Here is a 72,089-nt window from a genome sequence, read left to right on the forward strand (position 1 = left end):
GGAGTGGGGGAATCTTTATGAAATGTGTTGTTTTTCTTTCTTCTGTTTTTTGTCCAAATAAAAATTTCAGAGCTAATATATATTTTTTAATATAGAGCTCATTATTTCTTTAAATAGCAATTTTTATGTTAGTTTGAATTGCTTTTTTTTTGCTTTTTTAAAAGTAACCCATCAATTCCCCATGCCTAACAATTTTGTTGTTTCCAGGGGTGCAGAAAGTACTCGCCCGCTCGCCAAATGCGAGTAAAAATTCTGACAGACGAGTTAAAAAATGTAACAACCAGTCCGACAGGTGATCTGGGGTTTTCTGACTGACTGTAATTTTCCATTGAATCCACGACAGAGCATCAGCCATGCCAGAATTTAAAACCATTCAAATAAACTGTTCAGAAAGATGACGAAATACGTAATACATGTACAGCATTGACAATAGAGGACTTCGAAGTTCTAAATAATCAACTGCGTCAGCACAACAGTCAGGAAACAGGTTATGGAAATGGATTCTTTATATTCAAATTATGTTGCTACTTATGAATAGATTGGTCTGTTAAATACTTGTGGGATGTCACTTGAATTTTGTAAATCTATATGAATGAAATGATTTGTCAATCAAGTTCTGGCAGGTTAGTACAAATTCTGACGGACTTGTAAATTTTAGTTCGTACTAGTCTGGCTGGCTAGTGAAATATTTTCCATTTCTGCACCCCTGGTTGCTGTTGATTTTAGCATCCTGTTAAATGCTTGTTGTTGATTTCTGCTTGTAAAATACTGACTTAACATTATTACAACTATTCCATTTATATGTAAAAAAAAAACCTTTAATAAAATTTAAATTTACAGTCTTTTTAAAATCCAGTTAACTTAATTAGATGTCACCTCACAGTCTTACAAATTTATATCTAACATTATCTAACAAATACAATGATTATTGTAAACTAATTTTATTCAGTGTAGGCTACTTTTAACAGCAATTTGTATAAATACTGCATGTTCATTTCCCGTGATCGTGATCTGCATGTGTGCTCTTGACCATGGGTGCGAAATTAATAAATACAAAGGAAATAAATGAAACTGCAGTTAAATATTCATTGATGCGAACAACTATTGTTTTTTACAAGTTTACATCGAGATTTACTTGTGTGTAATTGTATTGTTTAATGTTCGCAACGATGTCTTGACACATATTCACACTGAGAGCAGCCCTAAGTTCAGCCAAAGAACATTCTTTTTAACGTTTGCGAACTATTTGATTGGTTACCAATGTGTCCATTTGGTTTAACGTCAAGCGCTAAAACCAGTCTAGCGGACGTGTTGTTTTCGCTCAGTATGGCTGAACTCGGCTCTTGGGATTGCCTACATGTCTTTCGGCCCTAAACTAGCATGTTTATTCAAATCATTGGTCTGTTTTTATTACTTCAGGGCTCACGCGACCGGGCAATGTGAGCCCTAACTTCACTCTGACCAGCTTGACTTTGCCGTGTCAGTCACTATACGGTGAAATCTGTGTTGCCTTTTTAAAAAATAGTCATCACTTGCAATGTATACATCACGGATGAATGGTGAAGAACTTGAAGAACACCTATTCATAGATAATAATTAAGTGTGAAGTGTCTGAGAGTTTGCAGAGAGACTGGCGCCACAAAACCATGCGACAGGCTCACAGATAGACGGTCTAGCTGAGACAACACCTGTGTCTGGCACTAATAGTTGGCCTAAACGTGCTACTGACTGTTGAAGCATATTGTCAGGCGAATATGCTGGAAATTGTACAAGGGTGAGGATCTAGACTATGGCGAGACAATTTTCTTTTAGGGAGTTTGGGTCATACTCCACCGGAAAATACATTGGAAAAAATAAATTGTTTGGAGCAGCAGACCTCGACGTGAAAAAAATGCGGGGAGTAATTAACTAGTTTTACATAGACTTTGTCATAATGAATAAATTTAACATACAAACAGGTGTCGAAATTATAAAGTAATACAGGCAAACCTGTTGTAGCGGATCGTGATCTGTCCTACACATGCAGAGGCTACTTAAACTGGATCCCAAGTTGTAGAGTGCCCATGTTAAACGGCCACTGTAAATTCTACAAATTTTTATTTTTTATTTTAAACAACAGTGACAAGGTGCAGCATATAATCAATTTTCAACCTTCACATATACTAGCTAGTACCCATTCAGTCTGACAACTCCACAGTGTATCAGTTAAAAAACTGTGACTGCGGAACGCATTTAAATTGCCTCTGGGTAATCGAAGCTTGACCGTGGTATATTAATCTACTAGGACAACAGAGGCGGATCTGGGAGGGGGGCTGTGTCAAGATAACTTCTTTTTGCGTATTTTATTTTTTGGATTAAAAATTCAAGTCTCCCTGCTGTTAAAAATTTTGCCATCTCTAAAGTTTGAGAGAGAATTGACTTTGCTCTATGATTTCGACCTTGCATGAGGCCTGTTATTTTGGTTCAAAGACTTTACGTTAAAATAACAGGCTACAGATCTTTCAGACTTTGCTTTCATACATGTTGAACACATGCTGTTAAAAGTAATAACCGTGATTATTAAAATAAGCAAATTCAATGATCGTTACGCTGTATTTTGGATGACACTGTTTCTCATTACCAGTCGCGAGATCGCTATAACGCTAATTGAATATTTGGTATTATTATTATATTTCAGGTGTCGGATAGATTATGTAACCGTTTGTTTACATCAGAAGATAGAAAATGGCTTAGCCAAAATTTTAGCCACTTGCAAATTTTATTAGCCATTTTTTTGTAAAAATTAGCCAATGGCTAATTTGACTACTGACAATGCGAGCACTGACTAGTTTATTTTTTATTTGATTTCCATTCAATTTGAATATCTAGTAATGGCGGACTGGAATTAAAATTTGCGTGTACAGTTTACAAAAACACGTATTAAGCTTGAGATTTTATGATAAAGAGATTATTACCCTCGTGTATTTTGGTATCATCAGTATCATATATTAGGAATAAAAATAATGTATTATGGTCACCAGAGGCTCGCATAATACAATTTTTATTCCAAATATATGATATTGACAATACCAAGAAACACTCTGGTAATAACCCCCTCCCCCTCCCCTCTGTCTCTCTGTCTCTCTGTCTCTCTCTCTCCATTTGGATTCATTTTATAAATATTTCATTATTTTTAAACTTTTGTTTTCCACTTCAGTTATTCTTGTGTCATGTCAAAGAAAAATCACATTACCCCGTACTTAAAAATTAACATTTATTTAATAAATTAGTCCCCTACTGATCCAATTGGAGGATGCTATAGGTTTCATCTCCGTCCTTCTGTCTTCAAATTTACTGGACAATTGTCAAATATATTCAAGGCCAAGGCTTAATAATAAATAATTAGTTGTCGTTTTTCCTTCTAGGCCCTTCTTGATTTTTAATCATCTTCTCTAGTTTTAATCATCTTCTCTAGTTTCAAGAAATGTCGTATCATAACCAAAGAGTCTTCATATATGTAAAGGTCATTAGATGGTTTATCAAAGTTGTCAGGTTTGTTAAATGTTGGGGTGGTATGTAGCCCAGTGGTAAAAGCACTTGCTTGATGCACAGTCAGTCTAGGATCGATCCCTTTCGGTGGGCCCAGTGCACCATCACTGGTATATCAAAGGCTGTGGTATGTGTTATCCTGTCTGTGGGATGGTGCATATAAAAGAAAATGTATCGGGTTTCCTCTCTAAGACTAGACATCAAAATTACCAAATGTTTGACATTCAATAGCTGATTATTAATAAATCAATGTGTTCTAGTGGTGTTGTTAAACAAAACAAACTTTAACATGTGCCTGAGGAGAGGTGAAGTTTACTGTATATGTAATTTCTTCACAATTACTAGACAATGTACAACTTAATATGGTTGGAAGCTTCCTTGACCCATGGAGAAACAAAATTATGAATATGGTCATTCTAACACCCAAGGAAAATTGGTGTCATAGTGGTAAGTGGGACCAACAGTTATTTATTTATTTATTTTTCAGTTTCAGAAAGCCCTGATCGAAGGCAAGCTGCAATGACACATTACTTTAAAGACTGTGTATTTGGGAAGATTGTAAATATTAATGTCAACAACCCAGTCTTTGATCAAGCTGGTAGATATCTTTCTCAGTCAGAAGGTAAATATATGAACAATAATATATAAGCGTATTAAAACAGTATCTAATCGGGAGTTTCGTTTTTATTTCAGGCTGGGATTGCTTTTTGAGCCACTAAGTTAAAAGGACATTCCTGAGTTTGCTGCATTTTAAGATGTTTCTAACTAATAAAATATTTTTACGATTAAACTTTCATATTAAATATATGTTCTTGTTTAGAATATCAGTGTCTGTATATTCAATGTGTTTCTGGTCGTCTTAATATTTGTAAGAAACCCAAACTGGATTTTGTCTTAAATAATTTCGTACGTACGAAAGAACAATATTTTAGGAAATAAAATGAAATTTAACCTACATGTAGTTACAAATATTAGAACGATCAGAAACACATTTAATATACAGCCGCTAATATTTTATGCAGAAAAATATATGTAATATGTAATTACAATTGTTAAAAAGTCTGTTAGTCGATAACATCTTAAAAATTGCAGCAAACTCAGGAATGTCCCTTTAAGGTCAGTTATTCTTAAAAAACAAATTAAAGGTGGTGCATTAGGTTGAAGTAAAATCAGACAGCTTTCAAGAGTTTGGGGTGTGATATCTTAATAATTATATGAAATACAACAATGAATACTGTTCATAAGCTATAATTAGCTTACCCCTCATATTATTTAACTAAAGTGATGCATCATGAAGATCACTTGTTTTGTAGCCATTATAGTGATGTTCCAATAATTAATTATAATTTTAAAAATTGATCGTGTGGATAGTACTGATGTGATGATTGATTATAAAAATCCATAACTGATTGCCACTGAAAACCTGTAATGGTTCCTTCAGTTTAAATGGTGGAATTGATGTAAATATGTTGGGGTTGGAGTTCGGTTACAGGTATACTTAAAATAATATATATATATATAAAGATGAAATTAGCGATTTGTAGGATTTATCCTGGTGAACATGACAATAGATCCTTACAATTCAAATTCTGTTTATGTTCATATGACATTATTCATACATTCATTAGGACATTATTAAGTTGTTCATCTTTAGTGAAGCTCTACATTTGTTTTTCAGACTACAGTAAAAATGACATGTGTGTGGCACTAGTTACCAGTATTCTGAATCCAACAAGTTCAAAAAAGGCCAAAGAAATGAAACAGCTTAAACTGGAAAACAAACTAATGGACTTGTTTTCAGATATGTATAAAAAGAAAACATCATTTGGGGATGTTTATGGTGAAACTCTTTCATTTTTTATTAAAAAAAACAATAAAACATTTAGCTTAATAAAAAAGAAAGGTGCTTTCATTGTTAAATTAAAGCAGATTAAAAAACTATCCAGTGGGGAATCTACGAAGATGGTTGCCGATGAACCAGATGAAAGTTGTGGTGGAGATGGCCAAATTTCCTTAACAGAGAAAACTGGTGCAGATACGTTAGAGGCATCAATTCACCCTGAAGTTCCTGATGACACTGATAAAAGTCATGGTGATGATGAAGAATGGAGTGCAGTAAAAGGAAGAAGCAAAGGAAAAAAGAAAATGATTACAAGAAAACAAAAAGACAGTGACCCTACTTCATGCTTTAGTAGTTATTGTTTACAAACACCTGATATACAATCTGCTATAGATACAGCATTCATAGAAGACCTACTGACACAAGAGGAAAGTAATCATTTGATATTTTACCCTGATGATAAAGTATATAAAGGTAATCCTCGTCAGTTTATGCAGGATGTAGTTAGCTTGTGGAACACTCCTTCTAGACACAATAGTTGTATTGTCCTTGGGGTAGAATGTTGTACATGTACACCACACAGGGTGATAGGTCTTGAGATTTCAAATGGTGATGATTTTTATCAAACTCATTTCAAGTCGGAATGTTTTAGAATGAGACCTGAGTTCAAGTATACAGAATATATATATGATGATAAAATAGTAGGGGTTATCCATGTACCGAGTAGTCATGGGAAAGGTTATCCTGCAGTTGTTGAAAGCAACTGTTGTGAACCTCATTTTATTAAAGGACAGTTGTGGGCTCGATTTAACACAGAAAACAAAGTAATACCTGCAGAGGATCTGTTTACAGGACAAATATTCTTCTGGTTCTTTTCAGTTGATATGTCAACTTCAAATACTGAATCTCCTTGTACTCCACTGTCCATGGCCAAAGAATCACAAACATCAGAGAGTGATGTCACAACCACTTCAGTTGAAACAGCAGAGCTTCCAGAATCTTTTGAATATACAGGGGAAAACAAAACAGAGTTTGCATCAGCTGTAGATAATTTCAAAAAAGGTCATTTTGTTTTGGTATCTGGCGAATCGCCCAATATATCAGAGCATTTAGAAAATCTTGCTCTTGTCCCTTGGATATCAGTGTGTGACTTTGACAAGTACAGTAGAGACAGAGGCTTGTTGTCGTGTCTTGAGGATGTCATTAGGAAGAGACGGTATTTGAATGTTTGCACATGGAAGGATCCTCCAACCAACCTGACTGAGAGTGGAACACATTGGTGCTGTTTGAGGGGTCTGAGAGGAATTCCTGATAGTGATACACCAGATAATCCAGTACAGTGGTTTAAGCAAACAAAATCAGAATTGGATTTAGTATGCATTAGTTTGGCAAAATTTGCTGAGTATTATACAGTTCTTAAAATCATTATTCTTTGGCCTGATGATGATGTAAAGGCACAGTGTGTTTACAGGTTTATGTCTCAACTTGATGGATATTTGGGTCCTTCAAAGTTAATCATTGTCTGTTTTAAAGATGTAAAACTAGAAGTATCCAAGTCTTTACTGACAATGCTGGTCAATGAGCATAAACAAAATACAGTTCAGCTTACAATGCATCAGGATGAATTATGCTGTAAAGTGAAAGACATGTTAGCTAGTACCCAAAATGGTGCACAAATCAAATACACATTGCCAACAGAGGAAGGACATACCAATCACTACATTGATGACGCTGATGCTGCCTGGTTGCGTGAAGACATGGATGTTCTTTATGAATCAAATCCATACACCCAGACTGCATCAGATGTAGAAGTTCTAGACAAGGAGGCAGAAAATTTCTTTCATGGTGGCACAATTCACTGGTTTGTTTGGTATGAACTGGGATCTGGCCATTTAGAGGTAGAACGAGATATTATGAACAGCATTGTGGATCACATAAAGCAGAAGTGTAAGAACGAGTACAGAAGTTCGATTGTTACTCTCTTCCATGCTCCTGGTGGTGGTGGAACCACAATGGGTCAGCGGATTTTGTGGGAATTTAGGCGTCTTATTCCTTGCGCCGAAATTAAGAAAAGAGCCACTATTGAAGGTTTAACAGATAAAATAAAATTCCTTCATGAAAAATCCAATCTCCCTGTGCTTCTGCTTGTGGATGGTGGTGAAGAATTAGGGGTTAAACAGATGGTGAAAAGTCTGAATTCCATCTTTGCCATATTCCTTTATGTGAAAAGATATCCTTATAAAATCCCAGCACAATTATGTCGCCAAAATGAAAATAAATTTTGGCTGGATGGAAAAGTATCAGGTACAGAAGCCAACAAACTTGCATTGAAGTTTGGAAGCAGATGTCAGGAAACATCTAAAAAACAGAAGCTCAACAAAATGAGCAGAGAAGTGGGTGAGGGCAAGTCTCATTATGTTTTTGAATTTGGAATGACTGTATATTTTGCAGAATTCAAAGGCATAGCATCTTTTGTCAGAGGATATTTGGACCTTGAAAATAATCCCCAAAACAAACTGTCACCATTGCTGAGAATTCTCGTCTACTTGTCCCTGGTGTACTACTATGGTCAGTCATCCATGCCATGTCAATTTTTTGCACCTTTGATGAACAAGCCATCAAACTTTGATGTTGACATAGACGATTTTCATCATCCAGTTAGTGCCTTTATTGTCCAAGATTCAAACAACGGCAGAAGCAATGATATCAGAATTTGTCATTACCTTGTTGCTAAGGAGATACTTGAGCACATACTTAATCAGTCTCGGAGGCATCATTATGGAGAAGGTCTAAGCAGATTTGCTAAAATGGGATTAAAAGACTGGTGCCTTGAGTTCATAGCCTATGCCAGCCACAAGAAACTGAAGTCCTCTTTAACAGCTTGGACTATCATTCGTATTCTGACTCAGACATTTATCTTCAGAGATAACAAGGATGTGGGGGAGAATGAAACACAGATGAGGAAGCCTTTGTTTTCACCAGTCATGAATGACATCGACTCTGATCCACCTTTTACCGGCAGGTTGGAGATATTGGAAAAAATGACTAGTTCATTTCCGGAAGACCCAAATTTTCAAGCACATCTTGGTCGGTTTTATGCCCATTGCAGACCAGATGAAGATGGTAAGGCTGAAGCATGTTTTGAGCGTGCTCTGCAACTTTGTCAGCGGCAAAATCAAGGGAAAAAAATGGATGACAGCATGAGGTCTACTCTCATGCATATTTACCACATGTATGGTTCAATATATAAAAAAAAGGTATCCAGATATACTGGACGAAATCCAGGGGATAAGCCAGATATAAAAACGACTGAAGAAGAATTCATGGAAAGAGCTGAAAACATTACATCTGATGCTGAAACGGCTTGTCTTTACTTTGCTCAAAGTAGAGAACATAAACCAAAAGGAAATGATGAAATATATAATTACGCATTTTCCAGTGAAGTTATGGTTCGTCTTCATGTCTGTGACTTCGTTGAAAGAAACTATAAGAATGGTGGAATTTCAGATTTCCTTTCCAGAGAGGCTAATCATCCAACGGCCAGGTTTATTAAAGAGACAGTTTGTGCTGTTGAAGATTTGATAGTAGAGTGCTACAGTGTTGACACTGAAAACATTGATACTGAATTTGGTAAGGCTCTCTTCTGGTATCATGCTCTTTTTAAGAGCCATTCAACTCGACTTGAAGAAATGTTTGATGATGATGATGATGATGAAGTTTCATCTAGAAGACTAAAAATTGCTGCTATGAAGTTAAAATATTTAACGAATAATAATGGAACTAGCAGTGTGCTTGAAGGAAATGATATTTCAGAGGATGACCTAGAAAAACTGGTTCAGTGGTATGAAGGAAACTTTAAAGATGCAAAAAAATTTGGAGAGGTGAACAAAAGGCAGCTTGATGGAGACTACAGGGAATGGCTGTTTGCCATTCGAAACCCAAAGTTTGCCCATTGTTACTCAGTGGAGAAGGTGCTTCAACATGTACATGATTGGTATGAAATAGTGCCAGGCCCAAACTCTATGTTTTACCTGTTCATTTGCAAAAGTTTTGTCGGCTTTGGAACAAAATCTCAAAAAGGAATCAGTGAAACATTGGTGGAAGCTCAGATGTTAAAAGAACAGTTGCCACAGCTAAGCAAATCGGTTCTACGACCACGCTTTCCTCGTGAATGGCTTGGAAAGGATGATGACAATGGAATAAAATGTTTGATTTCAAACAGAAATGTTGGTCACTGTGATGGTGGATATCCCAAAGCTGGTTCACCATTGTTAGCTGTATGTAGGGGAACAGTATGCCACCCAAACAAGAACCCACTGAGCGGGTACATTGACCTGGATCTCGGAGACAATTCTGTACCAGTGAAGACATTTTTTATCCCTGTTAGAGCTGAGCTTCATGGTAGTAGATATGCAGGTGAAAGAGTGCAGTTCCAACTTGCATTTTCCCATGTTCATGGCTACGAAGCATTTGGAGTAAAACTTCTGAAAAAATATTCATGCTTAGTATGTACACAAAAGACTGAGATAACAAAGGAGGAAGACTCCATTCAATGCCGTTGTGGGAACCTTGTAAAGCGGACTGAGTCACCAGCTGATGAGGATGTCACTACAGAAGTGTTAAGTATAATGAGCAATAATGGAACAAACAAAGAAGACGGAACACAATCCTCTGTCTCATAAATATACCAGGGGAACCACCTCTGTGCTTTTAATTGAAAAGAAATGGTGAGCCCACCATTGTCCATCTTTTCAGAAAAATACTAAGGTTCATTTTTAACCATCAATATTGTTGTGACAAAACTGTGAAAAATGGACAAGTGTTCTATGGCCAGATTGAAGTACTTGTTGTACATATGCGATGATTTATTTTCCTTTAGAAAGGTACCCATTAGTTTATGAATTTAATTACTGAATGTTTAAATGTTAGTTAACATTGATTTATAAACAAATTTTAAACTATTGAGTCTTGGATACATATTGGATGTTCATGATCATATTCATCAAAATATTGGTATTTGTTAATAATTAGGCACAGAACAGTACAGAAGCTGTACTATTAACTACAGTATGTACATGCCATATATATATTTATCATATAAAATCTTATGTTTTCAGTTCAATCAAAGTATGTGATATTTTTCAGATCACATACTTTAAGAATTTGATAACTTTGCAAATTCATAGTCATCAAATAAAAACATTTCAATAGCAATTTTACACTGAAAGCTGTCCCATGTTCAGAAAACAAAAAATGTTATGTAAGGACATCCAAAATGATGCCATTCAAGTTTGACGTCATTTCCATTAAAAAAAAAAGACACCGCGCAACATATGCTTACGTCATTTGAATATCTAGTAATAGCGGACTGGAATTAAAGTTTTGTGTACAGTTTATCATATATTAGGAATTAAAATAATGTATTATGCTCACCAGAGGCTCATATAATACAATTTTTGTTCCTAATATATGATATTGACGATACCGAAAAACACTCTGGTAATAACCTCTATATATAAACACACGCACACATATATCTTCTTTGTATATATTATTGTTTAACAATTTAACTACATGTTTTACTTTATCAACAATATTTATAAAACATGTACAATCATGTCTTTCTAAACAGACTGTGCATATAAGTTGCCCAATGAACTGGTCAACATAAAATATTACCAGACCTCGGAGAATGTGTGTGTTATGCAATAATGGTAAAACGATTCAATATGAATATATCAGTTTGTATTGTTGTACAGCATTTAGTGATATAAGGGAAATATAATTAATGAGTGCGCTTTGCCAATTTTGTCATGAACTTCACATTAATTGAAATACTGTTTGATTAGTTATACTGTATTATGACACTTTACTCATTTTTTTTATATTTATACTGTATAGATTACTGTAAATGTTCTTTATATGTATATTGTTGTATAGATTACTGTAAATGTTCTTTATGTTTATACTGTTGTATAGATTACTGTAAATGTTCTTTATGTTTATACTGTTGTATAGATTACTGTAAATGTTCTTTATATGTATACTCTTGTATAGATTACTGTAAATGTTCTTTATATTTATACCATTGTATAGATTACTGTAAATGTTCTTTATATGTATACCGTTTTATAGATTACTGTAAATGTTCACAATGTACAAGGCCACATACACTAACTTTGACCAACTTCAAAAGTGTGATTAGGGATATACCTCCTAAGTACATGTATATATGACCCCAAATAGCAGCAAGCATGTGCGGCACAGCCATGTCAAGTAGTTCGGTACCAAAAGACAAATATTGCAGTTTCACCATTCAACTTGCTATCATACACACATATTTGTTATTTCCAACATGAAACCCACAAAATGTAATATCTTGTCTCTGTGTTACATATTTGTGCTTTTTAGTAATTGATCAGTTGATAAAAATTCGATATTAATTTTTGTCCTATTTTGCGACAAGTCATATGCAATTTAAAAAAAATAAAACAACTTTTTTTGTTTATTTCAATTCATGTTTTCCAACAAAATAAGGTGAATAAAAATTGTCATTCCCATCCCTTGGATCTGCAGCTGTAATGTCATTGGAATTTTTCCCACATTATGAACAAGTTTATTATTGTTGTAGGCATAATAATGCATGATGATGTCAGTTAAATAGAGACATCATTCGAATTAAAAACAGTTCTGTGAGCTATGGAAAGCATTTTTCTAGACAACTTTTACCTCTGCCAAAATAACTGTCAGTTGAACAGGCAGTCATTTATAAATCAGTATTTTTATTAATTTTTTTCATAAATGTAGAGAAAATATTACGTTACAATCATTACAGTTATTTTATATGATGCCAAAACATTTGCAGAACACTACCATGTCATAAACCTTACTATCACTGACAGAAACCAGTGATAAGATATTTAATAGTTTTACATTCTAAGTCCTGTATTTTAGCACATGGATCTGTGAGTGGCAAGGTGAAGTGAGGCAACAACATTAAATGGCTCAGTATTAAAAGAATGGCACTTTCAGCCAAAATATTTTACAGTAACATCCTTTAAAAGACTGCACCCTTTTCAACATTCCTTCATTTATCTTAGCACAGGCAAATTAATTTTACTTTTTAATATCATTGCTCTTCAAGACTTATATAATGATGATTTTTCTTTCTATAAAGGTCTCAAATAACAACTAATACATAGCATGAAATACCAAGTCGACAACATAATGGGGATAACGTATTAAACAGCATTTTCATCAACATTGTAATTTGACCAAATTTGTTTTATCTGACTATAGAATATATAGTAAAATCTCATGGCATGCCGACTTCTTTCTTATAAAGAAATAGAGTGATTGTAACAAAACTATATATTTAATATATATATATATATTGAGCTGTATTAAATTGTTACTATGTGCTGTATGTATGTCCATGTTCGGTGTGGAAAACTATTTAACATTGTGTAAAATGTCATGTAACGGATGAAACCCACATAAAGAATATTTCAGTAAGAAATATGAATATTCATATTATGTCTCAAAATAAGGTAGAATATAGCCTATAAATGTGTATTTTATGTGTGCACATATGAGTGTATAGATGCATGCATGCTTTTATGTTTGTATTTTACAATATTATAACTTGGAGCAGCAAAATCATATTCATGTATAATTTTATTTGTCAGAAGTAACATGAATCGCTGTGGTTTGTTTAAAAGTGTCAGTATACAATTTGGGGTTGTGATGTACATATATATGTATATGTTTTATTTTAAGTAACAAATTGTTCATTATTAGACCATTTATATATATTGTTTGCATGAGTAATTTAATATTCATAGTTTGTATATTTTATATTTTTTTATTCTTAAAACTACAATATCATCAATCCATTTTATTTATCACAACATGATTTGTTGGGGATATTATATTGTTATTAAAGGGGCACCATCCATCTAACACTGTTTCTTGAGCAACATTCGAAAACCATTTCATATAATTACACTAAACGTTACACATATATTAATTGAGTGGTCTGATAGTGCCTTCTGCTGATAGAGTTTTTATTTTCATTATTTTATGTTACCATGGAAACAAATAGCTAGAATGACCAAATTCACCATTTCCGGACACAATTCATGATAACTTCAGGAAACATTGTGCACATTAGTGGTCTAGTAGTGCCTTTTTGCCATTAGGGAGTTTTCATTTCCATTTTGTTTTCTGTTACCATGGAAACAAGTAGCCAGAATGAATAAATTCACTGAGTCAATCACATATTTTGGATCAGAACTTTAAAACCATTCAAGACAACTTCCCAAAGCCTTGTACCCACATCTTATATCTTCTCTGTGAGTGAGTTTTAATTTTTAACAAGTAACCAAATTCACTGTTGTATCTAGAGCACAACTCTAAAACTGTTAAAAATACTATAACTTCACAAAAATGTTTACACATACTAATCTAGTATACTTTTGCAAATAGGGAGTTTTCATTTGTTTCTGTTACCATGGAAACAAAATAGCTAGAATGACCAAATTAACTGTTTCAGGAGCACAATTACTCCAAAACCATTCACTAACATAGAACAGGGTATATTGTTCTTTATACTACTGTGTTCAGCATTTATTTCTGCACATGATATGGTGGTTTGGGGCACTTATTGGTATAAACGGTATTATTTTGCAGGTGGGTTTTTTTTTAATTAACTGGTAAGAAATAGTGTCCACTAAGTTACTGACAACAGTAATAATAATCACTACACCAAACATACATAATGGATATTTTAATCACTGCATCACTATTTAGGCAAAAGGTCACTTTCCATGAACTAGTGCCTCTATATTTTAGGTAATTGTCTAAATGTTTACTCTGAACATATACTTTTCTCCAAAACCAACAGTTATAATTCAGACATTGTTTCCTACATAATGTAGAAATAGTTTTGCATTTTGTCAGCAAACACAGCATTTCACTGTCCTTCAAAATATATGCTTCTCCATTAACAAAAAATATTTTTATTTAAAATAATAAACTTGTTTATGAGTAACTTAGTAGATTATGATAAAATTTCACCAAGTTACTTACAATAAGAAGAGTGCATAAGAGTAAATGAGTACATACAGGCAAATAAAGTTCTTCTAATATAATGTATGAGTAATTTAAAATCCTAACAACTGCTAAACATTTCACCAAAATGAATATATGCATGATTAAAATATCAATAATGAATTGGCTACAAACAAAGCCATGTGAAAAATAAAAATACAAAACTAAACTTCATGTCAATGAGGTTTTCCAAGTTAAGCCAGAACAAATTCATGTTACTTAATTGATGATACCATTTAGCATTATCTTGACAGTCTTTCACCATTTGTATAATCTATATGTTAAGCCTGCATGCTTGTATGTTGCTCAGAACCTGGTTTTTAAAATGTATATACATGTATAACAGTATGCCACATTCTGATGGAGTGTTGTTATCTTGGACTGATGACGAAAGATGATAGATGAAATGTAATGGAGACGTTTTGGTTCCACCCAGAACTTTTTTTTTTAATTTTTACGGAATGTTCATTTTATTCCAAAGTTTAATATACATACATGTAATATTTATATTGTTTGCACAGTTCTTTACATTGTGTTTTAACTTAACTTTAGAATTTTTATATTGATGTTGATCACCACTTCAGTTACACATTTACCTTAGTTTGATACCGAGTAGCCAGTGTATTTTTCATACTGGGGTGATGTTAAACATTCATTCATTCATTCATTCATTTATTTAAAACCGTGTGATTCACAACATCAAAATCTACAAAATTAGGAAAATGTTCAGAATGACATGTATTTCTTAATTTTTCAATATAATTGTTTATGCCCTTGCTAAAACATCATCCACAATATTTAATTTTTATCTCAATAAATAGATTGGGACAAATTTCATCTATAAATGTTAATCCTTTTTTTTAATTCAATGACCCTTTTGATTTTTTATTGCGAAATTTTTTACAGTATTAATACATGCATTAGTTGGTATGTTACGGTAGATAAAAGAAACTTTTATTAGTTAACGCATGTCATTTTATTATAATGATACTTAATTGAACTGAATATTTTTACAGTATTAATACATGCATTAGTTGGTATGTTACGGTAGATAAAAGAAACTTTTATTAGTTAACGCATGTAATTTTATTATAATGATACTTACTTGAACTGAATATTTTGATTTAGACAATATTTTAACCATGGGATTGGTCAACAGGCATAGCAAGGCTGAATCGCCCCACTGACTAATTTTAAGCCGTCCCACGACAACTTAAAAAATAAAAGACTTTTGCAGTAAATAAATAAGACTGAAAGGTTATTTTGCTGTATGTCGACATATTTTAGATGTACTAATGTTATATACTGGCAGATAATGTACATCAGGTGTAAACAGTTTGCTATCATTGAGGAGCTTTACTTAAGGCATTTTGTGCCGTCGGTGGTGCTCACAACCTACTGCAAATTTATATTTCAATGCGACAATTTCCATCAATTCCATCACTAAGTTCAAGCCCTGCATAACCAATGTGAAGACCTTTCCATGAATTTTCGAAATGAATAAAAGATATTACATTAACCACAGACCTGCAAATACATGACATTGTTTTAAACAAAAGTTGATGAGAGGGAAGAGAGAGTGTTGAGGCAGTACAGAGGAGTGTATGAATTAATAGGATTAAAAAAGTACATCGATTGGGTTAGGTTTCTAATATATTGTTTGTTCAGCTTTGTTGTTCATCTGTGTTGATATTATGAGGTATATGTGTTGATATTATGAGGTATATGTGTCAATGTTATGAGGTATATGTGTTGATGTTATGAGGTATATGTGTTGATGTTATGAGGTATATGTGTTGATGTTATGAGGTACATGAACCACATTTATGTTAAACAAACTGGTGTCCACATGTTGATTAGCTGCTACTTAAACTTTGTTGTTCATCTGTGTTGATGTTATGAGGTATGTGTTAATGTTATGAGGTATATGTGTTGATGTTATATGGCATATGTGTTGATGTTATAAGGCATATATGTTGATGTTATGAGGTATATGTGTTGATGTTATGAGGTATATGAACCACATTTATGTTAAACAAATTAGTGTCAACATGATGAATAGCTGATACTTAAAGTGCTTAAGCCAATTTTTTTTTTAAATAGTTGGTTTCAGGTCAGATTAAAGTTCCAGAATAGATTTTGCAATGCAGTTTGTTTTTGGTTGTATATTTTGTGGGGTTTTTATGTCCTCGTCTACATTGGTCCCTCCCCATTGGCCATGGTGCCCCCTCATTTACCTCGATACGCCAATTGCTTTCCATCACATTTTCCATAGAGCCACGACAACTTCAACATTGCTATCGAATGACCTCATTTGGACCCACAGTATTATTATTTGAAGCAGCGCAGCATTATTTTTGGTATAGATAGGCGCTGTTGAAGCTATCATGGGAAATAAATTTTAAAACTCCCAGACAAGAATTAAAATCAAACCTCAACTAGGAGAGTCTGACTTATGAATGACCAACATGTTTAGGGGTTGTTTGATGACTAAAATTACATTAAAGATATCATCTTGTTTAGGATATTAGTGTGTGTATAAAAAAAGGTGTTCGTCATCATCCTAATCTTTGTAGTAGCTCAAAGTGGATTTTATCTTGTAATAATTCCATAAGTACGAAAACTATATCTACATTACAAAGTAAAATGGACAAAGAGTAAGTACTACAAACATTAGCCCACGACTGCAAAGACACTGGATATACATATATATTATTTGTATGATATTTTAAAGAGTGTAAATCACTATTTTGATAAATTAAAGATTATGGTTTGTTATAATACAGTATATATCTTACTACAGCTTTGTTTTGTATGTTCATGTTACAGGTGAAATATCTAGTTGCACTTGATTAGTTTTGTTAAAATAATTAAATGACCATTGGATTAATCTATAATAGAGGTATGCAATCTGTTATGTCACTGCAGCTGGCCACATGCATTTCGTAAATGATATGTATTTGTACATTTGTGGATGCTTGTTTTTACAGTTACAGATTAGTATGCTGGTGACAGATATTTCTGACAGTAAAACAAGCAATAACATCCACAAATCATCTAGTAGTTATCCATTGGATTCAGAAAATGCCCATTTTAAATCTTATTTGTGAAAATAAATCTTTTTCAGAAAGAATGCAACAATAATAAAACCCCGGGCATTTTAACGTAACTAAACTCCAGGGGATTCCCCTAAATCTCTGCTCTGTGCTGATGGTCTAGATGTGAAAGTTGACTGTAAGCATAAATAAGTTGGAAATTCGAAAGACTCTTTAAATTATTTTAAACTTGTTTTTTGGGTTTGTAAGAAATAGAACACCAAATCTGAATAACAAAACAGTAATATGTGATTAAGACCGTATCTCTGCACAATACAGAGTCGAATGGGTATTTGGCAAAATAGTGGTTGATTCCATGCATCTCTATCTAATGCCACTCTAAAAATTGTTTACTGGCAATTACTTCCTTCTTTCACTGTCACAGAGAGGACTGCCACTCCCAGACTAGTTTACAAAATTAAACATTAAATTTTGTGTCCATTAGATACTATTTATATTACAACTCCTTCAAAATATATTAGATACATGTTAAAACAACTCACTGTTAGGTGTTTATCCATTGGTCATTTATATAGTATTTTCTATTTGTCAAATTTTGTAATCCAATTTTATCTAACTGCATAATGTAAATTTTACTGTTGTCTAAATGTGTAAATGTGTTCTGTTACTAATTTGTTTTTCAAAAATCACAATACATATGTTTTGCACAAAAAGAAATGGAATTCAAAATACCTAGAAGGAAGCTGAAAAGCACCAAGGATTAGCAGGGCTATCTCCGGCAATCACCAACTTTGCCATTTGCAAATTTTATTTTCATTGTGCGAAATAATTGTATGTAAGTATCCAATGCTAAACATTCCACATTACAGTTGGGGAAAATCACTAACTTAATGGTACATTTTCCTTTTAGCCAAAAAGCTATTTAATACAGTATGTTTAACAAAACAAAAAAATATATATATAAACTTGAAATGATCTTTTTTGGAAATGAAAACATATGTGTTGTCATCTCCTGATATTTGACAAGAACTTTGCAAAACATTTTTGTCTGATTTTAACTTTATTATAGAGTTAACCATTAACCTCAACACAAAAGACTGTTGGATAATTCCATTTGTCATCAAAATAAACCAATGAATTCCTACATACAAGTTTGTTGAAATTACAAAGAGGTACGTGACAAGGTGAGCCAAAATTGCAGTTTTAAACGTACCGTACATTGTCATAGTTGTGTAATTTTTTGTTGTTTTTCATTTATTTGTGATAAATAACTACAAAGTAGGCCTAATTAATCTCACACATAATCATTGCATTATTCTCTAAGATTATTAAAATTGTAAAGTACCTACATTGGGTATAAGCCATGGTTTCCCCAGGAATATTTAGTAAAATCAAAAAATACCAAAACCAAAAAATCTTCACAAGGAAACCTGTCTTCTGCAAAATTATGGGTAGATATTGTGCAAAATATGTACATGGTATCAGATAACTATGACATCACATACTTAATACCTTTGTCAGTCTATAAATATTTTGATGTAAAGCAATTTTGATAGAGCCTTTTAAAAATGTCTTTGAAAAAATACATATTAAGGATATTTCACACCAGTTTTAAACTGACAGAATTGTTGAAAAAATTTTTTTTTAATAAATGTACTTGTTTGCTGTAAAATTTCCAACTGCTGTTAAAAATGCTATCTCCATCTCACAAGTTTGTAGCATCAAACTTTGTGTGATGATTTATTTATGACTTGAACAATAAAACAAACATATCACAGCCATCATTCTTGCTTCTTGTCTTACACGATGTCAAGAGAGAAATGTTTTATGTAAAGTGTGTGTGTGTGCATAGGTGTATGGGTTCCCAATTTTTTTGGAGGAGGGGTGGAGCAGACTATTTTTTTGCATGAATTAAAAAGTGTTAAAAAAGAATGTTTGCTAGTATGTTGCCCATGATATACATACATGTAGTGCACACATTTCAAACTTATTTTGCTTGTATCTGGTACTTGTTACGTTTGAGTATAACTAATTTGCACTTAGGGCCAAAAGGTAACATTTGGGCTGGTAGGGTGGTGGATGTCTGGCAGGGTCTATGCAGAGTCCAAGTTATCTATTGTTCTAGATGTACATTATTTTTCAAGAATCTACACCTGTGTAACAATGTAATTTGAACATTTTATGGATTCAGGTTGGGGATTTGAACCCACTACTGACAGAACTTATTCATTGTAAATGAGTATAATGCTTTAGCCCACGAGGCCTAACATCTGCATGATCAAATAGACATATAATTTAAGTCTTATAAACCTGATACTAGTGATAGTAATATATTCTGGAGGAACATACGAAGATTGTCGGAAATTAAATCGTAAATCAGAGATGACATCACGCTCTATGCCAGCCAGCCACCACTGAGGATTTTCCAACTGAATCGTTCAGGTTAGGTCTGAAAGGATCCTATCGTTTTGGGTTATTAGTTTTGTAAATATGCTTTGCCATTTTAACCAATATTTCCATTAAAAAAGATAGAATAGGAGTTAATTTAGCAGTCACGTAATTTGTTTTAATGAATAATGCATTGAGTTGGCGAATGCACTTGGAAGTGTAGATTCATGTGATCAATCTAGTAGCATCCTTTATTAGTTGAGATTTACTCTTTGATTAAAGTACACAAACTTTTCAAAAGTTTTGTTCTCCATTAACAGTAATTATTCCACTTGATGCAAGTACAAATAAAATGAAATCTGATTTCGCATAGACAAAATGCTGCAATATCCATGTGAAATCACAGTACAGTAACATTTAGCACTGGCCTTACACAAATGCACTCTCAGATTTGTTCCACTGGTACAGGAATACCTGGTAGCTACTTTACATGTCTGCAGTGTTGCTATTTTCTCATTTGTTTTTCTTTAGGGCCAATTAACAGACACAACTGAATGATTGCTTTCAATATAATTTTAGTGTAACATACACACACAGTAATAGCTCCTGTCACAGTGATGATTTGATACAAGTGCAAACTTATCTCTTCCATACGTGGGCCTTTCTAAGACTTCCTTTCAGAAATATTTTTATATGCTAGTATTTTGAGATTGGTAGACTACATGTACCATAAACAGTTGATTTTAAAAGAACTAAATTTGCAATGGCTCCAACAGAGAAAAAAGAAATTCTTCACCCTATGTGCATCACTTATACTTAGATCATACCGTAAGTCTACAGTAGGCCAGTATCAACACCAACCATGGATATACCTACTGTTTCTATTGGTATTTTCCAATTACTAATGCAAAATGTAAATTAAATAACATTGGTCAAGTAATGATTTTAGATCAGCCAGGAGTGTCCTACTGTGAAATTAACAATGTAGTGGCAAGTTACCTGTTCTATCATCCAAAATTAACATTATTTTTATTACCCAGCTATCAGCCATTCCTATTTCCAGAAAATGACCTTTAACCCATGTGAGTCAGGTCAGGTCCGTCACATGGCTTAACGTGCACATTCAGAACGAGTTGTTGTACTGCATGCCTGTAATGGGCGCAGGTGTTGACCGTAGCCGGCTCCTCCATCCAGGGCAGGAAAGGTTTGGGTGGATGGGAATATGACGGCCTGTGCTGGCAGGTGCAAGAGAGCACCAGCAGCCCGACTTGGGTCAGTAGCAGTTGGGGGCATTTGTGGTGCTATTGAATTCTGAATATCTAGTAGGATTAAGCCAAAAACAAATAAAAGGACTGCACAAATTTCTTCAGGTAATTGTGGTGCATTTTGGAGGTTAAAGCTGAACTGTTGTAACATGCACATACACCACAAAGGTTTCACACACACCTGTCACAGGCTTAACCTCTGACATTGCCAGTGACTAAGTCCGGGGCAGGAGGGGGGGGGGGGTGGGGGGGTGTAAGTTTTCGGTGAGCAGAATTTGCAATATGAATTTACAAGTTAGGTCAAAGACCTAAAGCCAAAATGAGTTGATTCATCCTACTCCTGTCTGGACAAAAATTAAAGTCCAAAAATAAAATTAGAGTGCTCAGCTGAAAAGGTTTTAAGGTGATTTGAGCAATTTGGACGGGCTACCAAAATGAAGTATGTCGGACTGTTTACAAAAAAATAAACACCGCAAAAAAACTCATGGTGAGATGATGGGGTAATTAGCTCAGAACTTCAGGAAGAACTTGACCAGGTTGATGTAGCATTCTTCCCGAAGTATTGCTTGGTAATCCACCGGCAGGTTCAGCTTGATAATCCGGTGTAGAATTGGATTCTCCATGGCTGATTTCAAGAGTCCTTGCCGATACACCCCATTCCACTCCGATGTTATGTTAGTAGGTGTGGCTCCTGTCAATGTACTGGAACTGGTACCGTCCCTGACCTGATGGTGTCAGTCTCCAACTTGTTTCATTGTAGGGGCCGATGAGTTGAGAGAGAGAGAGAGCAGTGAACTCCCCCCTTAAGAGAGAAATCTCTGAAACCCAACTTCATTGCTCAGAAGCTTGAGTAGGACGTGCATTGCGGAATGGTTCACTGAAAGATAAAGGAAGCTAGTGATTAGCTTTGACATATTTTGCTGAAATAGTAGCTCTTCCATTGGAGCTGTGTGACGTGTCTGTTATTTGGCTAGTGATGTTCCAATGATCAGTTGTAATCAAAAATTTATCGATTGGGCTCTACTGATGGGATGATCAATTAGACAAAACTAATCAGATTGTTGTGGAACAACTGTACGGTCATTGTTCCAAAAGTTTATGTGATGGAATTGATTGTATATATGCTTTGGTTTGGGTTTATTATCATGTGATGCAAACATAATTTTTTTTTTTTTTAATAAATACTAGTATTAAAGGTAAAACTAGTGATTTGTAGGGTCTATCACAGTGAACACAACAATAGGACATGATCCTAATAATTAAATTCTTCCTTATATTATGTAAGTATAACTCTAACCACTTGTATAGTCAGAAATTGATCAGTTTGTGCAAACTGATTATAACCAAAGATTGATGTTCAGATTACAACCGATTCCCAAAACGGAGGTTAAATTTCTTAGAAGCATGAAGGGTGATTTAGTGTTTTTGAAAGAAAAGAAAAAAAATGTTTTATTTAACGACACACTCGACACATTTTATTTTCGGTTATATGGCATCAGACATATGGTGAAGAACAACACAGACATTGAGAGAGGAAACCGCTGTCGCCACTTCATGAGCTACTCTTTTTTTTATTAGCAGCAAGGGATCTTTTATATGCACCATCCCACTGGCAGGGTAGTACATACCATGGCCTTTGATATACCAGTCGTGGTGTTTTTGAGTTAACCGATGTAACTGACATTTGCCAAGTCTTTCTCTACTGGAGGGAAATTATTTTGAAAAGTTTATTTAATTTTTTCTGTGAACATATTTCCCTTTACTTAATTAAAAAAAACCCCACTGTAACATTAAATTTTTTATTAATGACAGAACATATTATAAAAATTAACTGAATCTTTAAAAACACAATAATGAGTTTAAGTTGGGGGAAAATGGACAAAAATGACAGGGATATAAAATATGTCAAAAACAAACACTGTAAATGTTTTACAATTTATTAATGACTCAAAAATAATTACAAACCACTAATTCTTTGAAAACTCCATTATAAATCAACAGTTGATAAGTAGGGGGAAATGGACAAAAATAAAATTTGTCATTCACTTGTAATTTTAAATGCATTCAAACATAGACTAAATTTTTAAGTGAGTCTCCATACAGAAAAATAAAGAAGCAAAACAACATAACAACAAAACAAACCGCAGCTCAATACATATTTTAGATCCAAAATTATGAGCTAAGTTAAGACAATAATAATAATAATAATAATACAAATGTTTTCCATTCATTTCCATGTCATTCTGAAAGGTAATAAATGGTTTAAACATCCTTTAAAATCATAACAACACCTTTTTATTAGTTTTTCTCAAACATTTGTACACACTTTTAGGGTCAAAGATCATAAATGATATTAAAATGTAAATACATTTGGGTTTTTTCCATTTCCCCACATTTGAAAAACTTGGAAAAACAAAGAAAAAGTGTTAAAAGCTGCGATCTCTAGTCACAATCTTATAATATTGATTAATTATGCAAAATAAAAAAATCAACTACTTTTTTAATAAACACGTTTTCACTAATACAATGTAAATGTATGTCGTCAAAAGTCTAAAATGGACTCCCATTGTGGTACACAATGTTAGGGCTAATGAATTTCACTATGCAAGTTTCTTGGATTAGGTGTTGTCTCAAAAAGAAAAGTATGCTATATAAAAGAAGACATGTTTTATTTAAAGATGCACTCAACACATTTTTATTTACAGTTATGTATAGACATATGGTTAAGGTCCACACAGATAATGAAAGAAACAACACTTGCCACCACTCAATGTGTTACCGGTAGTAATAAATAAAGAGTATTGCATAACTATTAAATACACCCACTCACCCCCTGTAATGCTACATAAACTTTGGACCTACACCCACCCACCCCCTCAATCATTACATAATATTTTAATAGTCCCTATGCAACAGTGTTGTACACATAAGTTACTATTGTTGTCTGTGGGATTTGATTGGATGGTATATATATACTAGCTCACAATGAGTTGTCTTGGCCCCTGGGCTTATTTCTGGTCAAATACGGTAATCCTTGTGATTCACAGTGATTGGCACAATGATATTTTACTTGCATCATCCCAGAGATAAGACCGTACATAATACCAGTTGTGGAGTGCTGGCTGGAATGAGAAATATCCGAATGGGTTGTGGTATGGTGTTTCATTAGGATCTTGACAATGAAATGTCAATAATTGATGTTGATAGAGGAATGGCTTCAGATTGTGCTTGTGCACCCTCGACCCCACCAACACTTTAAAGTGGTCCCAAAATTAAGTGTTTAAAGAATGTATATAATCAACAATAAATCCTACATCTAGCCTCACAAAATATGTTGCAGTAGTATATTTTATAAAGTATATGTAGATTCATAATTTTAGTTTGTGTAGAAGACTCATATTTTTTAAAAGTTTGTTTTATTTAATTACACCACTAAGGTGCATTGGTTTATTAATCATCAGTTACTGGATGTCAAACATTTGGTAAAACCCACTAAATTTTTCCATTAGTAGAAAGGGATCTTTTGTATACACCATCTCACAGACAGAATAGCTCATATGATGGCCTTTGATATACCAGTCATGGTTCACTGGCTGGAACAAGAAATATTCCAATGGGTCCAGCGACGAAGATCGACCCTAGACCAAAATATACTAGACCTAGTAATTGTGTTTTAACATTTCTGTAGTTTTAAGATTTTAAAATTAACAGTTCAATAAAATATCATTTTGTATAGAAAGGAAGTGGAGATAGAGTTGGGTTCTATGAGAACATTATTTACGTATTTAGTCGAGAGATGCCAGCATCCCATACCCTGATGTATAATGATACCTGGGTGTATGAGATGGAAAATTGGAGGCCGAGAGCACTTAATTCCATTCATGAGTGCATGCCATCACAGCTGTATATATTCCATTGAGCTTTATCCTGTGTAAGTTTGGGTGTTCTAAGCTAGTCATGAGAGTGCCAGTCATACTAATGACAAGTACCTGATAGTGGATCATGGAAGCAATCACAACTTTGCCTAACATCCTTTCGACTCTTGCCGTGTGCACAGTTCCATTTAAAAATTTATCTCATTCAGATTCTATAACTTTTGCTGTTTTATGCTACATGTAACAATTATGCAAGAGTAAGGCACCCCCTACCCTCAACCCAACCAGGTTTGGTCAAGTGTCATCCCATGTACATAAACAGAGAGATATGTTGGAGTTTTGAGGCAACCCCTCAATCAAAACAGTTATATTTATACAAAAATTCAGGAAATGGGGGGAGCCCACTAATCGAGAATTAAATTGCCTGCAGAACATTTGCATATGACTTAGCTAAATGAGCGTAGGAAATGAAAACAAATTTTAATGTATCCTAGATGCAAGGGGCTCAGTGGTACAGCGCTCGCCTGATGTGCAATAGATCAAGGTTCGATCCCCGTCGGTGGGCCCATTGGGCTACTTCTCATTCCAGCCAGTGCTCCACAACTGGTGTAACAAAAGCCGTTGTATGTACTATCCTGTCTGTGGGATGGTGCATATAAAATATCCCTTGCTGCTAATCAAAAAGAGTAGCCCATGAAATTAAGTGGCGACAGCAGGTTTCCTCTCTCAATATCTGTGGTCCTGAACCATATGTCTGATGCCATATAACCGTAAATAAAATGTGTTGAGTGCATTGTTAAATAAAACATTTCCTTCCTTCCTAGATGTGAAAAAGAACGGGTGGTCTGTTCTAATTACTTAAATATAAAAAAAACTAAACATTCTAGAGACAGCAGCTTTAATATTGCAATAAACTAATTTCTTAATATACTCAGCAAAACTATTGAAAGGTCACCCATATAAAATAGTTCCAACAAATGAAGGAAAAGACATGTACATTAGACAGTCATACCAGAAGAATATTCACTGTCAATACAGACTTAATCAAAAATAAACATGTGACAAAGTTTACCTGGAAAAGGCACCATTTCTAGTTTAAACGGATTCCTGAACACTAGTGTTTTCATGACCATTCAGCAATATGTAGTCTTGTTATGATGACATCAACAGTGCACAAAGCATGGCATAGACTACACTTTTGGCTCAGAAGACAAGACTATCGATCATACTTTTAACAGATTTAAATAATACATGTATGGGACACAAAATGTTTTTGATTTATTTAAAAATGTAAGTATTTCTGATATTTTAATAATCCATAGGAACTTTTTTCCATGAGTATATGTGAAGAAAATACAGGAGAAACATTCTTAATAAACAATATAAAGACCAATCCTGATGGAGGTATGAGACTGAAAAATCGCATCATCAATAGTAAAACATACAGGCATATAATACACAATATATATATATATATATATATATATATATATATATATATATATATATACATGTACAATAAAATATATAAGAAACATTCTTAATAAACAATATAAAGACCAATCCTGATGGAGGTATGAGACTGAAAAATCGCATCATCAATAGTAAAACATACAGGCATATAATACGCAAATATATATATATATATATATATATATATATATATATATATATATATATATGTACGTACAATAAAAAATATAAGAAACATTCTTAATAAACAATATAAAGACCAATCCTTATGGAGGTATGAGTAGTGCTGCAACGATAAACCGGTATACCGGTATACCGCGATAACTGATCAGCTCGATACGAACCACGGTACAGTTTTGCGTATCGCGATTTTTACAAGCTATTTTTTTACTTGTATCTTATTTGACTTGAAATAGGCAAACAAACAAACAAACAAAACCCCCATCATTTTATTAATTGGTGATGACAGGAAATGTAACAATCACGTCAAGCGTAGTCGGGTTACTTGTTGGTATACGTATGATACGAAATGATACATCGATTATGGTCGATTATACTTGGTTCTAACTTCTAAACAAAACGTGTTAAAAGTCCCAAAAAAAAAAGCCCCAGTTAACGGTAATTACAAATAAATGTTTTGTTACTTACACATTATTAGTCATTGTTCATTTACGTTGGAATACAGTTATGGCTATAATCTTTAAAGAAATAAACCAACAAGTGAGAATCGCACTTCGCTGTTTTTCCCTGAACTCGGAATACTACGGCTGATCGTTCAAAACACCTCGCCCAATAATATCCGGTTCAGTCGATCTGCCGAAACATTGCGACTCAATACGTATATTTCCGTGTCAAGCGAGCAGCAACGGAAAAGCCCGATAGCCTCCATTTTGGGTGATATTGCTTTTGTAAAGGAGGAGATGTTACCCCAGAAGTCAAATATGGAACAGGCTATATTTGAAATTGATGTGTTCAAGGGAGAGGCTCTAATACCAATGTCAGAAGACCCATTGGTATGGTGGAAAGGACACCAGTGGCAGTCTCCCATTATCTCCCAGTTAGCAAGGAAACGCTTGTGTATTCCAGCAACATCAGTACCATCAGAACGTGTATTCAGTACAGCTGAGTACATTGTAACAGCACAGACAGCTGGGGACATTGTAACAGCACTCAATCCCGAAGTAGTAGATATGCTGATTTTCTTGAAAAAACCCATATGGCCTAAAACATTTAGCCTAACAGCTGAAACTAAAGATCATTAAAAAGTTTATGCCTTCTGCTTTCATTAAAAAAACAACCCATAAATATTACATTTAAATAATATCAACTATATTGCAATACATATTGCAATACGGTTTCTTATATCGCAATATATCGCAATACGGTTTTGACCGTATCGTTGCACCTCTAGGTATGAGAGACTGAAAAATCACACCATCAATAGTAAAACATACAGGCATATAATACGCAATATATATATATATATATATATATATATGTACAATAAAATAAATAAGAAACATTCTTAATAAACAATATAAAAACCAATCCTTATGGAGGTATGAGAGACTGAAAAATCACATTATCAATAGTAAAATATACAGGCATATATGTTTTATATATATATATATATATATATATACATGTACAATAAAATGTATAAGAAACATTCTTATTAACCAATATAAAGGTGTAAGAATTTTGACCTCACAAAAGAACATTAACTACTACAGGACATGTTCCTATGACAGAAAAGTCATTTCTATAAATTGAACAAATGAGAAGAAAACAGACCTTCAGTTAAAATGGTCAAAGTACTATGATATATAAACATAATCTACATAATATACTGACACTTATGATCAGAAGGCCATGAACAAAGAGGACTTCCTGATACCCATTCCAGTGGCAGGAACAGTGGAACGTGTGTTTGTCTGGAAGGGGAGCTCGCAGACGAATAATGTTGCAAATGTTTATGCCTAATAAAACAATTTTATTCTAACATGCACCAAACATTGTTGTCATAACTTGTAAGTAGTTTAATATTCCAATATGAAGGGTTAAAAAAATGAAACACACAAACAGGTAACTAAAGACAATTACAAAATGATCAAGCAGACACCTCTATTGATCAAACACCTGCCTGAAGACATCATAGTCTAATGCTCACAATGGTGGTGGCATTATATACAGGTTTTTCATAACATATTTTGGAAATCAAAACTTGTACATGACAACATAATCCAACAGGTTTTGCCAACAACTGTACAAAAAATATGTGAAATGAAACTAACAGTAACTTTTTGTTTCAATATCTATGCATGTAAATGTACAAAATGTACACACATTCTTCATAATTGTGGTTCAAAATAAATGGTGCCATAAATACTATACACGTGCTTACATATACACTCAGTGTTGTACTATGATATTATTTATGAAACAGAATATTTATATGGTTCAGTGAAATTGAAAAATACATCATGTCTATTAGGTTTTTCTTTTATGTTAATTTTGTTAATAAATTATCACACTTGAATTCTTATGACACTAGTTTGAGAACTGTACTGTTTGTCAGGTTCTCTCATGAAATGAAACCATTTAGAAACTGTACACGTAATACAATGTATAAACATTTCTGTACCATCATATATCAAACAACAGAATATTCTTGAAAGTGCATCATGTCAACAGTTTTCTTCCTTTCATTCCCAACAAACATCTGCATTCTGTGTTAATAAACCATCACACTTACCGGTATATGTACTGAATACTGTAACACTTCAATGAAGAACGGCACAGTTTGTTGGGTTCTCTATCCAAGACTAAACATTTAGAAAATATTTATAAGTTCATACAGCACTCCTAATATCCTTGTTCCTTCAACTGTCCCTTCGATGACAACTGAGTCATTTTATTTTGTATCTACATTGTTAGTTGTACTAAACTGCAATCGTAAAACGGGGTTTGAATCTTAACAGTAAATTAGGAAAACAAAGCTACATGCAGTATACACTGTCATGCAATTTTAAGTCTAGACAAAAAAGGCACTCAAAATACAAAAGCATGAAATAAAACAAAACCATCAAATAGTACAAACAATCAAACAGTACAAACAAATCAAGTAATACAAAAGTCAACAGTATAATCAAAACAATGTACAGTACAAAACAATCAAATAGTAAATTTACAACAAAATGTAAAAATGGATCAAACTATTTGCAATATAACCACATGGAGCTAATATTAGTATTCCAATAAACTGAATAACACATACATCCCACTTCTCAAGCACATACCTCTAATAGTCAAACACCTGCCTAAAGAGACCTTTGTCTAATACTCACAATGGTGGTTGATATAGAGGTTTGTGTGTACATATTTGTGTTACAATCACTACTTGTAAATGTCTACCAATAACTAATTTTCTTTTCAATGTCTATAAACATGAAAAACAAAAATATGTGCAGATATCTTTCACTAATGTGCAGGGTTTACATGATTTACATGGAAGTGGTGAATACAGCATACTTTCTCTTTCTACAATATCTGCAAATTAAGGTTATAATGTTTACTGATATATTTTATGAAATTAGACCTCTGATACATTGTTTTGGTTGTTCATTTGTTCTGTTATTTACACACACACACACACACACACACACACACACACACACACACACACACTCTTCCAAGATATGTAATTTAAACACAGCAAAATAAACTGACAGCATGGGGGTGGGGGTTGCATTTTGTTTTAAAACTACAGCTCTGTGTACCATTTTGAGGACCTGACTGTCAGTTTAAAGTATTTAGCATGCATTAGTGTGATATTTTGTTGGTTTATCACAGCTTCTATAGACCACATGTTTATGTTAATGTATATGATCAGTTATTTATTTGTATACCTTAGTTTGAAACATAACAGCCTATTTGTCTTTGTGCTGAGGAGCATTCATACAAGTGAAACTTGATGAGTATATTAAGAAGAATGGTGGGGTTACAAGATTAAAAAAACTTTAATTAAAATTATCACAGAAATTGCTTAAGTAAGTGCATGTTTGTTCAACTGACATAAAATATGTGCATTTAAAGGTAGTAGTGTTTTTGTTACATTGTTGACATTGGATTCATGATTCACTGAGAGTTATGTTCAAATCAAAATATGACACTCTCTTCACTGGTGTCCAACTCTGTTCGCTCTACATGATTTCCACAGCGGCACAAGACCCAAACCTTATTTCTTGGAATCTCAGACTTCAGTCCACATTTTGAGCATGGGTATTTTTTCAGAAGTGACACCTCAAAAGCTTCATACCCGTGATCAAAAGAAAATGCCAAATAAAACTGCACTCTTTCATCTGAATATTGCTGACCCACAAGCTCTGCTCTAAGAGGTATAAAAAATACCTTGACTGGGATTGAATTGTTTCCAAGATCAAGATAAATAAAACCACCTAGCCTGCTTGTGTTTGGTTTGCATATTGTACCCTTGGACACTGCCAACAGTTCATACGAGTCAGGTTTAAGACGGTGATTTTCAAGATACGAAATTCTGTTGTTTGAAGTTAAACACTTTATTCCATTGTCATTTTTTCCAAGCCACTCACGAGGGTAACGAGGTCTCCAAACTGATCTGACAAATTTTTGCAGATCATCTTTCAGGATTTGAGCTTCCACTAATGATTCACTGTTGCCTTTTTTAGATTTTGTTCCAAAACCAATAAGACTTTTGCAGATGAAAAGATAAAACTTGGAGGATGGGCTCTTCACCATATCATCCCAGATACGCACATGCTGCAGGACCTTCTCAACAGAATAGTTCTTTTGGAACTTAACATTTCGAATGGCAAACAGCCACTCTTTGTAGTCTCCATCAAGCTGCCTTTTGTTGGGTACACCAGATCTTAGTGAATCTTTGAAGTTTACTTCATACATGTCAATCAGTTCCTTTACATCATTAAATGAAATTATGTTTTTCTCAAACACACTGTTGCCACTAGCACATTTTGAATAATATTTCAGTTTCAAAGTAGCAATTTTCAGTCTTCTAGATGAAGTATCATCATATTCAAACATTTTTTCCAGTTTTGTGGTATCATTCTTGAAAACAGAGTGGTACCATAACAATGCCTTCTTCAATTCAGTATTGATGTTTTCAAGATCCACAACACTGTAGCATTCAATTATTAGATCTTCAACAGCACAAAGTGTATCTTGAATAAACCTGGCTGAAAGATGATCAGAATGTTTAGACAGGAAGTTTGAAATTCCACCCCAATTTTTTTGAACAAAGTCACAGACAAAAAGACGAACAGAAATTTCACTAGTGTAACCATAATTGAATGTTCCATCATACCTCTGTGGTTTTTGTTGTCTACTGAGTCTGAAGTACTCACATGCATTTTCAGCATCTAATGTCATCTTTTCAGCTGTGTTCAATAATTGCTCTTCAGGTATTTCTCTTCCAAGCTTGGTTACTCGGCTTACCTTTCTAAGATATATCATTCCATACATATGATAAATGTGCATAAGAGTTGAAATCATGCTATCACCAATGTGTTTCATATTGTTTCCACGGGTTTCTTGCTCACAAAGTTCCAAGGAATGCTTGAAGCATGCTTCAGCTTTCTCATCTTCATCTGGTCTGCAATGGGCATAGAAACGGCCAAGGTGAGCAAGGAAGTTTGGATCTGTAGGAAATGAATTTGTTAACTGCTTCATTACTTCCAGCCGACTAGTATATGGCACCTCAGAATCAACATCAATTACTATCTGTGAAAAAGATGTTTTTCTGCTCTGTGTTTCATTTTCACCCACGTCTTTATTATCTCTAAAGATAAAGGTTTGAGTTAGAATGTGCCTGATGGTTTCAACTGTTGATGATGACTTTGATTGTTTGTGGCTAGCATAATCAATAAACTCAAGGCACAAGTCTTTTAAGCCTCTCTTGGCAGCTTTGCTAAGACCGTCTGCTTGATGACAGGTGCTGGATTGGTTCAGTGTATATTCAAGTATTTCCTTTGCAATAAGGTAGTGACAAATCCTGACATAACTGGTTCTGCCATAACTTGAATCTTCAACCACAAACAAACCAAAAGGATAACCAAAATCTTCTATATCCACAACACAGTTTGATGGCAAGTCTAACAATGAGGCAAAAAACTGAAGTGGCATAGGCAACTGTCCATAGTAATACACTAGAGACAAATACTGGAGTGCTTTCTGCCATGGAAAAAGGTTGCTTGTTGGATTCTTTTCGAGATTCAAGTACCCCCGGACATATGAAGCTATGCCTTTGAATTCTGCATCATATGCAGTCATTCCAAATTCAAAAACATAATGTGATTTGCCTTCCATGCACACCTCTCTGCTCATTGCTTCAAGACACTTTTTCTTTTTTTCAATATTGTCCCGGCACTGACCTCCAAACCTCTGTGCAAGCCTATTGGCTTCATTTCCTGATACATTTCCCATCAAGTAAAACTTATTTTGCTTTTGGGAGCAAGTTGGTTCTTTGATGTCATAAGGATATCTTTTGACATATAAAAATATGGCAAAGACAGATTTCAAAATCATGACCAGCTGTTTGACTTTTGATTCATCCTCACCATCTACGAGAACAAGTACTGGGAGGTGTGTTTTGTTATACAGGAAAGTTATTTTTTCTGCAAGTCCTTCAATTGTTGCTGTTTTCTTCACTTCAGCACAAGGAAGCTTCTCATGAAGATCCCACAAAATCCGCTGAGCCAGTGTAGTTCCCCCACCACCAGGAGCATGAAAAAGAGTAACAATGGAACTTCTGTACTCTTTCTGGCATTTTTGGTTAATATGATCTACAATATTCTTCATAATGTCTCTTTTAACTTCTAAATGTCCAGGACCAAATGCATACCAGACAAACCAACTGATTGTCTCCCCATGAAAGAAACTATCAGCCTCTTTATTCAGGATTTCTATATCTGTGGCACTTTCGTTATATGGGTTGGATAGATAGAGCACATCTAAATTCACACGCAACCACACAGCATCAGTGTCACCAATGAAAAAATCTTTGTGGTTCTCCTCAATTGGCAATGTGTATTTAACTGGTCTTTTAATTTGCCTATTTTCAAGCATGCTTGCCACAGCATAGCACAACTCATCCTGGATCATATAGAGTTTAACTGCATCCTTAAAATCTTCAAGCAATACCTCCAACTGTACCTTTGACTTCACATCTGGCTCTTCAAAAAGGACAATTATCAGCTTTGGTGGTGTCTCTAATTTATCATTAAGACGGTCCAAAAACTTGATTATACATTGTAAATTTGTTTTATCAGTTGGCCAAAATATTACAACTTTGAGAATAGTGGAATATTCAACAAATTCTTTTAGATTACGGAGTAACATATCCAAATCAGGTTTTATTTGCCTTATCCACTCTGCTGCATTATCTTGTGTATCACTCTCTGCAATTTCCCTTTGTCCTCTGAGAAAGCACCACTGAGTGGCTTTCTCGGAGAGATTGATTGTTGCTGTCCTCCATGTACAAACCTCTAAATATCGGTTCTTTTTCAAGACATCCTCAAGACTTGAAAGCAAACCACTGTCTCTACTGTATTTGTCAAAGTCATAAACCGCTATCCAAGGAACCAGAGCCAACTTTTCTAGTTGTCTTGACATTTTGGGGATTTTTCCCGAGACCAGGACAAAATGTCCTTTCCTGAAGTTGTCTACTTCTGAAATGAACCTTGTCATGTTTTTGGGTATGTCTTCACTGGGGTGTGACGATGGTCCTGTCTTTGGTCGAGTTTTTGTTGTGTAATCGCTAACTTCAGTACTTGCAGTTGTTGTTCTGTTTGGGCTAAACCATGCATATATTTCTACTGTCAAATTATCTTGTTGTGGTATCACCATATTTTCTGTGTTACGCCGAGCCCACAATTGTCCTTTAATCAAATCAGGTTCACAGGCTTCGGCTTGGACAACAGATGGAGACCCGGTTCCAGAACTACTGGGTACAGTAATAACCCCCACAAGCTGTTTGTTGTAGACATACTGTGTGTAATGATAACGTGGTCTGCTTGTGAAATATTCTAATAAAATCAACGACTGATAATAATCATTATCACTTGACACAGTCAGACCTATCACCCTATGTGGCATTTGTGTACTACTTTCCAGTCCAAGAACAATAAAACTATTTGTTCTATTAGGAGTGTTCCACATGCTAACTACATCCTTCACAAACTTGCGACAATTACGTTTATATTCTTTATCATCAGGGTAAAATAGCATATCATTGCCTTCCTCTTGCTCTAAAAGCTTTTCAACAAATTCATCATCTGCAATAGACTGTTCATCAATTTTATGTAAAGCCTTACTACCAAAATTTGATACAAGTTTTTTCTCTTTTCGTTTAGAAACCTGTAGTGTCAATTCCTCTTCATCATCTCCTTCATCTGTACCATTGTCACCATCTGAAAAAAGCTAACACTTGTTAGATACAACATATACATTGTAGTCCATGAGCCAACAGAGTTTATCAATATAATTTTTGGGGAAAATGCTCATAATAATTTTTAGCAAAGTATGCATATCTAGGGTTGGAAAATATGTGATAGCATTGGAACAGAGGTAGCTTTTGACTATTATCACTCTTTTCCTGAACCTACCCTAAAAATAATCATTTTAGAAATATGACCAACATACAGTAAAACAACATGTTTCAACCCAGTTCAACTTTATCATTAAGCAGTCCTTAATCAATGATATTTCTCACAAATGTAGTAATGTTAAATAGCATTTTAAAAAACATTTAATAAAATACTAAAGTTGAACATTTTAGCAGTGGTAATACATACATTGTAGTTTTGTATAATGCAATATTTCAGTTTTAGAATTTTTTTTACATTGATTTAGTTTTAAAACGCTAATAAAAGTTTTTGAATACATACAATTACATATGTTTATAGTTATTTTATAGAGGAATCCAAATAATTAAAAATATTTTATGTAATTTATATATTAAAATAACTAAAACAGAAAATGTTACCTCTCCTCCCAAACGAAAAAAATACTTTTTTTTATTGTTTTTAGAAATTGTATTTCATTTCCCTATTGCTGTTGAGGAATACTCTCCTGACATCAAATAAATGTGTATAGTAACATGTTGTAATTATTCTAAACCCGCCTGTAGTGGTTAAGTTATAGGACTTGTGGCTGATAGGTACTGAATTCAAATCCATTTACTGGCTCCAACCCAGAGTGAGTCTGACGACTTAATGGAAAGGTGTAAGGCCACTACATTGAATTATCACTTACTAACCACTAACCCACTGTCCAAGACTGACAGCCCAGATAGCTGAGGTGTATACCCAGGACAGTGTGCTTGACCATTGAACAGAAGCATGAAAATAAATATAAATGGATGAATTAACAATTTTAAGCAATGTAAAGTGTTCAGCAGAAATATGAAAATCATATTCATTTTCTCCATCCTAATTTGTACTTTTCCCATAGTCTAGTAGTCTGTACATATCACTGACCTTAGTGTATGATGCACTGAAGACACAGAAGAGACATGTGAATGCATTTACTTTGTAGTTGTTAGTTCGGGGGGGAAGAGATCCATTCCTGACCCAACTAAAAAACATGTCCTGAGTTTTCCTGAAGCTGGTCAGCAATTTAAAAGAACTTGCTTCCTGGTCTTTTGTTTCATTATTGGCCAGTATGATTGAAGTTTGATTTGTTGACTTTTAACTGACCTTGGACTGCTGGGCTCAGCTGCCATTAATAATACTGTTTGATAACTTCAACTTTGAAGCTGTGTCTCCAGAAGTCTGAGTATCTTAATGGTCTGGTTCACAGGGATCCACCCAAAATGGTTGTTATTAGACATCTGCACTGAGAAGAGGCTCATCTTCCAAGTTTCATTCTTGCTGGGATTTGTCTCTGGGAAATTCAGAGCAAAGTTTGTGGCATAGTTGATCTTATCATAGGCAAAACACCATGAGATCATAGTTCTTATGGCATTAAGGTGCACATTCCAGTTCCCTACATGAAAAGCAAGCAGAAGGCCAAGTACATGTGTTACATCCTCTGGCACGTGTATGTAGGACATCCAGCATATGGAGACAACTCTCCATTGATGTGAATTAGGTGTTCAATGAAATCTATCCACATTGTCATCAGCTCACCTAAGAGTGGACTTTACAAGACACTATTGAATTTCTGTTCAAATCAACGACCATGCTAAGAATGACTATCAAATTACTGCTGCCTTAAACATTGTCCTTCATCCACATTGTGAATCCCCCTTACAGTACTAGTTTCGTTATAGTTTTTTAAACGTACTTATGTATCCTAACAGCATGATTACAGTGTTTACAATCATGGACCCCAATGATGGACACCTTAGAAGAATGTTGAAAACGTGCTAAATTATTTCAGTAGCTTTTATAAAAAGTGTTTGATCCATGACTACCATAATTTTGTCAACAAGTAGTTTCTCCTTGTTTAGTTCCGACTGCTTGAAGATTTCAAACACTGTGGTTTACTTTGTGGCTGCCGCATTGAGAATGGCAGTTACCCAGCATCTTCTGAGCTTGGCATTTGGTTGATGTCGGCGACCCTTTGGATAGGTTTGCTCTGCAAGGATCCACATCAGGTTCTTCTTACAATCAATTTTAGCAGATTCCTTGGTTTTCTAGATATGATTATCTCTGGTAGGATGAAGCAATGGGTTCACATATGCACTGGCTATATAGATGTCCAACACTTGGTGCTCAATGTAGACATATATCTGCTTTAGTCATTGGGTCAATGGCATAGAAGTTTAGGCAGCGTTTATGGACCAAATCGTCCTAGAGCTGAACTTCCAACACATTGCAAAACTAAGTCCACTACACACCGAAGCTGGATCTGGTGCTGTCAAATTATGTTAGATCTATGTCGTTTGCTGCCAGATCTATAGTTCACGCCAGAACAGATGTGATGTGTTTTGTCATATTTGATTCATTGCATTTCTATTTCAACTGGTACCATACTCACCAGCCTTAGTCCAAGCACCATCCCCAGCCCAGGTGTTTTTGGCATACACCATACCAAAGCTTGTGCAATGTTTCCAGTAAGCATTTTTACGACATTTTTTGGAGGTTATTATGTCGACATGTCACAGCAAATATCATGTCCAGGTTAAATGATTGGACATAAGTGGTCATCCTATCTGTTTAAACCTTGGTGTTAGGATGTCCAGTTAGGTGCCAGAAAAAAATCTCTTTGATTTATTTGGTATGTAGAAAGTAGCACTGTTATTCTTATAACACGTCTTCTTAAATTTCATACGGTGAGCATATACCGATTTCATTTTTTAAAATGATTTTGTGTGTGTGTGTGTGTGTATGTGTGTGTGTGTTTGTGTGTGTGTGTGTGTGTGTGTGTGTGTATGTATGTTTGTGTGTGTATGTCTGTGTGTTTGTGTATGTGTGTGTTTGTGTGTGTGTGTGTGTGTGTTTGTGTTTGTGTGTGTGTCTGTGTGTATGTGTGTCTGTATGTTTGTGTGTGTGTCTGTCTGTCTGTCTGTCTGTCTGTCTGTCTATCTGTCTGTATGTATGTATGTATGTATCTATCTATCTATGTATGTATGCATGTATTGATGTATGAATAGCTATATATTGTATGTATGTCGAGGTTGACAGTTACATACATAGATATTAACGCACTGGCGCAGGGGATAATTAAATCCTTTCTGGCCTCACAAATTATCCCGTGCCGTTGCTTGGACTCGAACCTATGGCACCGAATCGCCCGCAATTTTGCAGACTTGCCATGATACCTTTGGAGCTATTGAGGCATCCATAAAAAGGATGCTCTTTAACTCAACTATAAGCATGGGGTCTACAAGTTATGCGGTGGATCCCGCTTACTTGCATGAAACAGTGGGCAGACCTGGCACTGGCTAGTATGTATTGATGTATGAATATCTATATATTGTATGTATGTCGAAGTTGACTGTTACATACATAGATATTAATGCACTGGCGCAGGGGATAATTGTGCATAGTAGATGGTTACAAGTGCCTCTTAACAATGCCAGAAGTAACCACTGAACACTCCCCAAAGTGGTCAGACTAAGCCCACAGCTAAAAGCTGATGGGGAACAGGCGTGTGGCACAGATAGTCACAAGAGACAAGCACATGTCGCGGTTGGAGAGACAAGGACTGGGATGTGGAGGTGGACAGCGAAAGAAGTTGAAAGATAGGAGGAGTTGCCAGATCGGGAAGAAATGAGATGGAATTCAAAGGAGAGAAAGGAAAGGGGGCACTGGGATACAAAAAAAAAATATATATATATATATTGTATGTATATCGAGGTTGACTGTTACATACATAGATATTAAAGCACTGGTGCAGGGGATAATTAAATCCTTTCTGGCCTCACAAATTATATTTAGGTTATGGAATTTTAGGTATTCTCATATCATTATTTAGACTATTTGTTGGTAAAGTATGAAAATTGCATCCAGATTACCTGTCGCACATAAACGACATGTTCAGAATAAAAGTAATTCCGGTGACAAATCAATACATTCAGCCATGGGAAGTTTCTTTGATCATTCTGTCTGCACACAACATTCCCTGTATTTCAATTAATGGTTCTGAATTCTGTAAAATGTTTCCCTACACTTATCTCACATTCAAATGGCCAGATTCAAGTCAGCAGAAATCAGGCACGGATGCAAAGGTTTATGAAAGGGGTTGTACTGGACATGGTAAGTGGTGTTTCAACATGCTTTTATTTTAAATTTGTTTTATGTCCATGAAAAAAAAAGTAGGGCCCCCTCCTGGATCCACACCTGGAAATAACCACAGGCTTTTGGTCTGAGATCTCCTCGTTTCCCAGCCTATCAACCATTCAGAGGGATGACGTTGCTTCTAATGGAAAAAGGGGTGGGACGTAGCTCAGTGGTACAGTGATCGCCTGATGCACGATCAATCTAGGATCGATTCCTGTCGGTGGGCCCATTGGACTATTTCTCGTTCCAGCCAGTGCTCCGCAACTGGTGTAACCAAAGCCGTTGTATGTACTATCCTGTCTGTGGGATGGTGCATATAAAAGATCCATTGCTGCTAATCAAAAAGAGTAGCCCATGAAGTGGAGACAGCGGGTTTCCTCTCTTAATATCTGTGTGGTCCTGAACCTATATGTCCGACGCCATTATAATAGTAAATAAAATGTGTTGAGTGCATCGTTAAATAAAACATTTCCTTCCTAATGGAAAAATATAGCAGGTTTCTTCTCTAAGACTATATGTCAAAATTACCAAGTGTTTGACACCCAATAGCTGATGATTAATAAATCAGTGTGCTCTAATTTTCCCCACCCCTGGTATACATGTATGCTTATAATATGTGACAAGTGCTTGTGATTTGGAATTACATGTGTACCTATACTTACAATTTACAAGCCTTTCATTCACATATGTTGCTGCCAATTTTTCTCTTACATGCAAGTAATCCTTTTCAAGTACTTCAAACAGCACATCGTACATGGATATTCCTTGTTTACCCTTAAGAACCATACGAAGAAGAACTTTAGCCCGCGTTAAGCGAGTTGGTGGTTGTGTATTTTCAATCTCATCCATGTCATCAACTGTCAATGCTCCTGTTTGAAACATGTAGTCTATCAAATCTTTTGGTTCAATGTTATCTCTAACAAATTCATAGCATTTACGCAGTCGCTCCTTATTCACCAGTTCTTCTTGGTTTGGTGGTACCTACAAGTACAACATCAATATTTGTTAAAATTAGCTAAAATGTAGGGAACTAGAAATCAAAATAAGCAGTCATTCATAGAAACGAGACTCGAGAGTACCAGTGATGTACAATATACACTCGTCAGAAGCATGATTATTAATGAATGTAATGAATGAATGAATGAATGAATGTTTAAGATCACGAAAAATGCATGGGCTATTGGGTGTTAAACTATGGTAAATGCAAAAATTACGTGATGAATAACATCAATATAAAAATTCAAGAGGTATATTAAAACACAGCATAAAGAACTGTGCCAAAAAAAAAAGATCACAGATAGATAAAATTAATATTTAGAATAAAAGTCAGTATCAAGATGAAAATGCAACAAAAGTTCAGGGTGGAATTAAAAGTATTCCATCAGGACATTTCCACATGACTTGTGTTACATTTTTTGCCCACTTTTCAAACTATATCTTGGTGCATCTGCTACAGATGTATATTTTAAGATTCCAACTGGTGTATGCATGAACCTATTTACATAAGGTATTAAATGATATCAATAAAAACTAACATGATTATGTAATTAATATTTTAATTGCATCTAATTATCACATGACTCACGTTACACAATAAAGGAATGTGTCAGAACTGAGAAACGACCATAACACTCTTCAAAATTCTCCTCAAACTATAAATGACAGGAATTAATTAATACCTTTAATTCATTAACATAATAACAACTAAACAGGCTATCACATATAAAGCGAATTAAAAAATTTCCATATATAGGCAAGATCTTGCATAATCAGCATGACTCACGTTACATATTTCCCATGACTAATAAAGTACATTTCAGCTCACAGATATGATGTATTTCTGTTGTAAAACTGAAGTTTGGTTATGGGAGTATGTCTTCGACCAAACCAGTCATTAACCCTTCAATTTGGATCTGTGAATTGAATCAGTTTGTCTTACCATCTTGTAGGAATTGAAAATATAAACCCTGATTCTTGCAAAAGGTTAATAGTTTTGCAGGAAGCCTTAAAGCAGACATTAATGTCTGGCATACATGCAACTCCAAATTGAAGCTTTTCTGGACAGTTAGAAACCTTGAAACCCAAAATGACCAGTGGTTTACAGTGAAGGGTTGCTTCAATTTATTTTACTAATTTGTTGGGAATGTAAAATATTTCATCAGGTTTAGCTGGCCATTTTCAGTTTTTTCCAGCAGGTATATGCACTTTCCCAAAGAAAGGACAGTACATCACAGCCTTTGATAAACCAGTTGTGGAACAGTGGCTGGTCTGAAAAGAAAAACCAATGGGTTCACCGAGGTGGTTTGATCATACGACCCAAGCAGCTCAGGCGAGAGCTCGACGGAGTTAAATCCTCCCCACTCCTCCCGATATGAATTTTGTTCTAATAAGCTCTTTTAACACAAAATGTTATGTCAAATTGGCATGTATGTAGGCTTGTCTGTTCCGGTGCATGTACTGCAATGGCCTCAGTTGTTTACCTTACATTGGTCAAGATGTGAAAAGAATAAACAGCCCCATTTTTCCCCCTTAATTTCCCTTTCTTCCAGTAAACTTTGTGTACATGGTTCCTAAGTATTAATTACAGTATTCTTTTACTGGAACTTTGTCTTCATGGATGATGTGGGATAAAAAATATTTTATTTCTGCTTAATGAACATGTGGTTTCATAAACAAACAGGATGTGAGATGGATTCTGGTGAAAATTATAGTCAGATAAGTCTCTGTGAAAGTAATTTAAAGGCTATCTTGATTAGAAAAATTAAAAGAAAACCATAACATTCAGAAAAAACATTGTGACTCTATCCCATTTTTGTGTGACTCGCGTTACAGATATTCCCATGACTAATATTGTATGAGAGAAAGAGAGACAGTCCTGTTGTTGGTGTCTTTTTCTTAAGTAAGGACAGGGGATGCATTTTCATTCTACCAGGGGCTTCAGTGTACAAAAAAGGGGACTTTTTTTGTGATTTGCATTACAGGATTTTTAATGCTGGGTTAAAGACACTGCCATGAAAAAAGTAGATTAGACAATGACATTTTAACACCAAAAATGTGAAGAATAAAGCCCAACAAAATTATATCAACAGTAAATGTAGAGGGTGTTTTAACACTGGTCTGTAGGGGGCCAGCAAAAATGTGCTACCTGGAATGAAGAAAACAAGAGCTTTCTATGTATCAAGTTTGAAAGGTGGGATTTCCGTGAAAGTGGTGTACAGCCACAGAAAGTAGGTATTTTCCTGCAACTACAACCTATTTCCTGTGAAATAAATTGCAATGGAAATTCGATTAAAAAACAATTGACCATTTTCCCTGTTGGCATGGAAATACCCCTCACATTTCTTCTACTGAATATATTTTTTCTAGTTTCCTTCAGATGATTGCACTCCACCAAAATGTGGTGTACCATCAGAGTAGGCCTACATTGAGTGCTTATTAATGAATGTATTACAAGCATGATTGGATTATAATTATGTGAAATTTGTGCAATGGGATGGATTAAAAGTATATCAACTGCTGATGATACTATACCCACTGGAGAAGGTGCTAGCTGTCTCACTAATCAAATTATTGTTCTTTAGTGTTGGTATAAAGTGCTCCTATTGGCAGTAGCTAGTGGGAATTTCCCTCTTAGCTCAGTTGGTAGAGCGCTGGACTCTCATACTGAGAGTCTATGGTTCGAATCACCTAAGTGGAGATTGATTTTTATCTGTTACATTTGGAGCCGATGTAGGGACTGGGCGTGTTCTTAACACAAGAATACAATTATAACCCAGTCAGGACCCGTAACGTAGCTTCACTTGAGGGGGGAGTATGTACCGGTAGTAGTGTTGGTATAAAGTGCTCCTACTGGAAGTAGCTCGTGGGAATTTCCCTATTAACTCAGTTGGTAGAGCGCTGGACTCTTGTACTGAGAGTCTGTGGTTGGAATCACCTAAGTGGATTACAATGGAAACAGTTTTTAGATCTTAATTTTTAAAGTGCGTGAGTGAGATGGCAACATAATTTCAATCTGATGAAGGAAGGAAGGAAATCTTTTATTTAACAACGCAATCTTTTATTTAACAACACAATCTTTTATTTAACAATGCAACGGTTATATGGCAAGTGTGAAAAACAACGAAAGTAACACATAACAAATGGCACACGTAAATTACATGTAATGTTGTATGATTGCCACTATTTACAAAATCAGCTAAATTTAAAAAAGTAGTTTCCATATAAGCTTTTAATATATTGGTGGTATTTTTCTTTGCTAAGAAAATTGGAAAATACTGGTTTATTAGACATCTTCAAAAACGTATCAATCGGATCTGAATTTGTCACAAGTCAAGGGTAATCTTTTCACAACCAAGTTCATTTTAGAACATTTATCGTAAATACTTTGCTAATTAAAAGTATACAGTGCAGCTATGAGTCAGCTTGCTAAGAGAAATTTTGTGTATACTGGTACTTAGATTGCCAGTACAGATTTTTGTAAGCAATTTGGACTTGTGGCTTATGATGGTTTTTGGTGTAAACTGGCAGAGTGGGGATAAAGTAGAGAGTTTGCTTTGGTTTTGCGCAGACAGAGAGAAACATTGAGAAAATATTGTTTTATATTTTGAACTGTGTACTTCTGGGTTGGTGAATACCTAAGTAAGATATATTTCAGTTTATTGAATTTTTGTTTTAATTTATAGTGTTGTATGTAAATGTCACCGTCAAAGAAATGTTAAATTAATTATGGCTTATTTGAAGGTTGTTACTTGTGTAATACAGACATTGTTTAATGGGAATAACTGTACAACATGTGAAATGTTGACGTGGATGTGACGGTAAATTGATTATTGTATATTGTATTTCAGTGTGTGTTTGTAAGTAGCTGGTGATAAGGATGATTTTCATGGTGCAGAATGAAGTGATGATATGATCAGTGAATGGTCATGACGATGATTGTGATTCAAGAATGACAGGGTTCAAAATTAGCAGTCACCACGTTACTCGTGGCAACCTTTATTGGCTAAGGGCAACTAAGAATTTTACAAAGATGGTCCATTGTGCGACCATCGATTTAAGGGGAAAAAGTTTAGTGTAAATTAAAAAACAAAAATTGTTTACAAATTACCATCAAACTGCATAGGTTAAATCATCTTTTCTGATACAGGTTTTAAGGCAATTGATGGAACATCCAAGGTAATCTGAACAAGAAAACCATAATACATGACCAGGGCTGTATCTCTGCACAATGCAGAGTTGAATGGGCATTTGGCACAATAGTGGATGATTATCTAGTGCCTCATCTGTAGGAGGACAGCCATTCCCAAGGAAATCTGTTACTGGGGATTTCATCCCTCTTGCATCGCCAGAAAGTTTATTTCATCCACCTTGCATCATCAGACAGGACTGCCACTCTAGACTAATTTACTAAAGCATGTGCAGTTCTACCTTTATTCTCTTTGTACTACATTATCTTTTACTTCATCTTTTACTTCAGAGACAACACAACTCAAGCTGTATACCTTGGTTGTTCTAGTATTTTGTCTACGCCTCTATATTAAAATTGAGATTTAATCTGTATATATTAATGGTAATTTGTAAAGAAACATTTGTATCTATGCTGGATTTCTTTTAAAAAAAATATTATTTGAGTTGATATGGGTTTAAAACTTAATGTTTTTATGTTTTACTATGAAGTTATATGCCAATTCATTGGATTTCTTATGACGTAAACATACTATATACGATGGGAACATGGTTATTATTCAACATTCTATAGTCCTGCCCATCCTCTTTCAAAAATGTTTTTTTTATGTAAATAAACTTAGTTTGGTTTGAGTAAGAAGAAAAGCAAAGAAGTTATGGAAATAATAATTAAAAAAACTGTGTGTGCAGTTTAGAAAACAATTGGCTCAGAAATAAATAACTTGTAGTAAATTCCATATAATGAAAAAAGCATTCTCTGTGAAAAGGATTATAGTTTTGATTTTGGCTGTGCAGTTAAATTTCAATGTGATAATTGGAGGCCTAGTTGAATTTGAGAAGGGCCAGTAAGATTTTTCGTCAACTGGCCCTGCTGGCGACCATGGTTTCCATGTTCATTTTCAACCCTGGGATGATGGTTATCATGATGATCATGATTGTGATGTTCAGTCCAGTAATGGTGTTGATGGGGATATGATCAGTGATCGATCATAGCGACAGCGATGATTCTAGGATGGCAATGATGTTCAGTGAACAGTAATGGTGTTGACCAGAATGTGATCAGTGAATGATCATAGCGATAGCAATGACCAGAGGATGGTGATGGTTAGGTTATCGGCGAATGGTGGTGAAGTTTAGTATGATAACTGGTTAACAATGACGAAAAGAGTGATAACGACGTTGATTATGATTAACAGTGATGGCAAACTGTGAAATGTGTTAAATGGTGCAAAACTACATGTATAACATTTTAATGAATGAAGTGGATATGTGTATTATTTATATTTGGGCAGGGTTTGTTATTGTTGTAATTCAATATGTAAGAAATGTCTCCTGAGTTAGCGTTTTGTTTCTTTTGGCACCTGACTTGTGACAGAACTCCTTTGCCTATTTAATTTAAAATTAATTAGAAATAGTTTACTTTTTCAAAGGTAATTGATCACAACACTATATAGGCCAACTCATTTATATTGGAAAAATTTGAATTGAATTAAATAGTTGTTTCCGTAGCCTATTTAAATGAACTCATTTTGGAAATCAGCCAAATTGTCTCAATTAGTCTATATCTGTTAGCCTACAAAGCTTCCGGGAGGTCCAGAAAATGGCAAGCAATGAAACTTTCACATTTCTTTTAAAAAAAACATGGAATTTAGGCATAGACAATTCAAGAGTAGATGGAATAAAATAAGAAATTTCAAAAAGGAAAAGAAATGATAATAGGTATGAATAGGCATAGGTCTTGTTGACTAAAAACATTTTTCTTTTTTGTGAGTTTTGTGTCTATTTGGTTTCTTTGTTATACATGCCCTAAAAATTAGAAATCAAATAAAACTTCACTTTTATATTTGTATTTCAGGCAGAGATAATGAATGTACATGTACAAAATACAGTAACAGTAATCATAGACGATTATTTAATTTTTGTTTGTTTCAATACATGTACAGTAGTTGTTTGTTAGAAGTCACAGACCATGTGATTGAAACATGCTTTGGTCTGTGAGCTACTGACCAATCAGAGCTATTGGGTTCAGATTATTTTTACTGAGTAAAATTCTGGCTGCAAGCACACGTTGGTCATTTGAGATTATCATTATTATGGCATATGATATCCCATGTTTGAAATAAAAAACGTTGTAATGACAGATTTTATCAGTTTGTATATTTTTATCAACAACATTGGGGCCGTTCTAAATAAGAATGAATGAATGAATGAATGAATGAATGTTTAATGACACCCCAGCACAAAAACAGAGACTAGCTATTGGGTGTCAAACGAAAATAAGTACATCAATATGATTATTTCCATTAAACAAAAAATTACAATTATATAAAAACATTGTAAAGAGCTGTGGGAAATGTACAATAGAATAGAATACAAATATCAAGATAAGTATACTTTAAAATTATGTACAATACAAAAGTCAAGGTAGGGCCCAAGCATATTTTAAAACTTTGCATATACATTCTGGGTGGAATTTAAAAGATTCCAAAACATTTCTGTTGCCAAATATATCATTTCTCGTCGGCTTGAGATGATCACACTTCACCAAAATGTGGCGCACAGTCAGTGTACACTGACAGTGTTCACACTGAGGAGGAGGGTCCTTCTTTAAAATAAATGAATGCGTCAAATATGTATGGCCGATGCGGGCACGGTACAAGACTACTTCATCCTTCTTGCATCGCCTGAAGGATGACTGCCACTCTCGCAGGACTGGCTTGACAGAATGAAGCTTGTTTGCAACCGCACTATTCCAATCATCTTGCCAAGTAGAAAGGATATATTGGTTAAATGTGATATTTAAAATCACTGTAAGGAACACCAACATTGACACGGGGCAGGTTCAAAGCAGACTTGGCAGCAACATTTGCCTTTTCATTGCCCTTAATGCCAACATGGCTGGGTACGCAACAAAATATAACATCTGTATTGGCAATTGATAAAAAGACACACTTTCGTATCACCATCCCAACCAAGGGATGCTCCAGCTTCATGTACTGTTAATGCCTGGAGACACTAAAGTGAGTCTGTAAAAATAACATAGCCCTGACACAGATGTCAGTGTTGTTTGTAACACTGGTGGCAGAGGCATGTCAAATGACGTGTTACAAGATTTTGAGGGCGGAGGACTGGTTACATAATTGTTTAATTAAAAATGCTACATGAATGCCAGTGCCCCAACAATTTTAACACGTGTCAGCTGAATTAATTGTATGCCTATGTTTAACCAGTTCTGTTTTTAAAAGTAAATAAATAATATGAAGGATCTAGTTCAGTCGATATCGGACCCATTGTGTTTTTCCCTTCCTTGCAGATTGATCCATTTGTGATTAAAATTGTCTGTACCTGTAATAATTCACTTATTGGACAGGCAGGGCTATAGGAACCGGAGCACTGGACTGGCTGTGCTCCCACTTGAGTACGAAAATGTACATGTTCTTTCTTTTTTTCCTGCTCTATATAAAAAATGAATAAAATTGTTTTGTTAGAAATAAGTACTGATGCTTATGAAGTTCTATTTAGGGTAATGTTTATGGTGAAGGTAGATACTCATGCAACTGTGACCTTTAAAGGTCACTTTAGGAGTCAGATTGGTTAAAAATGGAAAAAAAATATTCTTCACATTTTTAAATACATGTATAATATTGTATATATGTTGTTAGGCTTTTTAGAAACGTTCTACTTAAAGTTTACTCACGGTTTTGAGTTCAAAATAAAATATGATCTTGCTTGTGTTTTTATTAATGATTGTTAATTGTTAAATATTTAGTTATAACGAGTATCTGTTATGTCTTGGTATGAACAAAAACAAGCATGGCAAACTTTTGTGTAAACAGTGTTGCCCATTCACACAGTTTGTGTGTATTGTTTTGTTGTTCATACCCCGATGAACCTGAAGGAAATAACAGACAATCCATAAATAAACCGAAGGGTGGAATATAACCCAGCGGTAAAGTGCTCGTCTGATGCAGTGTCGGTCTAGGTTATTTCTCATTCCAGCCAGTGCACAAGGATTGGTATATCAAAGGTCATGGTATGAGCTATCCTGTCTGTAGGATGGTGCATACAAATGATCCCTTGCTACTAATGGAAAAAATGTAGCGGGTTTCCTCCATAAGACTATATGTCAGAATTATTAAATGTTTGACATCCAATAGGCGATGATTAGTTGTGTCATTAAACAAAACAAACTTTAAATAAACCGAGTGGGAATTTTGTTTCTAACACCTGTTGGTGAGAACATCATTCGTGACTCTCTCTGTCTCGGTCTATCTGTCTCTCTCTGTCTCTCTCTATATATATATACACATATGATAACAAGTTAAAGACATATGACTGGCTGCTCCTAGTTCCATATACTATCCAATGAGAAAAAAATAAGTTTCAGTCGACAAAGACGTTTAAATTTGCTTTAATCCTTGTTTTTGAGGTTACGTAAGAAATAGAATACTACATTTGTGTCCATGGGTACCATTTATCTTACAACTTATTTTAAAAAAGTACGGAACTCGCTTTCACTCGTTATCCAAGTTTTAAAACATCTTGCTATTCAACGGCCACTCATGTAGTATTCTTCATTTATCATTCAGTAGTTTGTATGGTGCAGTTTCTGGATCATTGTTTGGATTGACAAGATGTCGCTATGATGGCAACATTTTGTTGAGTATTGTGTCTCATTTCACTATCAGGGGTGGGAATTGGTGAACTGCAAAAAAGAAGAAATCTACAGAGGTCCCGGAAATTCTTGAAATCCTAGGTTAAAATCTGTGCCATCTGACACATTTTGGAGGAAAGGATGATTAAAATGCGAGGAAATGCAATGTTCCACGAGAGGAAAACATCTGATCCGAGGAGAATTCCCACCCCTGACTATGCAAGTTTCAGAATTTCACCAACAACTACTATTTAACGTTTTAAAATTGTGTTCCCCATCTGGATCTGTCTGGAGAGAGTGCATCACTCGCTTTGCACTTACCTGACTTGTGGCTTCAGCGCCAGTTTCTTTGCCACCGGAAGCCGACATTGTTGAAGGAGACTGTTTCGTTCAACTGTATCCTATCATTGTAGTACTTGTTAGCCTATTTCCATGGTAACACTTGATTCTTCATATTCTTAATCATATTAAGATCAGCCACATCATTTAGCAAGCCTGTTAAAATGAAAACAGCAACATTATCATGCAATTTGGTCTTACTGTTGTCCAGTTGGACAAAAAGGGTATTTTATCGTACTTTCATCAGTTGCTCCACCTTGCGCCCCCACCCCCCAATGATACAGTAAGATTTCAGGGGTTGAAATAATATGATTAGGTTCAGGGGTGGGGGATGGGTGTTCTAGCTCTGTCAGTAGTGCGCTCACCTGAGATGACTGCATCGTAGGATCAAATCACTTCAGTGGACCCGTTCTCTTATTGGGTTTTCCCCTCATAACTAGTTCACTATGACTGGTATATCAAAGGCTGTGGTATGTGTTATCCTGTCTGTGAACAAGTGCATATAAAAGATCCCTTGCTACCAACTGAAAAATGTAGCAGGCTTCCTCTCTAAGACTATTAATTATCAGAATTACCAAATGTCCGACATTCAATAGTCAATGATAATAAATTACTGTGCTCAAGTGGTGTTGTTAAACATTTTTTCTTAGGGCCAATCCTAAACAATCCTGTGTACAACTTTTATCACAAGGTTTACCACTTTACAAGTTAAAATATTTAGTATTTTTAGTAAAAAAAGTAGTCATGTACATTTTCATTACTGCATAAATCCTATTTGAAACATATAAATGGCAGAATGTGTTTGCAGGGACTAAATAATGTAATAAAGTATGACACATTATTTGAAGATGGTAGAGAAAATATTAAAGTGAGTATGCAAATGCTGTGTAATTTCATTGGTTGAATGTATTCGGTAAGTATATATTATTAGGCAAAAATTGCAGGACTCTTTGAATTTGGGCAATTTTACAAAAGCTTTTTATAAGTGAATAAGGCATTCCTAATATTGTCAAAGCAATTACATAATCAATTTTTATTTCTCTCTATATGAATTATACAAAGAACATGGCACATTTTCAAACAACAATGCATGTTATTTCTGTTATTCATGGTGACAATTTCTTAAGTTACTTAACAGAATTTAAATTTTTATATTTTAATGAATGGTTACAGCGCTTATCATGTCTTTACAACCTTGAGCAGTGGGTGATGATCACTGGGACCAGTATCTGTACTCATACTGGGACATGTTGCTATGTTGTCTTTACAACCTTGGGCAGTGGGTGATGATCACTGGGACCAGTATCTGTACTCATACTGGGACATTTTGCTATGTTGTCTTTACAACCTTGGGCAGTGGGTGATGATCACTGGGACCAGTATTTGTACTCATACTGGGACATGTTACTATGTTGTGTTTACAACATTGGGCAGTAGGTGATGATCACTGGGACCAGTATCTGTACTCATACTGGGACATGTTACTATGGTTTAATACATGTAGATGTGATCTCATCAACTACAGTCGTTGGTTTACTAATCACTGTGGTTCATGTGGATGGGTTACTATGGTTTAATACATGTGAGACATCAACTACAGTCGTTGGTGTACTAACATGTGGATGGTCATCGGTTACTATGGTTTAATACATGTAGATGTGATCTCATCAACTACAGTCGTTGGTGTACTAACATGTGGATGGTCATCGGTTACTATGGTTTAATACATGTAGATGTGATCTGTCGTTGGTGTACTAACATGTGGATGGTCATCGGTTACTAGTCGTTGGTGTACTAACATGTAGATGGTCATCGGTTACTATGGTTTAATACATGTAGATGGTCATTGGTGTACTATGGTTTAATACATGTAGATGTTTATCTCATGTAGACTACAGTCGTTGGTGTACTAACATGTGGATGGTCATCGGTTACTATGGTTTAATACATGTAGATGTGATCTGTCGTTGGTGTACTAACATGTGGATGGTCATCGGTTACTATGGTTTAATACATGTAGATGTGATCTGTCGTTGGTGTACTAACATGTGGATGGTCATCGGTTACTATGGTTTAATACATGTAGATGTGATCTGTCGTTGGTGTACTAACATGTGGATGGTCATCGGTTACTATGGTTTAATACATGTAGATGTGATCTGTCGTTGGTGTACTAACATGTGGATGGTCATCGGTTACTATGGTTTAATACATGTAGATGTGATCTCATCAACTACAGTCGTTGGTGTACTAACATGTAGATGGTCATCGGTTACTATGGTTTAATACATGTAGATGGTCATCGGTTACTATGGTTTAATACATGTAGATGTGATCTCATCAACTACAGTCGTTGGTGTACTAACATGTGGATGGTCATCGGTTACTATGGTTTAATACATGTAGATGTGATCTCATCAACTACAGTCGTTGGTGACTATGGTTTAATACATGTAGATGTGATCTCATCAACTACAGTCGTTGGTGTACTAACATGTGGATGGTCATCGGTTACTATGGTTTAATACATGTAGATGTGATCTGTCGTTGGTGTACTAACATGTGGATGGTCATCGGTTACTATGGTTTAATACATGTAGATGTGATCTCATCTGTCGTTGGTGTACTAACATGTGGATGGTCATCGGTTACTATGGTTTAATCATGTAGATGTGATCTGTGTAGATGTGATCGTCGTTGGTGTACTAACATGTGGATGGTCATCGGTTACTATGGTTTAATACATGTAGATGTGATCTCATCGACTACAGTCGTTGGTGTACTAACATGTGGATGGTCATCGGTTACTATGGTTTAATACATGTAGATGTGATCTGTCGTTGGTGTACTAACATGTGGATGGTCATCGGTTACTATGGTTTAATACATGTAGATGTGATCTGTCGTTGGTGTACTAACATGTGGATACATACATGTAGATGTGATCTGTCGTTGGTGTACTAACATGTGGATGGTCATCGGTTACTATGGTTTAATACATGTAGATGTGATCTGTCGTTGGTGTACTAACATGTGGATGGTCATCGGTTACTATGGTTTAATACATGTAGATGTGATCTAACATCATCGGTTACTACAGTCGTTGGTGTACTAACATGTGGATGGTCATCGGTTACTATGGTTTAATACATGTAGATGTGATCTGTCGTTGGTGTACTAACATGTGGATGGTCATCGGTTACTATGGTTTAATACATGTAGATGTGATCTCATCAACTACAGTCGTTGGTGTACTAACATGTGGATGGTCATCGGTTACTATGGTTTAATACATGTAGATGTGATCTGTCGTTGGTGTACTAACATGTGGATGGTCATCGGTTACTATGGTTTAATACATGTAGATGTGATCTCATCGACTACAGTCGTTGGTGTACTAACATGTGGATGGTCATCGGTTACTATGGTTTAATACATGTAGATGTGATCTGTCGTTGGTGTACTAACATGTGGATGGTCATCGGTTACTATGGTTTAATACATGTAGATGTGATCTCATCGACTACAGTCGTTGGTGTACTAACATGTGGATGGTCATCGGTTACTATGGTTTAATACATGTAGATGTGATCTCATTGGTGTACTACAGTCGTTGGTTTAATACATGTAGATGTGATCTACAGGCGTTGGTGTACTAACATGTGGATGGTCATCGGTTACTATGGTTTAATACATGTAGATGTGATCTCATCAACTACAGTCGTTGGTGTACTAACATGTGGATGGTCATCGGTTACTATGGTTTAATACATGTAGATGGTCATCGGTTACGTATGGTTTAATACATGTAGATGTGATCGGTTACTATGGTTTACTACAGTCGTTGGTGTACTAACATGTGGATGGTCATCGGTTACTATGGTTTAATACATGTAGATGTGATCTCATCGACTACAGTCGTTGGTGTACTAACATGTGGATGGTCATCGGTTACTATGGTTTAATACATGTAGATGTGATCTGTCGTTGGTGTACTAACATGTGGATGGTCATCGGTTACTATGGTTTAATACATGTAGATGTGATCTCATCGACTACAGTCGTTGGTGTACTAACATGTGGATGGTCATCGGTTACTATGGTTTAATACATGTAGATGTGATCTGTCGTTGGTGTACTAACATGTGGATGGTCATCGGTTACTATGGTTTAATACATGTAGATGTGATCTCATCGACTACAGTCGTTGGTGTACTAACATGTGGATGGTCATCGGTTACTATGGTTTAATACATGTAGATGTGATCTCATCGACTACAGTCGTTGGTGTACTAACATGTGGATGGTCATCGGTTACTATGGTTTAATACATGTAGATGTGATCTCATCGACTACAGTCGTTGGTGTACTAACATGTGGATGGTCATCGGTTACTATGGTTTAATACATGTAGATGTGATCGACTACAGTCGTTGGTGTACTAACATGTGGATGGTCATCGGTTACTATGGTTTAATACATGTAGATGTGATCTCATCGACTACAGTCGTTGGTGTACTAACATGTGGATGGTCATCGGTTACTATGGTTTAATACATGTAGATGTGATCTGTCGTTGGTGTACTAACATGTGGATGGTCATCGGTTACTATGGTTTAATACATGTAGATGTGATCTCATCGACTACAGTCGTTGGTGTACTAACATGTGGATGGTCATCGGTTACTATGGTTTAATACATGTAGATGTGATCTCATCGACTACAGTCGTTGGTGTACTAACATGTGGATGGTCATCGGTTACTATGGTTTAATACATGTAGATGTGATCTCATCGACTACAGTCGTTGGTGTACTAACATGTGGATGGTCATCGGTTACTATGGTTTAATACATGTAGATGTGATCTCATCGACTACAGTCGTTGGTGTACTAACATGTGGATGGTCATCGGTTACTATGGTTTAATACATGTAGATGTGATCTCATCGACTACAGTCGTTGGTGTACTAACATGTGGATGGTCATCGGTTACTATGGTTTAATACATGTAGATGTGATCTCATCGACTACAGTCGTTGGTGTACTAACATGTGGATGGTCATCGGTTACTATGGTTTAATACATGTAGATGTGATCTCATCAACTACAGTCGTTGGTGTACTAACATGTGGATGGTCATCGGTTACTATGGTTTAATACATGTAGATGTGATCTCATCGACTACAGTCGTTGGTGTACTAACATGTGGATGGTCATCGGTTACTATGGTTTAATACATGTAGATGTGATCTCATCAACTACAGTCGTTGGTGTACTAACATGTGGATGGTCATCGGTTACTATGGTTTAATACATGTAGATGTGATCTGTCGTTGGTGTACTAACATGTGGATGGTCATCGGTTACTATGGTTTAATACATGTAGATGTGATCTGTGGATGGTCATCGGACTACATGTAGATGTGAGTCGTTGGTGTACTAACATGTGGATGGTCATCGGTTACTATGGTTTAATACATGTAGATGTGATCTCATCGACTACAGTCGTTGGTGTACTAACATGTGGATGGTCATCGGTTACTATGGTTTAATACATGTAGATGTGATCTCATCAACTACAGTCGTTGGTGTACTAACATGTGGATGGTCATCGGTTACTATGGTTTAATACATGTAGATGGTCATCGGTTACTATGGTTTAATACATGTAGATGTGATCTCATCAACTACAGTCGTTGGTGTACTAACATGTGGATGGTCATCGGTTACTATGGTTTAATACATGTAGATGTGATCACATCAACTACAGTTGTTGGTGTACTAACATGTCGATGGTCATCGGTTACCACCTGAAATCCTTCATAAATGTTTATATGATAATTGTGCAGTCAAAAGACCCAAAGCACACAATTCAATCAATAAGAATCAGGTGCACTCCTTGAATATATTGCAGAGACAAATTACAACATACAACGCTGGGCTAGGAAGTGAATATTAATATTGTGCTGATCATAAAGAATGAATTGCTACCCATATCAGTACCCATTGTTGAAACAAAAGCAAGATCCAAAGGTACCTGTGAAATTACTCAGTAACTCAGACTTGATTGTTGACAGACAGGCATTGATTCAAAGTCCAAAACCCAAAGGGAACAAAATGTTTGAGAAAAATGCTGACATGTTGTATTTGATCGCTACAAGTACCTGTAAAAGAAGTAAATGCACAAATTAGAGATGTACAAACCTGTAAAAGATGTACAAGAGGATGACGATGGCTCACAATTGGTTGAACAGAAAGCAATGTTAAATTAGTTAATTTCCTCTCTGAAAATGTCTTGAATACAAAATGGTTGGAGGTTTGAGATTGTTTCACCAAGGATGATGCAGTATCATATAGTAACACTGAGTAATTTGACTGTTGTTCAACAACCAAAGACCAAGCACAAGGAATCAGAATAGAAGTTCATGCAATTCACTGATTACAACTGTCTGACTAAATTTATTGTTGTACATAATATTAGTAAGACACTGATGTTCTCTTTTGTTTTGTGTGTTTTTTTTGTGTTTGTTTTTTTGCCTTTTCACATGTCAAATAACCATGAAACAATTGGACAATTTCTGGAAAACCACTTCTATAAATATAGTATTGGGAACATTCTTCTTAGCACTAAAATGTTATGTTTGCATGCTTTTCATACTCGCTTCCCTAGAGCGATAAGCCGACACGGCCCGTGCTCCCTTAGCCAGCCAAGTAAGCGCCTTCATGTCTGGTAAGCGCCTTAACTGCAGGACCGTGTCGGCTTAATTTGTAACATGTATACAAAACAATGGAGCTGTGATCCGTAACGTCATTCACCACACATTATCACACTTCCATTTGGTATCTCTGCAATTCTTTAGATGTTCACTTTGAGGTCCATTGATCGCACCGTTTTAATTGTCGGCGGGCTTGTGTTGGTCACGTGGTACAGGTGATCGGCTACTACTAATCCGCCAGATAACTGCTTGTTGTAATAATGTCTGTATGATTGGGAATTACGCATCAAGACAAATCAAAGAAAATACCTATTAATTGAATAAACATCTTTGAAGGTGAAATTCTTGAGTAAAACATGTCACCATTAATCCTGGTATATATTTACCATATCGAAACCGTAACTACGTTGTTATTTGCTAAAATGAACGGTCACGAATCGACCCAAAAAATGGCTAATAAAATTTGCAAGTGGCTAAAATTTTGGCTGAGCCATTTTCTATCTTCTGATGTGAACAAACGGTTACATAATCTATTCGACACCTCAAACATAATAATACCAAATATTCAATTAGCATAATAGCGATCTCGCGACCGGTAACGAGAAACGGTGTTATCCAGAATACAGCGTGTGCCTTATGATGTTTGCTTATTTTAATAATAAAGGTTATTAATTTTAACGGCATGCATTCGACATGTATGACAGCAATGTGACGGCGATTCAATGTCTGGAAGATATGTAACTTGCTATTTTAATTTTGTAAAGTCTTTGAACCAAAGTAATAAAAACAAACCGACAATGCATGTCAATTTGAATACACATGCCAGTTCAGGGCCGAACGACATGTCGGTTATCCCAAGGGCTGAGTTCAGCCAGACCGAGCGGAAACAAAACGTTTGCTACACTGTTTTGAGCGCTTCACGTTAAACCAAATGGACACGACGGACACCAATCAAGTAGTTCGCGAACGTTAGGAAGAACGTTTGTTGGCTGAACTGAGGAAAGCTCTCGGCGTAATATACGTCACGCTTCAGAGTCAGCTGACACCCACGTGTCAAGAGATATCGTTGCGGACATGAACAATACGATTACACAGGAGTAAATCCTGATGTAAATGTGTAGAAAAACAATAGTTGTTTGCAGCAATGAATACCTAACTGCAGTTTCGTTATTTCCTTTGTCTTTGTTAATTTTGTACCTATTGTCGAGAGCACGCACTGAGATCGCGATCGCGGGAAATGTACATGCAGTAGGCCCCTATTTATACAAATTGCAGTTAAACGTACACTGAATTAGTTTACAATAATCATATTTGTTAGATAATGCTAGATATATATTTGTTAAACTGTGAGATGACATTTAATAAGTTAGCTGGATTTTTTTTAAAAAGTAAAATTTTATTTTATTAACGTTTTGGGGGGGGGGGGGTTTGGTAGTTTTTTTTTTTATAAATGGAATATACTGTGAAGTCAGCATTCTTAGCTTAGGTATTTTACAAGCAGAAATCACAACAAGCATTTAACACGACGCTGAAATCAACAACAACAACATGACGCAAATTATGAAGTTGTTGGGGGTGGGAAATTGATGGTTTTTTTAGAAAAAAGCCCCCCACAACCCCCCACAAAAACAACCCCAACATGATATGATGGATTGAAGGCAAACACTTGACTGTTTTCAACTCACTACCCCACTTCTTTTGGCTTGATTTTTGTGTTATAATGATGCTAAATATGTAAGCGCCTTAAAAAAATCTTGGGGAAAGGCCTGCGATTCAGTGATACAATTTCATATGTTATGGCTTTTCAAAGAAAATTGAAGGACTCTTAAGAAGTGGTGGTTACTGTGAACAAACAGGAATGCTTTGAACAATTCATTTGTAAAGTGTACAGCCTGACAGTAGTCAAAGTACTAAATCTTCTATCTTGGAAACTAAAAATCCAATGGCTAATGTTCGCAGGTTAGCCTGCATGTTTCATGTCATTAACATACATTTTGATGGATACAATCTTACCTGTATATACAAATAATTATGATTTGATAACACATATTTGGCTATTTCTCATTCCACCCAGTGCACCATGATTTATATATCAAAGGCCGTGGTATGTATGATATTTTTTCTGTGGGAAGGTGCTTATAAAAAAGATCCCTTGCTACTAATGGAAAACGTGTGCTACAACAGCTTGTTCTGAATGTGCATGTTTAAAGCCCATGACCTGAATGGAAAAAAAAAATGTAGCAGATTTTCTAAAGACTATACATCAAAATTAGTAATGTCTGACATCCAATAGATGATGACTAATAAATCAATGTGTTCTAGCGGTGTCATTAAACAAAACCAACTTTAACTTTGATACTTTCTCGCATTTATAGCAGCAAATAATGCCCTTCATAAGACTTGGATGTCAATTTTATAAAATGTATGACAAATGGCCACCACTTTGTTTTTCGCCATTTTATTTTTCACCATATTTGACCATAAAACTAAATTTTTAGATTTTCATAATAGATTTTATATAAATTAATGAATACACTGTCACATATACATGTATGTTAATGCCATAAAAATGCTATAAAGATTGTTGAGATACCACTTAATACTTTGTACGAGACAGCTAGAGGGCTGGAGCAAAACCTCAACTTCATGCAAAATTTTAATAGAGATATTCAGGCAAAGTGTGCTAAACAGATCTTTTTACCATTTTTTTCCATTATTCTACCCTCAAAGTTAGTTGTAATTAATGTATAAAAGGTATTGATTCATTTGCAACCCTATATAGCTGTTTGGTAGTAAAAATTAAAGGTAATATGAATAAATGTTGTTATGCAGATTCGGACATTTTCATTTAATTCAGGCAAAAACTAGCCTGCCCCCCTACAAAAATGGGGGCCTGTACGCCTATGAATACTTTTTATTACATAACTTTCCGCTATTTCCTTTTCTGCCATTTTGAAACATATAAAACGTAATTTCTCAGATGCCCAACATATTTTAAGGGGATTCAGCATCTTCAAATTAGATTTAAAATCTATGTTGAACCAAATCCTAAAAACATGCTCATATGTTACATTTCTGTAAAATTAGCCCTGACTTTAAGAGATGTGTGTAGTATAAAGCTAGGCGGTATTAAAATTTCATGTTTGGTATCGGTATCAGTATTTTGGGGATAATTTACCTCAGTATCGGTACAGTATTGAGGGTTTCTGCTAGAGGGTAAAATGGGTATGGCGCCATAACCAAATTTTTGGGAAGATTTAATTCTTTTGTAGTTGACCTTTTGACAAAATAAATGACTCTTTATCATTACTGTATGATTTTCATAACCCAAATTTCTTTCTGGGGGAAGCTTTCCATACCCCGCATCGACTTTGATTCCATTCAGCACACAAATTGTAAATATTCAATTTCATAGTGCAATACCCAAAAATGTCTTTCTGGCAGAAACGCTGGTATTCGATATTGACACAATATCAATGCAAATACCAATATCGAGCTGTATTTTCGGTATACTTGGCTTTAAATGCATGCACAAGTTAATGCTAATCACAAAATAAGGGGTATTTATTGTAACTATATAGCTGTTTGGCAATAATGCTACTTAATATTCATTAAAGGGACACACCCTAGTTACGGCGTTGTTTTTCGCTATTAAACCCATTTTTTCACAAATAAAATTGCACTTTACTTACCGTTTATTATTTAGAATATACATTTCCATTCACCTAAAGTGTTTTTTGGTAATCCTGGTAATCCTGGTGTTTGTAATACCACAAAATGCATTTTTCATATTTCTGAAAAACGGACGCACGTTTGAGAAAAAAACGTTGAGCAGACAAGATCTAATCTATTTTTAGACGGGATATTTCCATTTCAATGTCACAGACGTTGGTATACCACGTGACCGTTATCATTTTGGTTCGGTTTGTTTTCTCGTGCACGGTTCGCGCAGTCAACATCCTATTTGTTGTTGTTCATTTGTGAGATTTTTCTTCAGTTCGTGAACATTTTCAGTAACAATAAAGTTCAGACAAGTAAGTATCTCAATACAAAGCGTTACAAACCCTTAAAACCAATAATTTTGCTAAGTCCTACGATATCTGGAGAGGGGATACAACCAGGACAGAACAGTTGGAACATGTCCAGAAGAGGTGAAAAGAACGCACCCCAAGTCTGTGAAATTTGTCGAGACGTAGGCATTGTTGTGCTTCGAGCGACATCTACCGGTGACATCAGAATACAAACTTTCAAAATTATTTCAAGCAATTGGGACATGGGGATTCCCATGGTATTTATCGATATAAAACCTGCTTTTTCACTCCATTTGATAAAAACGTGATCTAAGTGTGTTACAAGTTTGTAGATTAACCAAATTATAATTTATTTTCGCTGGATGGAACTAGGGTGTGCGGCTTTAATAAATGTTAACCTGTTTTTCTGTTGATTCTGAGGAATAGGATAATACCTGTTTCTCTTCTTTTTAGCCATTTTGCATTCATCAGATATATTGTTAGTGCTTTACTAAATGACGGGAAAAAATTTTCAATACCAACATTTCGGTATTTTAAGATTTGCTCAATACAAAAAATCAGTATTGATATGATACCGATACTGAACGGTATATACGGTATACTGCCCAACTCTAGTGTGACGGCATTGTGTATTAACAAGCATTTGTTTTATTCCAAATATTATTCATTTAAATTTTTACTTATTTAACACCAGAAAGCAACATTTTATGTTTGTTTGTATTCCCTTTAATAACAAACATAAAAATGAAGAAGGAATATAATCATATTACAAATTTATAAAACATATTCCCAAAACACCACATTTTACTACTTTTTTTTTTTTTCAACTTCTTACCCCCAACCCCCAATTTAAAAAAAAAAAAATATTTTGTGTTTTGAGAGGGGATTTTTAATGTTATACTAGATATGAATACTAAAAAAAAAAATCATTTCTGTTCCAAATTGTTTTGGGTTTACATAACTTTTGGTTAAATTGACTGGACTATGCAGCTGTCTCTACAGTTCATATGATTTTTTCTTGAATAATGACTTAATTTGTATGATTTCCCCCATCTGCTTTACAGGGTACGATGCATCTATACATGTACATATAAGGTGGACTTGTTTTCGTATAAAGTTTGGAACGTTTAGCATAAACATGTAGGTATTTTGTAAGACGCTTTGCAGTGCTTAAGTGAAAGCAAAAGTGGTAATAACACTTTCTACTTGTTATTGGGAATACAAAGTATATATAGAGATTATTATACAAGCTTGTGTGTTGTACTGATTTTACGAAACAAGTGTCAGGATTACTATATTACTGTAATACATGAATCCTGGCACAAGTTTCGTAAAATCAGTACAATTCACGTGCAAGTGTAATAATTTCTTTATTATCAACATTATCCAAAATATTATGTTTATGAGTAACAAGCTAGGACCATGTCAAAACATTTCAAAAGTACCATAACTAAAAAAGAGATGATGAAATGATGTCATTTTCCGAAATGATGTTATTTTGATCAGCGTTTACACAGGTATAAGAAATCTGACTGGGAAGCCGCATTAAGTTATGACGTCGCTTCACAAAATTATGTTATTTGTTGTGCACGTGAAATCATTATGACACACATGGTCATGGTACTGGTTATATTTCCCTGAATATCTTGAACTATGTGGATAATAAAGTAAAATACATTTAAACCATACAGATCATAGTTCATAATTCTATTATAAAGTTTAACTTTTAAATGGATTCGACATGTATTTGAGGCCAGAGTCTGATAAACAGTGGCTTTGAGGTTTCAAGCATCAAGCCACCATATTCTAGAACCCTTGTGTCAAGAAAATCACGAAACCAAGGCAAAGTATTTCCAGGGAACTTTTTGTTCAGTATATCGTGTTGTAATTCAGTACACAAATTTTAGAGATTGCTACACAATTTTGTAGCGTTAAATACTAGTTGCTAATTCGTTTTAAAACTGAAAGTAATTTAGCTAATAAAATGTTTTACAACAAAGTGTTATTTAATGTAAACCGTTGTTCTGTTGGTGTGTTGGTTACACATTAAATCTACGCAAACCACCAATTGGTTACACTGTGAACTGTTACACATTCTGAAAGTTAAACCAGAGCATATTGATTTATTAATAATCAGCTATTGGATGTCAAACATTTAGTAATTCTGACATATATTCTTGGAAGAAACATGTTACATTTTTTTAATTTGTAGCAAAGGATCTTTAATTTGCACTATCCCACAGCCTTTGATATATGTCATGGTGCACTGAAGGATCTTTAATGGGCACGGGGATCGATCCCACTTAGCCTTCCTGATAAAAAGTGGTTTAAGCTCAGAACTGACAGTGACAATAAATTCCTGTTTGTTCTGAAAATAAACACATCACCACATGGTGATCGATCCCATATAGCCATTTTCTGCCCTCCATCCCTCCCGCTTCACAATCCGAACAAAAAAGTAAAAGCCATGTTCGGAAACTTTTCAGTAAAAACATCGGACAGTGACAATGTTTCATACACATTAATCAATGTTTTTATGTTAGGATTCTGAGGGGGGGGGAGGGGGTCAAACTCAATCCTAACATTGTTAGGATTATGAAAACCATTGACATTTATGGACCGTCCCTAAGTCTAATAGCTTTAATAACTAATAAATATAATATTTAATTTTTTATTCACCTTTAAATAGTCCATGTATGTACTACTAACAGCCTGTTGAACAGGGAAGAAACAGGATTGAAAATGAAAGTAGACTACATTATTATACTTTATAGTTATTTAACTTAATTAAATTCAACAATAATTTCACGAAATTCATGTAAACATGGAAAAGTACATGAAACCATGCACCAAAATTAAATTAAAATACCCAACAAGTCAATACAATATCTGTGAAACAACACAATAAATTTGTGAATAAAACAAAACTGCAGCAACTTGGGGGAACTCCCAGGTATGTTATCAATATAGGTAATACTAAACCAAATAACTTCCGGCTGGGTCAAAGTTGGAGGTGCAGCGAAAATTTTGATAGAAACGTTAACACCACAAGTCATGTGATTGGTTATAAATGTGAGTGTGTTGGTTGTAAAAAAAATACAAAAAATAGTTTCATCTGGGCTAAAAATGTATGCAATTTTATTTCATCTAGTACCACTGTGTCAAGTAGCCTTGTACTTGGAACCTGTATGGGGTACCTGTAAAAAAAAAAAGTACTCAAATTTTGTGCGAAACTAGGGGTGTTGTAAAAACATCTGGTTACACCGAAAGGTACAATTTTCTTCGGTTAAAGGGAGGGTCAACTAAAATATGAGCCTGATGTGTTGGAAAGATGCATATCAGGACGACCAACACATACTGACATTTTAAGAAATGAAAAACGCGTAATTTTAGAGTTAAAGGAAGTGACAATTATGGCATTTGGCCTGGTATGCATATTCAACGATATATAATGCACATTATGATTATTGCTTACTATCAACAAGTATAATCGTATAGTTAATTAATAAAGTGCAGCCATCTTGTACCATCCCGATGAATACGCCCTCTGGCGAGTCGGTGGTTACGTAATACTTATCGTGTCACGCCAGGAATTAGTCTTAGAACCGAAGAAACAAAACATACCTGATTTTTGCAGATGCATCGCAATTTTCTGTAATAATATCCATCCCAGTAAGCCAGCAATAAGTATATATTATTTTTCAATACAAAATAAATCATCATTGTCAAAGTGTCGAAATATCTGTATTATGTTTTGTCCCTACATTAACCCACGTACTGAAATGATAATCGGAGTGTTTTCTTAATTAATTGGTCTTTTCTCTCCGTGGCCTGTACCTGTGTTTCCTGATTGGCAGGTGTATATTTCGGACGGTCACCAAGTCAATGTGTCTAGATACAAATAAAAAAAAAAAAAAAAATGCGTGCACGTTTTATAAAGATCACAGAGTATTGTGAGGTAGCCGCGCGGCCACTCTTAAAATGATAATGGACATTATCAGCCGTCCTGCTGTATTACTGTAAATAATTCAATGAAACCCATGATTAAGTAGACTGTTCCATCTAAAATCACAAAATTGACCAATTACGTAGTCCCAAAGAAAAGAAAATTATCACTTGGGTATCATACCAACGTACCCTACCAATATGCCTAATAATATGCATTTTTTTTTTGGATTTTTTTAGGAGAGAAAAATACTATAACCCCATTTCGTTCTATCAATGCAAATTGAAATATATTTAGTTAAATAGTTTATTATATTATAAAGTCATTAATATTGTTTTACAAGTCAGGTTGATAAAAGCGAAGCACCTTGTAAATTACTGCTTTTGTTTACACTGTGCATACTGGAGTTGGTCGGAGCTGACGTCACTTCGCCCCAAGCTAGAATTCTGGATGCACCAGAAACAAAAGAAAATGGCTGCCCCCAGTTAGCAGGAATAATCAGGGTTTTTTATTAAATAAAATTACGCGTTTTTCATTTCTTAAAGTGTCAGTATGTGTAGGTCGTCCGGGTATCCATCTTTCCAACACATCAGGCTCATATTTGAGTTGACTCTCCCTTTAAGTAAACATACCTGATTATTCCTGCTAACTGGGGGTGCTCCCTTGCACCTGCCAGTGCAGGAGGTCACCCCCCCCTACCCACCCCACACCTCTCCTGTCCTGGACGAAGGAGCCCAGGACAGGCGTGCGCTCCATTCCATTCCATATATATACTTGCCGTCACATTTAACAAACTATACAATTATACTTGTTGCTATTAAACAATAATGTGCATTATATGTCGTTGAATTTGCATACCAGGCCAAGTGCCTAAACTGTTCCTTCCTTTAATACTTTGAAGTAGGGGTTGTAGTACTGATATTTATGGGTCATAGTTTGGTTGATATATTGCATAATTATAGTGTTTTTAAACACAAACGTTAACATGGTCGCCTATGAGATTTCATTTGGTATAGTTAGGGTCCGACTATTTACCCCATGATACCCCAATATACCCCAACACACCACCAAGACACCATCAAGATACCCCAAGACTCCATAAATGTTTTTATAAATGAATTAAAGTGTACTATTTTATAAAATATTTAGAGGAAATGGAAGTAAAAGAATTAATTATAAGCTTAAAAGTTCCACGTTTATCAAAAACGTAATTCACTATTGTTTGGTATATACGTATACCTTTTACAATATTTATGAAGTATCAGTAAAATATATATATTTTAAATGTACCCGTTTTTAATATATTCGCAATAAAAAGTCGCGTTTTCCCCATCGCTTGCCAAAATGCCTGTCGACTCTAAGAGCTAAGTCACGTGACCCCGTGACGCGCTGACCGGCATAACACCAAAGCGTGATTCGCAGCCTTTCAGACATTTTACAGGGAAGGTGGAACACGTGTATTTTTAAAACACACAAATTTTATTCTGTTGAAATGAATTGTATGGAGGAATATTCTTTTGGAGATAGTTTTCAAATGTAAAATATGGTGAACCATTGTTTAGTGTTTGGATGTATCAAAGTAGCAATTTTTCCGAACTTTAAACAAGCCGACAATCACAGGGATTGCATGGAAGTGGTTCTTAAAAAGAACCCGTGCGTATGGAAAGGACCATCACTATGGGATAGGATATATAGTACCACTTCATATATATACAATATATAATATATATAATATATATATGCATGACACCATAATATATATAATTATATAATATATATATATGAAGTATATATATATATATATATATATATTTATTTTATAAATATTAAATTATTTTTTTTTTTTTTTTTTTTTTTTAAAACATATCTGTTCTATGCCTGTATCCTCACCGGCACATGTTCTACGATTGCGCATGATACAGCAAACAAGAAACCACGACGAACACGAGCTAAACTAGAGCAGCGTGAAATATAGTGGTACGGCTTGAGGTCTTCTTTCAAATTCAGTTGAGATGAACATTTTCATAGATAAAACAAATATAACCCACAAAAGTGCTTCTTTGAAAAGTGTTACGGCCATGCGCCGGCCCTGCAGTGGCGTAGGGAGGGGCCCCACGGGAACACGCCCCCACCTCATCAAACGTGGGTGGGTTTTTTTTAAACTATTAAATGTTATAAAATCATACATTATATACATAGTGTGGGTTGTCCCCCCCCCCCCCCCCCCCCTCAATCCCAATATAAAATCCTGCCTACGCCAGTGGAGGGTACCAAGCCTAGAACGATAAAAAAAAATATGGGGCTTGTATCTCAGAATTAAATACACATTTTTATATATACTGACACACAATGAAAACGAAAAACAGATATTTTAAAATATATTTATTGGACTTAAAATAACAATTTATGAGAGGAAGCCATTGATTGGTACTGGGGCCGGTTGTTCCATTGCTCCCCCCTCTTTTTTTGGTGCTCTTATGATATTCTCTGAGGTATGCCATTGACACTTATTAAATTCGTGATTAAATACTCATAACATGGCTCTCTGTCCTATCGTGCCTGGCGTGCTTTTGGACATAGTTACTCTGCATAATATTATAAGCTAGATAAAATACCGGTTTTTAATTATATAAAATATAATATATATTAATTTTAATTTTAATCTTACAAGAATATTAATTTTAACTATTAAGGTAGGTGGTTTTTTCCCTTCCTTTTGATTTTAAGTAAGAATGTGGGGTATGAATGAGAGAATGTTAGATCAGCTTGGGTGTAATATTGAGGTGTCTAACCTGGCAGTTAGACATCTCTTGACTGCTCACCGGCTACGTTATATATATATGTTAAATTTTTTAAACTGATTGGTATTTGTTTTTTTGGTTTTTAATTTATTTGTATAAATGTTTACAAGCGTGCTCTGTATTTTAATATTTTGATATATTATTTTATTATATATTTTTAATTATTATGGAATAAAGCAAGAGAGAGAGACAGATGTGCTCCCTCTCTAATTTAATGGGACTTAGCAGTACCCATGCCGTCTAGCGGTCCTTGGTATTATTGCCCTGGACCGCTCTTCGGTTTTTATAGATTAAAGGGTGATGGCGTCTGTGAATGACATAACTTTTAGATTCTCGAGGACTACAGAGAGGCGCCCGGAACCAAGTGGTCACCAGGGGTGCGTTTCTACTCCGGCGAGGGGACAGACGAAGACTCCTTTTCCGTCGTCCAGACATGATACTGTCACTCTGAAAGTGACATCCACTCTCTCAGTGGATAGTTTATGATAATTAAAGTTAAGAATATATATAACTAATAAATAAAATTAAACTAACTACACGAGGGCCGTGCTGGTGGAGGGCATCGCGGTTGGGACGGTGGGGGGGGGGGGGGGGGAGACCACCGGAGGGTAGGAGATAGGCGTAGGCGTAGGCGGTTTGGCAGTAGGAGAGTTTAAGGTTTGTCCGGGGGGCTCCGGCCCCCCCTCCCCTGGGCCTCGGCCCCCTCCTGCCTGCCACACTTAGATTCCCAATACCGACATGACACCTCCCTCAAATGATATAATTTTCCGTGTGGCGGATTAGTCTAGAGAAGAACCTTACTCCTAATTCCCTTAGGGTTAAATAAGAAGATATAGAATTAGAGTTGTTTAAGTTTAGACCACCCGGCTAAAAATGTGGCAAATTTTTTAGAAATAGGTATTTTATGTTTGAAATGCACAAATAAATTGGTAATGTCCCCTTAAATATTTTTGGTGTAAAGTTTAAAATTGCCCCTATATTTCTGTCCCGGACCACTCCTGCTGGCTATCCAGAGGATGGGCCGTGACAGACATGCTTGAAACCCTAGTGGTATATGAGCATGTAAATAAATATTGGATTGGATTGGTACTTTTGTCTGGGTTTTAATCCTGGTTTTGTTCTCGTTACACATACAATAGCAGAAACACATAAAATGGTGTCAAATGCGTTCACTACATGCTCAGTCATGCTGCATGCAATGCACGTGAAATGCCAGTATGTGGACACATAAAAGTCACGTAACGGTGTCATATTCCTCATCACATTAAGAATGCCACGACTCTGAGAAGAACAAAGGGAGCGAGCGTTGGGTATGGTTCAAGGGGGGACTTCGCAAAGCCAAGTTGCTAGGACCTTCAGAGTCCATCCATCAACTATTGGACGATTTGCTGAACGTCATCCAACAGACTGGGAGTGTCCGTGATCGACCTCGACCTGGTAAACGTCCCGTTACGACCCTACGCCAAGATCGGCAGATTCCACGACACCACCTCCGTGACCGGTTCAGAACTGCGACGATGACAGCAAGCAACACGATAGGACGTCATGAAAGGCCTATCCATCCGATGACTGTCATCCGTCAACTCAGATGCAGACGCCCGTACAACGGTAACATCATGACACCGCGACATCGTGCTGCGAGACTACAGTTTGCTCTTCAGAATGGTAATCATCCACCATCTTCCTCTCATAAATTGTTATTTTAAGTCCAATAAATATATTTTTCATTAATCACAACAAAATATTGAAAAATATCTGTTTTGCGTTTTCATTTGTGTGTCAGTATATATATACTCTTCAAAAAAAAAAAGTATGGGAACTCTAATAAGAATTTACAATTGCCAAAATTGTAAGGTATATTAGCTGTGGGGAATGGTTGGTTATATGATAATAGTGAATTAATTGGGCAAACATTACAGCCGGTAGTTCAGCATTGCAGTAGGTTTTATGACCACCAAAGAGCTTGAAGGACGATTGGGGTCAGAAGTGAAATTTCAAAGCTGACGGTTTTTTTATTTTTTTATCAGTAATAGGTGATACAGCCGCGATGTGTCAGACATTCATTCAGTCGACGAGGCATACTGCGTGTAAGTCTCCCAATGGCCATTTGAGGGAGTCTGTTCCACTCCTCTTGCAGCGCCTGACCACGTTCCGCTAACGTGGTCGGCGGTCTTTGACGTTGACGCACACGTCTCCTTATCATGTACCAGACGTGTTCAACTGGGGAAAGGTCTGGGCTCATTGCTGGTCATGGCGTTCGATAGATGTTGTGCTGCTGAAGGTGAGCATTGACATTCGTGCACGGTGAGCACGGGCATTGTCGTCCTGAAAAACTAAACGTCGACCCACACGCCTAGCAAACGGGGACGACAAAGGGAGTCAGTATGTTGTCCAGGTAGTACTGCCAGTGACCTTTCCTTGCACAATATGGAGGGGGGTTCTGTCAGTCATAGTGATACCACCCCACTCCATAACCGATCCACCGCCAAATCTGTCATGAAATCGCATTGTGACGTTGGCATGCCGTTAATTTCGTCGTCGCCAGACCCGACCACGCCTGTCACGGAAGTTCAAAGTGAATAGGGACTCATCTGAAAAAATGACACGTGACCAGCGACGAATACCCCAGTTCTGACGTTCCCTTCACCATTCACGTCTGTGGGCAATGTGACGATTTGTCAAGGTAGGCACAACCTGAGGCCGTCGAGCATGAAGATGGGCGGTATGAAGACGATCTCTAATCGTCTGACACGTAACTCGGACACCAGTAGCCTGATGAAGGTTTGCAACAATTTGATTTGCCGTTTGAGCTCGATTTCTTAGAGCCTGGTTATGGATGAATCAATCCTGTACTTCTGTCGTTGCCCTGGAACGACCTGAACGGGGTCGATCGTAAACATTTTGGGTTTGTTGGTACCTGTTCCATAGTCTGCTAATCACTGACTTCGAAACATTGAAGGTATTGGCCACTTCACGCTGACTTCTGACCGTTTGCAGCATGCCAATAACCCGTAGACGCTCATCGCGTTGTATACACCGCATCGCAAATTCAAACAATAAAAATTACTAAAAACAAAACAATAACAACTGTATGATCAACAGAATAAAAAAGATTGACAGAAATAATGTTCCACAGTGATTAATCGACCTTCCTGGAAATTGTCAAAATCGAGAACTCACACCCCACGCACGTGTACGGGGCAACTGCGTGGTGCACGTGCAAACTATGGAATGTGTTTCGGGGTGTTGATAAACAGACCTGAACGTTCTTTACTAGGATGTCTGTGGTAACGTATGTTCGGTCTAATAGTTGATATTAACATTAAAGGTAGGGTCAACTCAAACAAGAGCCTTATGTGTTGGAAAGATGCATACCCGGACCACCAACACATACTGACACTTTAGCAAATGAAAAACTCGTAATTTTAGAGTTAATAAAAAAACTTAATTATTCCTGCTAACTGGGGGCAGCCATTTTGTTTCGTTTTTGTGACGTCCGGTGGGATAGCTTGGGGCGAAGTGACGACAGCTCCTGACCATCTCCTGTATGTACAGCGTAAACAAAAGCAGTAATTTTCGACAAGGCGCTTCTCTTTGATCAACCTGACTTGTAAAACAGCATAAATTACGTAATAATATAATAAACTATTTAACTAAATATATTTCAAGTTGCATTAATGGAACAAAAATTTTACTAAAATATAGGGAACATGAGAAATACTATTCTAAAAATACCATGACTAAAGTTACATATCATGTTATTTATATTATGTTTGTGCTGAATAAACAGATCACACACTGTCCCTGAGCGCCCTTTGCATTTTTGCCTGATAACTAAATAATCGGAAACAATTTTAACAACTAATTTTATTTTTGGATAGGTTCTACTTCTATATTTAATGTTTCCTCATATTTATACTATTTGCCAAAATATATATATATTTTTTTTTTTAAATTTTTTTTTCATAACTGACACTTGTCCCTGAATTTGACGTCATTAGGCTACTACAACGAGCAGATGATTAGCTCGACAGTTGTTGTGGGTTATCTCCCTTCAACAGCTTTCCTGACCTGAAAGTTTGCTGGCGTTTTTTTTCAACATGTGGCTAAAAGAAGTTACACTGGTGTAAATCTGATTAATGAGAAAATCACCACTTCCTTCATAATTTCAGGTGAGTAGCTTAATTATGTGTCATTACCGTATGCTCAAGAACTCTTATAAATGCATTTTAATATTTTTGTTTAGTTTAAATGTCTTTCAAATTAGTCATGAACACATGCATATGGAATGTCTGGAATAGCTTTGAAAAGTATGGTAGCCTGTTAAGGCCAAAATATGTACAAAATGTCATTACCAGAACAGTCATTACAACAACAACAAAAATGTCGCGGTAATGACATTGAAACCTTAAGTACTTAAACAACTACATTATTGGTAAAAACTGAATGGCAACTTCATGGATTGTAATTGTACTAAACATTTAACTGGAATACATATATCGTACCGTCATACAATTTCGATCGACATATGTTTTCGATACTTTGTTTGTAACTGCATGTATCGCGAGATTATGCAAGATATTACGTCACTCTCAGCCTAAACATAAACAACTAAGTCTCTTTTACCTCACAATATTAAAAATGCTTCAAGTCAAGCTGCCAACTTTATGTTTTAATTATAATACCATAAATAGTGTGCATGTTATCAGTTTTTCGTAATGCAATATATTGGTACTAATGAAATGCCTCACATAGCGAAATCCAGGTATCACAAATCCCTGCAAAGTTATTGTCTGCAACACTGACATCTGACTTGCCAAAGTTCGAAGATATACCACGTGATCATTACACTGAACAATATAATTTATGGAAGGCTGGTTGGGTTACCTCTTATGTTATTCACAGCAAAGATCTTTTCGGTAATTTCTGGTGGGGACATGTTTACATGTGCATTTACATTTACTACAAATAAAGGTGGTTTAGTGGAATTAGATTTTTTGAAAATATATAGTTCTGTATCTCTGTCAGAGTACTTAAGGTGACAGTCTGATTTTAGGTGTCGTTGATACGTATAACAAGAGGAGTAGACATTAACCTATGA

General features: G+C 35.4%; 1 protein-coding gene across 1 annotated transcript; it reads right to left on the reverse strand.

Moving 5' to 3' along the window:
- Positions 1-28,113: 28,113 nt before the first annotated feature.
- On the reverse strand, positions 28,114-55,639 carry LOC121368465. The gene is made up of 5 exons (XM_041493198.1): positions 55,532-55,639; positions 49,475-49,648; positions 39,978-40,296; positions 36,338-36,574; positions 28,114-34,998 (listed from the first exon to the last, which is right to left on the reverse strand). The coding sequence occupies exons 2-5, from the start codon at positions 49,520-49,522 to the stop codon at positions 30,695-30,697; spliced, it is 4,908 nt and encodes a 1,635-aa protein (XP_041349132.1). The 5' UTR covers positions 49,523-49,648; positions 55,532-55,639; the 3' UTR covers positions 28,114-30,694.
- Positions 55,640-72,089: the final 16,450 nt, after the last annotated feature.

The sequence above is a fragment of the Gigantopelta aegis genome, chromosome 3 (assembly GCF_016097555.1).
Source record: "Gigantopelta aegis isolate Gae_Host chromosome 3, Gae_host_genome, whole genome shotgun sequence".
Taxonomy (NCBI): domain Eukaryota; kingdom Metazoa; phylum Mollusca; class Gastropoda; order Neomphalida; family Peltospiridae; genus Gigantopelta; species Gigantopelta aegis.

Coding starts and splice junctions, on each gene's coding strand:
- LOC121368465 (XM_041493198.1), bottom strand. CDS start 49,522: ATGTCGGCTTCCGGTGGCAAAGAAACTGGCGCTGAAGCCACAAGTCAG. Junction 40,297..49,474: donor GCGCTGAAGCCACAAGTCAG/GTAAGTGCAAAG, acceptor TTGTACTTGTAG/GTACCACCAAACCAAGAAGA. Junction 34,999..36,337: donor TCTGGAGACACAGCTTCAAA/GTTGAAGTTATC, acceptor AGCTTTTTTCAG/ATGGTGACAATGGTACAGAT.